At 40.0% G+C, this 72,089-nt stretch overlaps 1 long non-coding RNA gene across 2 annotated transcripts; it reads right to left on the bottom strand.

Annotated features, from left to right (window-relative positions):
* Nucleotides 1-16,459: 16,459 nt before the first annotated feature.
* Nucleotides 16,460-70,579, bottom strand: LOC101469969 (uncharacterized). Of its 2 annotated transcripts, XR_013100536.1 has the most exons (5): nt 70,257-70,579; nt 53,288-53,345; nt 30,879-30,982; nt 25,471-25,729; nt 16,460-19,849 (listed from the first exon to the last, which is right to left on the bottom strand). It is a non-coding gene; the product is annotated as an uncharacterized LOC101469969 (long non-coding RNA). The 2 variants fall into 2 exon arrangements; XR_191510.4 differs by lacking the exons at nt 30,879-30,982; nt 53,288-53,345; nt 70,257-70,579 and adding an exon at nt 26,958-29,179.
* Nucleotides 70,580-72,089: the final 1,510 nt, after the last annotated feature.

Here is a 72,089-nt window from a genome sequence, read left to right as displayed (position 1 = left end):
TTCAAAAAAAACTTTAACAACAACGCTGCGGCTGATCAAACCTTCAATCAGTGCTCATCACTGGTGTGTTGTTTTGGTATTGTTTTATCTAAATAGAAAAGTTAGTGACTAGAATAACGACGGCACTAAATAAATTAGAATTATGTGATTTATTTTTACATCCACCCTGTTTAGTCAGAACAGCTCAGGGATCAACTGTTTCAGATTTCTTTTCTGCAGGAAAAACGTGCTGGCAGATACAGCTGCTGTCTTTCCTGTAGCAAATCCTCATATTAATCAGTTCAGTTAATCAACTTTCTCCTCAAAGTATCCTGCTGTCTTTTCAACACACAGCAGACACTCGCAATAGAAATGTATACCTAAAGATTCTCGCTGAACTCATCTCAGTCTTTTACAGCACAAACATTAAGCAGACAGCAAGTAACATGAACGACTGTGCTCATATGCACTACCCACTGTTTGTTTTGCTGCTACAAAGCAGCGGGTTCTGTGGAAGCAGAATAATGTCTATTGAAGCAGCCGGTAGAGTCTCGGGTCACGAATTGTGATTTTCCTGGCAGGAAAGCGGTTTGTGATCAGTCGTGGCATAAAAAGCACAACATTTATTTTTAGCTTGTTTTTTGATGGTGATATGAATAACTCTAAAAAGCTGCTGCCTTTTGTATAAAATCACAAATGTGTGAAGCCAGACACCCCTGAGAACAGTGCTGCTGCAGTCTTCTCAGGAGGGTTACTATGTTATAGAGAAGCTGGATTTTAGTCTGGATATTGTTGTATTATATACATCAGACTACAGAATGACTACAGAGTGTAATAATGTAAATATAGTTTAACTGCATGTATTACCATTTTGTTTTTTGGGCTTTAAAAAAAATTACTTTGACTAGAAGATGAGCCCTTAATGTGCATTATTGCAATACATTGGTTGTGATAAATTTTGCAGGTTATGCAGGCAACATGAGTTTCTAGTTTAAGCTCCACCTGACCAACAAAGTCCAATATTCTTTTTTTTTTTTAATCTTTGGTCTACTCTTCACGTCTTTGTGTTTCTATCATTTAGTCTTCAGTAAGTACTCGTGCTTTGCGGTGAGTTTTTTGTCCATCAATGGCTAAAAGCAGCATCTGGAATCAATGCAGAAAGCAGTGAGGTTGAACTGAAAGAGCAAAGTTGCCATTTGGGAAACCAAAACAATGTGCTGAAAGAGACTAAAAATCCCAGAGTTCAGGAGAACTGACAGACATCACACCAACAATCCTCATTGATCTTTAAGCTGTTAAATACATAGAAAGTCACTATGCAGGATCGTTGTAACTGTTTGCTTTGTTCCAACCACAAACTCACTCACAAAATACATATATATAAATATGCTGTGATTTACCATAAATATTTCACTCATAAAAATTAACCATGGCAACATCATAGAGAAAAAGAGCGTCTCCCAGTGTGTTTTGATACGTTTTCCCTACACATGAAAATTCAAATTTGGCACTTTCGCCCAACCACACGATTGTTTTCATGTGTTTTGATGGAGCTCGGCCCAGTCGGACATTGGGTAAAGATGGATGCTACATTAGCTCAACAAACACGCCCAGCAAACATTTTGATAGTGAATGTCACTGTTCTCTTAGTCGAAATATAGAAATGAAAGTGGTAAATGGGCTGTTTTGTTATAAAATGCTTTTCTACTCTATGGGAGCCCTCGGAGAGCCTCATTCATACAAAAACATATGTACAAATATTTCTCTACACCTGAGTGCTTTCAATCTTCCATTTACACACATTCATACTCTGATGAATGCATCAGAAAGCAACCTGGGGTTCAGTATCTTGCCCAAGGATACTCTGGCATGCAGACTGGCGCAGGAAGGGATTGAACCACCAAACGTCCTTAGGGGATGACTGACTCTACCCCCTGAGCTTAAGCCATCCTTGAGCTTAATGGACTTTCAATCAAGTTTACAAGAATTGTAATTGTTTCATCAAATGTGAAAAGATAAAATTCTCACTTGAGCGAAGAGCAAATGTGTGCAAAGCAAAACCATCGCGATGGAGATTTAAACCGATGACCTCTCACTTCTTGGTCAACTTAGCGAGCCAACGCACACCACACCACAGATTTATAATGTTGACGTGGAGCAGAGAGATTGCTCAAGCAGCCAATGAAACAGAATGTCCATGTAAATATATGTAAATGCAAAAACACATGAGGGTCTGACTGGGATGTTACTGTACATGAAAACAACATCAGCGTCTGTCAGTCTGTTTACGCGCAATAAATAAAACTAAGGAGGGATGTCAGTGAAGCGGTGGGGACACGCCCACACAGCTCTGAGCAGGGGTCTAATCAGTGAAAGTGAAAACACCTGTGTAACTGTACCGTGTACGCGCTTTTAAATCTACATAAACCTGCAATGATCTAAAGGGGACTAATTTCTGGTGTGCAAAAGGAGGCTGCAGGAGGCTATTTAACAGAAGGAGTAGGAACTACATGTGATGCTTAAAAAAAACAGACTACAATTACTGCTTTGTGGTTGCGCACCTTTGTAAACCCATCAAGCTGCAGACTCATAATATCGTAGGAGTCTGAAAGGTGGGCACAAAGATTACTGTAACCAATTTAATATCTAAAATATGGCCCCAATCTGCCTTTTTATGTCGATATCACATCGTATCAATCGCATCGTTTGTGTGACTTTTTTTCTTTTCTTTTCTTTTGAGTTATGAGACCACAGTGACCTCGGAGCACAATTCTAATAAGTTCATTCTTGAGTCAAAGCGAGAGTTTGTGCCAAATTTGAAAAAAATTCCCTTAAGCTGTTAAAGACAAGCTATGTTCAGGAGACCGGGTCAGACGTAAGGACACAGAAAACGCACAAAACATAATAAATATGGCGTTACTTGTGCGTTGTTTAGCTTACACAAAAAAACAAAAGGAAATTTGATTTAAAAAAATGACGCCATTATGTTTATGTATGTCTGCCTGTGCAGGTGTAGCTCATGAGAATCTTCAGCTCCAGGAAGGCTGAGTAAGAATTTAGTAGTAAATGGTCATTTTCATTGGATTATTATGACAGCGTTTCATACAAATGTCTAACAGAATAACATATTGAAATGATAACTCAAGGTCAACTTTGCTGTTACATCATATTTTTCTGCAAATAATACACTTTCCCTGGCGTTCAGCTCCATAACTCAGCAGCAGAAGGATACATAAAGTACGTATTTCACATTTTGCAGGTTACTGAGTTAACTCGGAGGCTGAATGAATTTTCCAACAGCTGCAGTATCTTTAATATGTCTTTATGAAGGATAAATAGGGTGTGAATAATAAAAGTAATAGTATCTGAGTTTCTATGAAGCTGCTTTGATTTCAGGATGCCGGTATATGAAAAGTTATTTATCATTTATTTAGCATTTCAGTTACTACAAAATGTAAGTAAGACAGTATTTATTTCACTTTGAAAAAGCTGTTGTTGTGTTAAGGTTAAGCAAGTCTTGGAGATAAATGTGCCTACCATGGAAAAAAAGTTTCAAGAATTTATTTGAAAAAGTACAGAGAATTCGAACTTACTGACCCTGTCATTGAAAAGAAAAAAGTATTTTTTTCCACCTGTCACGTTAAAAGAAACCCCCCACACACAAGATATTTCCCGACAGATTTGTTTTGAGATGCACGTCATATTAACAACTGTACAGTGTGTTCCCAATTCGTAACAACCGTCTTTTGAGGAGCATCTGACTGCTGAAACAGAGTTAAGTTTTTCACTTCTGCTCCTCCTTTGTGCTGCATTCTCATGATAATCACGCACAGGTGAGGAACCCTATTTCCAGTCTAGTCTGTTTTCAGTTCATTAGTACAGTGAGTGTGCTGTGTATGTGTGCCTGTGAACACTACTCAGAATCAAGAGCATCCTTTGACCTCAGAGCACTGTGTATGATTTGTCAGCCTGGCAGTTCCCTGGCATGCGTGTTCTGTGGACTTGCACACAAAAAGCAAATACCCGTACACTAAACCCCTGCTGCAGTGTTTTCAATACATCCAGCCTGATTCACGTTAACCCATAAAACATGTCTGACATATTAATCAGGTCTGCATGTGGGGGTAGCTCTACTATTGCGCTGCTGCTCAGGGCAGGGCTCTCATTGGGCCATCTTACGCATCCTAGCGGCCAATAAGAGAAGGCTGATTCTCTCCTCTCCTAGCAACAAGACTCCTTCTCTGCAAGCGAAGCAACCAGCAAACTGACACCTATAATTTTACAATATGAATAATTGTAACTTTACAGTGTTGCAGAAGAAGCAGAGGAGCACGAGTCTGTCCCTTTCCACATCGAGGGAACATCTTTGTTTTCTTCCTTCCTGCCTTTTCCTCCCTCTCCCTCCTCTTCTCCATCTTGGCTGCAGCCATGCCTCTGAGTGAATTCAGGCAGCTCCCATCTTACCATCTTAAAGGAACAGCCCTGAATATTTTTTCTTTTTGTTTTTTGTTTTTTTCTTTCTCTTCAAGGGCATTGTGGGTAATGGTCTGTACTTGTTGACCTCACAGCGCTGAATGGCGGGGCCTCTCTCAGGAGGGAAGGAATACCTTGGCACAGAGCTATCTTTTCCCTGAGACACTACCAACCTCTCAGCTATGAGCTTCTCTTTCTGTGCAGATGTTCCAGCTACAGCTCGGCTCGTTTAAAGAGTTTCAACAGAAAACAGAATAATAAAGGCAGCTGAATATGTTCATGCAGTATTACTACAGAACAGATAAAAGACAGGAGCAAATTCTGTCATGTCAGATGAAAACGAAGAAAATGTTTGGCCTAATTGAAGGATTGCTGTACTCTTTAATGACTTGGCTGCGGTTCTTGCACAGCACCTGTTGCCAGGCTACAGCAGTGCACGTGTCCGACCCCTGACCCCAAATGCATTCCTGTCCTTGCCCCTCTGGGAGTTAGGGAGAGCAGAGCACATGTTACATGTCTGCACAGCAGCCTGAAACAACCAGAAATGACTTGAATTTTTCAGCTATCGTATGACTTGTTATGGGCTGCAGTTTGCTGTGCTAGAGAGAAAAAGCTGTCTTTTTCCCCCCATGCATGCTAACTCAGTCTTTGTGTATTCAAATTAGGCTCGAAAGCTGCAGGGCTGAATACCTGAAGAGAAATGCCCGCACTCAAAAGTGTCATGGCTGTGTGAAATTTGACATGTGGCAATTATAGCAACAGTCCGACCTTACACTTGCTAGACTTCTCAAATTTAGCAGAACAATATCTCATGGTCATTATAGGTCAATTGGGGTGGGATGCGGAAAGTGTCTGGCGTGTTGAGATGAAGATGATTAAGTACCCATTTGACCTCGTGTCCTTTTCAGCATCTTCGGTCGAGTATCTAAATTGTCAAACAGCAGGGAAAAAATCCCCCACGGAGCTCGTTTCCCCCAGTTTCAATGAAGACGGACAAGAAGAAAGCACTCGCTCTTTGAAGTGCGTTCCCTCCGTCTTGCTTCTGCCCCACCTTCTGTCCAGTGGAGCAAACCGTTGGAGTAGGAGTTGCTCTAACAGACAACCAGAGTTTAACCTTAGGTGACCCTTGCTCTCATCAGGCCCGCCCTCTTCTGGAGGAATGCTGCTGATGGGAGTTTTTAATATTCCCCGGCCCTGTGTGTCCTCAAATGTGGCGGTGCGGCATTAACACAAGCTGACACCACAGATTAGCCACAGACATCAGGAATGCTGCGGCCTTTTTGTGCCACGTGGATTTTGGCCAAAAGAGCCTTTGGTTGCAATGGCCACAAAGACCTGCGAAAAACAAGTCCATGACAGAAACACGGAGACTCCTCAGTGAGGCTGTCTCGCGATTCGCTAGCCATCAAGGTACAAACCTGCGGTCGGTTTCTGTGCAAAGGTAAGACTGCACAAGCGCCAAATCGAACGTGCACTTCTGACAGTCAAGATCACAGTGGGTTTACATGTAGTTTGGCTAATTTTGGTTCACTTGAAATGATTTGCTTCTGTTTCTATTTAGACGTAGACATCGGAAGCTTCTGAACATCTGGATACAATGTGGAATCCATTCATCACCTGTAATTTCTGTACGCATAAACTGCTATTACTTTAATTCATATTGCTCATGCTGGTATCCCACCTTTCCTCTCAGCAGTCTTACCCTCTGCACGGATAATTCCTTTATCCTCATCCTCAGCAGGGGATTGGATTATTTGATGCTTAGAGATAGTATTTCATAACGGAGGTATTTTACTGCACGCGGGTCGTGTTTCGAAAGTTCTTGAAGGATCACATTTATACTTTTTCATCTTCACATACCATTTGAGCTAAGTTCTGCGTGACATGGGGCCATAAAACCTTTCTCCCTGTTATTGTAGGATCCTTACTTTACAATATAAATCATCTTCAGACAACTGTTGGTGTGATTTGACACTATATAAATAAAACTGTGTCGAACTAAAAAATAACAGAGTTTAGGTCAAACTAACGACCAGACTCATTGTCTCACTAACTGTTTGCTTGTTGAGCTGTTGTAAAAGCATGTGTGATAAAATGTCTTTAGCAAAGGTTTTAGCAATTTGGAAAAATTTCCTCAGGTGGTAGCGCGCATCTTACTTGCCATCCAGAGACTGTGTGTCACAGCTGTGAAGCACGTGACACCAACACAACAGTTAAGCAGGCCACAGAGAAAGCTCCTAAAGTCTGACTAGCTACTCCGACACAGAGTCAGAGCAATGGGTAATCTGTTTGTATTGCTATAAATCTGACCTGGCTGTATGAACAATATTACAACCAATATCCTGAAAAATCATAAAAATTATTTGAGAAATATACACCAAACCCCTGATATCCGAGCCTTCTGTAAATAAAACAACACTTTAAAGGTTACACTGCTTCTGTGTTAATCTCTAGTCCCCTCGCGCTGTGCTTGCATCTTCTCTATTGTAAATGCTAGATGAATGAAAGACGCCTGTTGGAGTGAAAGTTTGTTCTGTGCGACATTCACCAACGCACTTCTTTTAATTTCAGATTGCACACAACTAAATTCCTTGAGTTTATTCAGTGGCCTGCAAATAAAAGCAGACTGAGTTTAAAAAAAATAGGTTACATTATCAAAATGATGAACCAGGTTTTTATCCAGGCAGATATTTCAACCTTGGTTACGTTTGAATTGGATGCTTATATCAGGCTCCCATTCTGCTCAGCGAGACCTTTTTAAAGAGAGAAACAGATATATTGTGTGAGGGAGAGGCGAGTTGTTTTCAGACACCTTACTTTATCATAGTTCTTGTTTTGTAAGTGTTAGTTTGGTCTAGCCTCCATGGTGTCATCCTGCGCCTTGTTGTCAAGTCTTTCTCTGTATTGCATGCTTCACCTTTTAGTTAGCTCCTGATTTATTCTGTTAGTCCTCCGTCTCTTGTGCCTCGCCATTAATCTTTCATCACTTGTTGTTGTCTTAATTAGTTTCAGGTGTGTCTCATTACTGTGGTGTTTCCAATCTCGTGATTACCTACTTTATCTATTTAAAGCCTCGGTTTTCGTGAGTTCTTTGATGAGTCATACGATGTTCTTCTCTGCTGTCTCTTGTTTGTGTGCTGAGGAATTTGTTCTTTATTTGATTTTTTTGCTGCCTTTTGGATTACCTGCATCACCTCAATAAAGCTTTCTTTTTGTTTATAAAGTCTGCTTCAGAAGCTTGAATTTGGGTCCACAACCTACAACCCTTGATGCGAGTGGTTACCAGTAAAACTGACGTTTACTCAGTGAGTAAACAGAATTTGTGGCTGCAGAGAGGACATTTCACCATGGAATGAGACAACTGCAGTAGCTAAATGGTTTACTTTTTCCCATTTTGTTTGTATTTGAATAAAATAAATGTTTGCATAGCTCACTAAATGGCTTTTAGAACAGCTAGACTAGTACTGAACAAGCAAAAAGAAATGAAAAATGAAAAAGGCGCTGGCAGCACACCAAACATTAAACGTACCGTTGGAAAGACTGCAGGGCAGAGGGGAGTAAAGGGGAATGTGAACCAGTTAGAACCAATATCCACTTGAGATTGTTTTTCCCCTGTCAACATTAAATATGAAGGTGTGAAAGGAGAATAATTCACTAGCTGAAACAAACAGGCAGCAGATTTGACTGTCATGATTTCATTGTTTAAACTCTTTGAGGTTGACGAAGGTAAAAGCAGAAACATTTACAATTACAGTGGGGCAAAAAAGTATTTAGTCAGCCACCGATTGTGCAAGTTCCCCCACTTAAAATGATGACAGAGGTCAGTAATTTGCACCAGAGGTACACTTCAACTGTGAGAGACAGAATGTGAAAAAAAAATCCATGAATTCACATGGTAGGATTTGTAAAGAATTTATTCGTAAATCAGGGTGGAAAATAAGTATTTGGTCACCTCAAACAAGGAAAATCTCTGGCTCTCACAGACCTGTAACGTCTTCTGTAAGAAGCTTTTCTGTCCCCCACTCGTTACCTGTATGAATGGCACCTGTTTGAACTCATCATCTGTATAAAAGACACCTGTCCACAGCCTCAAACAGTCAGACTCCAAACGCCGCCATGGCCAAGACCAAAGAGCTTTCGAAGGACACCAGGAAAAGTATTGTAGACCTGCACCAGACTGGGAAGAGTGAATCTACAATAGGCAAGCAGCTTGGTGTGAAAAAATCAACTGTGGGAGCAATCATCAGAAAATGGAAGACATACAAGACCACTGATAATCTCCCTCGATCTGGGGCTCCACGCAAGATCTCATCCCGTGGGGTCAAAATGATCATGAGAACGGTGAGCAAAGATCCCAGAACCACACGGGGGGACCTGGTGAATGACCTGCAGAGAGCTGGGACCAAAGTAACAAAGGTCACCATCAGTAACACACTACAACGGCGGGGAATCAAATCCCGCAGTGCCAGACGTGTTCCGCTGCTGAAGCCAGTGCATGTCCAGGCCCGTCTGAAGTTTGCCAGAGAGCACATGGATGATACAGCAGAGGATTGGGAGAATGTCATGTGGTCAGATGAAACCAAAGTAGAACTTTTTGGTATAAACTCAACTCGTCGTGTTTGGAGGAAGAAGAATACTGAGTTGCATCCCAAGAACACCATACCTACTGTGAAGCATGGGGGTGGAAACATCATGCTATGGGGCTGTTTTTCTGCCAAGGGGACAGGACGACTGATCCATGTTAAGGACAGAATGAATGGGGCCATGTATCGTGAGATTTCGAGCCAAAACCTCCTTCCATCAGTGAGAACTTTGAAGATGAAACAAGGCTGGGTCTTCCAACATGACAATGATCCAAAACACACCGCCCGGGCAACAAAGGAGTGGCTCCGTAAGAAGCATTTGAAAGTCCTGGAGTGGCCTAGCCAGTCTCCAGACCTCAACCCCATAGAAAATCTGTGGCGGGAGTTGAAAGTCCGTGTTGCTCGGCGACAGCCCCAAAACATCACTGCTCTCGAGAAGATCTGCATGGAGGAATGGGCCAAAATACCAGCTACTGTGTGTGCAAACCTGGTAAAGACCTATAGTAAACGTTTGACCTCTGTTATTGCCAACAAAGGTTATGTTACAAAGTATTGAGTTGTATTTCTGTTATTGACCAAATACTTATTTTCCACCCTGATTTACGAATAAATTCTTTACAAATCCTACCATGTGGATTCATGGATTTTTTTTTTTTTTTTTTTTTTTCACATTCTGTCTCTCACAGTTGAAGTGTACCTCTGGTGCAAATTACTGACCTCTGTCATCATTTCAGGTGGGGGAACTTGCACAATCGGTGGCTGACTAAATACGTTTTTGCCCCACTGTAAGTGTTGACCAGTGTTTATTAATATTATAAATTATTATGAACTAATCTTTATGTATAATCTACTTTTGGTTTTATAAAAAAACAAAACCACGCACTGTTGCCGCACAGTAAGAAGGTGGGTTCTCTCCCATTACTCCGGCTTCCTCCCACCGTCCAAAGACGTGCAGCTTGTGGGGATAGGTTAATTGGTTAATCCAAATTGCCCATAGGTGTGAATGCGTGAGTGAATGTGAGTGCGACTGGTTGTCTGTCCCTGTGTGTTAGCCCTACGACAGACTGGCGACCTGTCCAGGGTGTACCCCGCCTCTCGCCCTATGACAGCTGGGATAGGCTCCAGCGCCCCCCGCGACCCTGAAAAAAAAGGATAAGCGGAAGCGAATGGATGGTTTTATAAAGTATTGGAGATATATTTTCATTTGTTTGTGTAACTGATATTAAATGATGCTTATAAATGTGTCTGAAGCGGATGTTTTCTTAACTTAGAAATAAATCATCTGTTTTTTGCCAGGTCCTAAAATTCAGTAAATAACATCTCAGACCCAAAAAATAAATGAATAAAAATGCAAAAGGAGTGAAAACAACTAAGCAGACCTAATGAGTCAGCCTAACAACCTTTAGCAGTAATAATTTGAAGTAATCATTTTCTATGAGTTTCTCTCTCTCACACTCTCCTTTACAGCATTACTTCAGTTCACTGAGGATTGTGGCCAGTTCATTTATGCACAGCACTCTCAAGGGCTCGCCACACGATTTCAATTTGGTTGACATCTGGACTTTGACTGAGCTGCAACACCTGATTCTTTTCTGTTTCAGCCTTTCTTTTGCAGATTTGCTGGTGTTGGGATCTGTATGCATCTGTATGGGACTGGGATCATTGTCTTGTTGCATGACCCAGTTTTGGCCAAGCTGTAGCTGTCGGACAGATGGCCTCACGTTTGAGTTTAACGGTTGAGAGTCGATATGAGGTCTTTGCTGCGTTTGGTTTTCACCAAACATGGCACTGTGCATTATGCCCAAACATCTCCACTTCGGAGAAATACACTGTTGCAAATTAAAGCTGTACTGCAATGTTCTTTTCAAAGAGAAGTCTTTCTTCTGACATTTCCAAACAAGCCATACTTTTCAGTCTTTATCTGATTGTAATGTCATGAACTTTAACATTTAATATGTTAACTAAGGCTTGGAGAGTCTGAGATGTAGCTCTGAAGGTTTTTTGCAATTTCTCAGAGCACTGCACAATCTGACCTTTGGCTAAATTTGCATGCACATCCACTTCTTTGCTGTTATTTTTTTCAAAGTTTGCTTTTTCTTGTATTCACATTATATGTATCCATAATCATATTGGGCCTAGCGAATAGTGTGTGTATAGAAATGTTCTTAACCTGTCCAAGAAATAACTGTACAAGCGAAATTATCACTGGATTTATAAAATGTGTACACTGGTAAAGTTTGTTCTTACCACCATGCTTATGTTGGTCAGTCAGAATCAATCTAAATCAACAGGTAATCTAAGGAGCTTGGAAAGAAAAGCGACTGGACTTCTCTAAGTTTATTGAAGACGTTTTACCTCTCATCCAAGAAGCTTCTTCAATTCTAGGACCGAATGGTGGACAGTCCCAGGTATTTAAGCCCTAGTTGTTCCTTAAGAGAGTCGTTTACCCACTATTGATCATGTTCCTCATCACATGAGCCAAGATGTGAAAAAGGGTGTGGGTCATTATCAGCAGAGGTTTCATGTGAAACCATTGTGAGGCCTTGTCTCATCATATCATGTGACCTACAGAGATCAACTGACACAAGGTGTGAGTGGGCGTTACAGCATCAGGGAAGGGGTCTCAAAACTGGACTGTAGGTGGCTGACAGTTGGTGTCTTAACCCACCGTCTCTGTTCAAAGATGGCCGTTCACAGTGGACATAAGCTGTGTCCCAAAACGTCGGCTGCATCCTTCGGAGGACCCGGCCTTTGCGGGGGTCTGAAAACGATGAAGCCGGGAGTCCGCTGCTCTCGCCGGCTCGAGTGACCATTGAACCCCTGGCTTGCTATCGAGCTGGTGGGTAACAGACATCTCCGAAAACGTTGGCGCACTTTGGCAAATATGCGATGTCTTGATAAACCAAGCAGATATTTGTAATTTACACGGCTACTTTCTGGCCTGAAAATATGTTAAAAGTTTATTTTGTGACGCAGAAAGATTAATAAGACTAATTTTAAAACTTAGTAGCGGCCGCCATTGTTGGCAGCTGAAACTTGGCTGGGCTGCGCTATGAATTCTGGGATATGGTGGGCCACGAAGGACACACCCGACACATCCTTCAAATTCGGGGAAATGAAGGACGCATTTGTCGGCCGCATTCGAAGGAGTCGACGAATTGGGACAGCCTTCGTCGCCTGGCCGTGACGTAATCAGCCTTCAAATGCGGCCTCCGGAGGATGCAGCCGACGTTTTGGGACACAGCTATAGATGGCTTCTTTCCATTTGTCTTCTCAGTCCAAAATGTAGACACTGGCATCCTCAAAAGAGTGACCTTTGACCTTTAGATGCAAATGTACAGCTGTAGTGTTGTCCTGTCGAGGTGGCTCTTCTGTGTTGTGCCATGCGTTTATCAAGTGGCTGTTTGGTTTCTCCAATGTCTGAGCACTCCTCGCTACACAAACCTGCTAAATAAGGAATGACAATGTTGTTGTGTTTGTCCTTCTGTTTCTCCCCAGCTGGTGTCTGACCTTCTTTGCTGATTTGATGAAAGCCCAATTAGGATAACCACATGTTTTAAGAGCTTTCTTTGCATTTGTGCGTTCCCTCTTTTTCTTTTCTGGCTTAGAGGGAACATTTTCTGCCCGGTGTTGTAGGGTCCTGATTACTCCAGGATTTTGTTCCAGAAGGTGGTGGGAGTCAAAGAGTAGGTACTGGCCCATGTGTGGGGGGCTTCAGGTAAACTTCACACTGCACAGTCCAGAAATGACAAACTCTTATCCTTTGTATCTTCCCTGGTGAACTTTATGTTTCTATCCACAAAGTTGATGTGAACAGTGAAGGCTTCCACTTCTTGGGTTTTGATTTTGACCCAAGTGTCATCCACATATCTGTACCAGTGACTTTGAAGAAGCATAAATGAGTCCAGTTGCTTTTCTTTCCAAGCTCATTTGATTACCATGACCTGTATGACTGAGAACCTACACAGACTAAATCAACAGGCTTGTGACAATCTGGATAATTTCCATTCGTCTATATAATGAAACATGTTTACTTAAGTGGAAAAAACCATAAAGTTGTTGTATCAGCAGGAAATAGGAGAAAGTCTGGCTAAAGAGAAAAAAACAATAGTGTCTGAGAACAAAGCCAGAAAAATCACATCGCAGCTAATGACAGTGAGACCAGACTCATTTTGAAGTTGCATTGCCACAGATCAGCTTCATTTATGTGGGATAAAACTATCCAGGCTGTTTAAGGTGCAAGCAATGAGTGAAAAACACTGTTGGATCCTGAAGGAATGTGTTCTGTCGCTTGTATCAATTACATTAACTTAACAAATCAGATCAGATAGGCCCAGCAGCCCAAAGGAGGTAAAATGTCAAGCTGACTGTAAAGATGGGCTTAGGAAGAGTTTACCTCAGAGTCCTCAGTCCTTACTCCAAAATAAGAAGAAAAAGGGAAGGGAGGGGCGGGGGGATCACATGCAGGCCCCAGTCTCATTTCTATGGCAACCTGAATGCTATTATAGCACCTTGCCATTCATTATGAAGGGGCTTCAGTTGGTGAGCAAGATGGGGTGGGGAGCGGGACAGATAGTGCAATGCTGCATTTTCCTTGCTCACAGCCAGAAAACAGGAGGAAAAGTAATAAACCTGTAAAAGCAAAAGCTGCAACACGCAGCATAGAGCTGAAAAGTTTACCATTAACGACAAAAACATGACTATTAATGCAAAACGGCCAGTGACTGAATGGGTGCTAAAAATTCCACCATGACTTGAATTGATATTTGTTTTGCAAATTGGGTTTAAAACCAGTAACTAAATAGTCTGAAAAGAAGCATCTCAAACCTAAAATAGGTCATAACAGCAAAGACAGTAATTATCATGGAGGATGCTGTTAGCGGCTTCAGGTGGAAATGTTCTCCATTTTGCCAGCCTCGTTGTCTTTTCATCTTTTTTTCTTCCGCTTTCAGAAGGGTCTACAGCATGTTGAAATGTGAAAAATGCTTTAACATATTAAAATGATCTTATTTATGTATATTTTAACCAAAATTACAATGTCAGTGATTTGGCTTGAAACTTTACTTTTTGATAAAACTTACAGTTAAGGCTGGTGCAGGTGACCCGGAATCCTCCCGTAACAAATAAGTAAACATGAAAGCAAACCACAAGTGAAAGTTGTCTCAGATGAGAGTCAAACTCTGCTTTCCTGGTCAAAGGTGAGGTGGATTTGTTTTTAGCAAATAGCACTACTCCTATATGTTGTTTCAGGGTTGTGTCAGATTTTAAAAAGAGCCGATATAATCGGTTTGACAGAGGACTTGTTGAGTAGTCAAGACCCTAGGAAGCAAACTGTGCTTTTCTAAAGCGCTGACGCATGTTGATGCACGTCGACACCTGAAATCAAGGCAGCAATGTCAATGATCCACAGTCTGCTCACTGCGTGAGACAGCTCGAAAAGTAGTGAGTAACAGGATCTTGATCATAGTTTAGATTTTTAAAGTACTAAACCAGCATTATCAAAGGAAAACACTGCTCACAAAATAAAATGTCTTATATAATATATTTAATCCATGATAATACATAGTTTATATAGTAATACCTTAAATATCCTTTGACTATTACTGCATGCAACTGTGATCCACAGGCTCAGCACATGGACACAATGACCACAGCCAATATACAACATGAAGTAAATGTTATTAATTTATTTTTCATTTTTAATGCTCTTAAATAGCAAAAATAGTTTTATTTTATTCATGACATAAATGAAAACATAGTTACTCCTCACACCAGTTTGGTAAGTGGGGAACATTTTCCTTCCACTCAGGTGACCACAGTTCGAATAGCAGGATTTCACTGAACCACAAGCAAAAATACATCCTTTAGCCAAAGTTAGCAAAAACGATACCGAGCCCAAACTCTTTAAAGATAATTTGACTTGTTTAAACTCTACATGTAACTGAATACCGTGTGCTTGTGTAGGTCGTTAGTATAATCCATTAAGCCTACCTCAGTGTGGGGGAGCAAACTGCCCCTAATGAGTCCACATAAATAAAGTGCTAATGAAAGTGAAATAAGTCTAACTGCACTCAACAAATAGCCCACCTGCCATATCTCGGTTTGCAGGCACAGAAAGGTGGGCAAATGAGGCAGTTATTTGTGAAAGGACAATCTAAAGTAAGTCTTTACGATTCAGTAGGTTGCGAGTTTAGTTAAATACATTTCAGTTCTGGGAGCAGCGCTGCTGTTGCTAACTGTGAGAATACTTAGCGGGGTTAGTGTGACAGTGCATTAGCAGCCCGAGTCCATTCTCTGCGTCCCCAGAGAGACCAGAGCGGGCATATTAACATTCTCCTCAGAAGGGCCACAGGATCTGCCTTCAATGCCGTCTGACTCCAAACAAAAGACGGTGCGTGTGTGTGCGTGTGTGTGTGTGTGCGTGTTTGAGTGTGAGACGCAGACAGGCTGGGAGTGTGCATGTGTAACTGTGTGCAAGACGAGACAAAAAGGAGGGAGAAAGAACAAGAGAAAACCGTCTATAGGAGGAGGAGGTAAGTTTCAGTATATATTTACCATTGCTGGGTGTCTATAGTTTAATAATGTAACCACACTGCGTGCTGCAAATCAATGTGCAAGGAATATTTTCTGGTAAACAAGTCCTCTTTTGAACTTGTTTCTTTTCTCCAAGTTTAAAAAGATTAATTTCCGTAACATCTACAAATGAAGGACAAAATTGAAGATATCGATATAATGACCTCGCTTATATTTATGTTTTATTTATTTTTGACCAATCATTAAATCCACAACATTCACAACAACCTCTCAGACTCTTAAGCTTTTCTTTATTTTTTATTTTTGAGCAAAACTTTATATATATATATATATATATAAAAAAAACTAGAATTAGTTGCTATGCAAACTGTAACCAGGTGAATCATAAGCAACACCTCTTACTCATATACCGTTTCTATTTTTATTTAGGCACTTGTGTTTATGTAATGTTTTTTGATGTCTGTTTTTTTCAAACCTGGAACATGTATTGCTTTTATATACAAGCTGTAATATGTGAGTGGGCTTCCTTAAATTTAATTACATGGTATATGCCGGCGATGGTTTCTGGCATCATCGCTTCATACAGTACCAACTGTAGGCCACTGACTTCCTATGCATAACTCAAACATCTGGCCTTCATCACTCAGTGCCTGAAATCTTTCTGCATTCCATGTGCAAACTGCACCATGTCATGCAATCTATGTCTACTCTGCTGCTGTGAAGATAATTCACTGCAGTCTACCAGGAAAGACTAGTCTCTTCTCTTATTCATGACTGCAATATGTAAGTAATGCAGCAAATCACTAGCTTTGCAGTTGTTTAATCGCAAGCCAAAATACTGGAACACAGGACATTTTTTTAAAAAATGCAGACAGGTACACTGAAGGATATGAATATCGGCACAAACTTTAATGGAAATCCATCCAGTATTTGGTGACTTATGAATTTTAAAACCACATACACCTGTACATCATTGTGCTGGTAGCACTAGAGGAGAAAGTTAGGGATTGCCTGCAGATGCATCTTCTGGGAGAACAATGAATGTCAAAACCTTTTGGTTTTTGGTTGGTTCCTCACTGAAAATGAGGAAACATTGTATTCTGGGAGAAACAAAGTCTCAAGTATGGGTCCTCTGGGTAAGGAAATGGCACTTGTTAGCAGATTATCCTGTTTTCCAAAGATTTTGCATTTATTTCTGAAGGAGCAATTAAATGTGAACACCTGACAAAGGACGTTTGTGATTTCTACTTTACTTACTTTTGACAGCTGTGCATTATATATATGTAACAAGAAGGTGGGCCCAGATACACCTGTAACTCTTTTTAAGAAGTCATGCTTTGACAGAAAAAGAAGAAGAATGAATAGTTCATGTCACGTGCACAAACCTTGGGATTCTACACCCATTCCCAGCTGGGATTTACATACTTTTTGGACTGCAATTCTGGGAAATGGTGTAACGGATTCCAGGACAGTTGATATGGAATAATAAAGAATGCAACATCTTTGCATTCGACACTCAGTAAGTATGCTCCACAAACTCTCCACTGAAGGCTGAACTGCTTCTATTTATACTACAAATGGGGAAAAAAAGAACAAATGAGGCGCTCATTGTTGACCCTGAATGATCAACGTCCTCCGCTCTTGTCCAAAAAGAAATTCTTCCAATCGTTAACTGCTTACGTCATTACTCAAGCCGGAGAGTTGAGGGCTTTATTTCTGTTAACTGGATCATAAAAACATAGCAGGACAACTCCCAGGCTGATGAAGGCTCACTTTGGATTATAATGAATTATTTCATTGGACAGGCTCTCTGAACTTGTATTGTGATGTTCCAGTATGGAGCTTACCTTCCAGTAAGAAATTCATATTTGCTCTTATGTGCTTTCTGCATAAATTGGACTTTTTGACAGTGAATTATTCCTCTAAATGGGATTTAATCATGCAGCCATTCTTAGCTGATGGACTGCAAGTGTTCTGTATTAGCCACGTGATAGACTGGTAATGAGTCCACAGTATATCCTGCATTTTGCCTAAAGATGACTTGGACGGACGGATTTAAAATGCAGCAATATTGCTTCGGTATTGTTTCAGCGATCTGCTCTGAAGTCTCTGAAACTCCAACTGAATTTGAAATTTTAAACTAGATTAATAACATTCATGAAAACTATCAGTTGACTATTGTTTGCTTTTAATCATCAATTCAAAGTTAACTCTGCGTGAGACCTGGTAGCTCGATAAACTACGAATTCTTTGCTCTCTACGTAATACGCTGTTACTTGGTGTTTCTAATGATTCCGTCCTTACACAATGAGGACAACAAGCAATGTCAGCATTGATTATAGTCAACCATGATGCAGACGATTTAACTTTCTCGGCCAATCTCAGTCTGACTGAGTATGAATTTCACTCCCTGATAACAAGACGCGTAAACAAACAACTGCAGAAACGCAGAAGCATTAATATCCGAAGGTTTCAGAAATCAGACTGCCCGCAAATGATTCCTGACAAAGTATTAAAAGTACAAATTTTAGACGATCGGCATTCATAGGCCACACGTGTTCAGACAGCTCATCTGCCATCGAGAGCAACTAGGGGTTCAGTGTCCTGCCCAAACCTGCTCCACCACCTGCTCCACCACCTGAGCTCTCTGAATAGGCCAGAACTGCTGGTTCTGTAACTGTAACCGCCCCCAACTTATAACGAGCGTTCGTTCGACTGCATTTAAGCACCTAAAGATGGCGGACTGTGTATAAAAGTGGCCAAAATTATTCAACGTCATATTTCTGTCCAATATTTAAAGTATGAACGTTAATTGCATCTTGATCATTTCTATCTCATTCTAATTGTACCCTGTATTTCATAGGAATATCAGCAGTGATTTAAACTCTTCTTCTTTTTTACATTTTCTTCCTTGTTATACATAATAAATATTACTGTGATTTGCATACCTCTTGTAACCCGCTGTCCCACTCAGCTGGTGGGGCAAAGGGTGATCTTCACTGACCTGATGAAGGTAATCATAAGATAAAGGCTGAGAGCATTTTAACCCTGAAGCAAAGCAGCCTTTGACCTTATAAATACAGTATCACTGCAAAGCTACAGTACATGCATACCCAGAAGCAAGTAAAGTAAAACTGGCAACCTCCGATGCATGGATGTATTCTCCAGGGACAGCTTGTTTTCTTCACCGTCTTTATGATTTCATTAGCATGGTGTCTTCTTGGCATATAGTCTTAGAGGATTGAAGACCTTCTGAACTCACTGCTGTATCACTGTGGCCTCCACCTACACACTTCCACTTGTTTTGCACCAAAGCACAGTTAAATGCAGGAATAAGATTTCCATAAGCTGGAATATACTTGCTGTGTTTGTATCCCGCTCTCCTTCTAATGCCCATGTTTTAACCTCATACTGTGAGTACAACAAAAATAATTCAAGGTAGAGTGCACACTTTTTAAATTATTTATGACTTTACTGTAACTTATTTATATTTGCTGGAAAATGATCTATTAGTTAATCTAATTGCGTTGAGACATGTGAAAGTCGTGTCCTCTGAGTCATTCTGAGCATGTGCAAAGCCTGCTCTCTGCACATATGGTTAAACAGCACAGTTTCTGCCAAACAGAATTAGGAAGACTTTCTTACCGACGCTTGATTCCTCTCTTTCTCTCTCACTCCCCTCCTTTCTCTTTCCCACCCTCTCTTTACAGCACACAAGCTCACAAAGATAGCATATACAGTATATGTGCTCAGGCATATGGGCTCTGGAGAGAAATATATACACAGAATAAGGGACAGATTGTGGTTATTGATTTTCTTCGACGGGAGCAATTTTCTTAAATCCTGCGAAGAAGACATGCCACTTTGAATCATTTGTAAATTTGTAAAATAACATTTCACTTATTTTTACTTGTTTTAATGGTGTACGGCATGTCAAGTCCTTAGCTAAATCTACATCGGGCATAGTGTGTGTTACAATGGTACAGATCTTACTGATGGTTTGAGAGATGCTGACAACACCGTCTGCAGCATCCAATCTGTGGCAGCTATTAAAGAAACACCCAGATAAAAGTTCCAGGTGCGTCTGTGCAGCAACGACATGCGTCCGGTAGCTGGTGCGCAGCACTGCGTTGTGACAAAGCTGCGCACAAACAGGAGTGGCATGGAAACAACCGCAGGCTGAGTTTGATGATTTGGTTTGAGTGCAGCAAAGGCAGGCAGACCAGTAGCACAGGCAGTAACAAGATGGCGGCGGTGTGCAGCAGCGAGTGTAGCAAGCTCTGTCCAGGGAGAGAAGAGACAGAAAGACATAAGCGTAACCTACTCAGGGCACGTAAGTGAAAAGTATAACAGTGATTTGGAGCCAGCCTGTTCCACAGGGTGGGGTGGGGCGGGCAGAGCGGCACCAGCACCTACAGGAGCACTCATAGGTAGAGGGGGGTGCGAGAACAATGGAATGGCTGCCTCCCAGACAGAGCTGCCGTACTGCAGTGATGAAGGAACAGGAAGAGGGGGGGGAGGAATGGCACAGGAGGTAGACACACCTGCTCCTGCTGCTGTTGGAGCAGCTAGTGTAACAACCAGCAGACAAAGAGTAAGCTGAATTCAAGTCCTGCCTCTCATCTAGCGATCAGAGGGCATCTCAGGACTCAGAGTGCAGCAGTGAGGTCACAGCGTAAGGGGTGAGAGCAGGAAATGGCTGGTGAAGAAAGATATAGAGCTGATACATCTGCAGTTCCCAACATATACTAATAACTCACATTAGACACGTTTATTCACATATTTAGAGATTTAAAAAAAAGTTTTTAAAAAAACTCTAAATTGATGAGATTTAAAGAGTTTTACAGTACAGTAAGTGCACAGTGTATGGTTTTGTAACTTACAGTATCAGCTCTTTATTCAGCACCTTTAAATCCACATAAACCTCAGGGAACTGTTACCTGCTGCTTCACTAAATCACTATCGATCCAAATATCAATAGTATTGATACCAGTATCGATGCTATTGCGCTGGTATTGGTATTGATCTGATACCAATACCAGCGCAATAGCATCGATACTCGTCTCTATCCTCTACGTTCTCTACGTAGCCCACTAAATTGTGTTAAAGAAATAATTTCTTTAGAAATATATACCTCAAACATGCACTATGAAAAATGTGGGAACCTTTTTTGTTGACTGTCATATCTATTTTATTTAGAGCCTAAAGCACATTTAAACAACAGAGGTTGACGCTTCAGGGTCGTCAAAAATTTCAGAATGCATGAAAAGCTGAAAAGGTGTGTTTTACTGCGTTGGATAATTATCGTGGAAAGTAAAAATCAGAGTTATTTAGTGGTCATTAAAATGCATTCAGAATTATCACATTCTTCTCATAAATGATGACACACTGCTCTCCCCTCCACAATCTGCCTTCATAGATTAAAAGTATTGGTACTGTTACCGGCAGTATGCGGCCTGTATTTATTTGGCGTTGGATCAGTACCAACATTTTCAGTATCGCACAGCACTACTGCTTTGATTAAATTATAATCATGCATAGAGGACTGGTTAAAAAACATGGTGTGCCTACAACTGTGGGTGAATGACACCAATCAGATACAGTGCATACAGTATATAAATAAATAAATAAATAAATATATAAATATATATATATATATATATATATATATATATATATATATATATATATATATATGGCAGAAAACAATCAAACACTCTACAACTAGTCATCTTTCTTCCTTCCTTCTCGCCGCCTGTCTAAACTAATCTTCCTTTCCATGTTTGTGCTGAACAAGGTGAACACTGACACCATAACCTACTGCTGCAAATGCACTGCTCCATGCAGGAACCCCCACTAAACTGAGAAAAAAAAAATCACATTACCACATTTACATTTAAAAAACAAAACCTGAAGAATAAACAGACTCCCAGGAAAAACACTTAAAAAGTTCATGTTTGCAGGGTTCTAAGAAACATCGAGATGTGATTGAAAAGTCAAAGGTGAAAGGTAACCAACCTTAAGACACATCCCTTTGAAAATTTGATCCTATTTCAGACTAGGAATTGATCTCCAAAGACTGGGACTGATAGACAAATAAACCCAACCGCATCAAAAGACTTGAGCTCACCAGCAGAGTTGAGCAGAAACAAGTGTCAATATGTAGCACGCACACCTGAAATCTACTGAATGTGCTAAAATAGTTTGCTGATTGCAGAGCTACAGTCAAGGATGTAGCACCCAGCATTATTATATAACATATTTTCACCAAAGCACCGTTAAATGTGGATTCACAGTGGAAAAAAAGGGAGCCATTTAGTAACTGGTTTAAAGGTGAACCACATTTAGCTTCTACATGCTATGCAGGCATATACATAACATTTCCAGGTTGCTATAGCCCAAAATAGCGGTCACAGCACACCTAGGACATGTATGTATGTGTATCTTATTGCAACTATACAATCTAGTCATCTACAGCACTTTCACTATTCAACTAGATTTTAAATGATGAAATCCTAAATAGCTGTGTACTATTTAAATGTCTTTTAGACTTGTAAAGAACAGAAAATTACTCAGTAGTTTTATATGCATAGAAATATCTTTTCAATGCCCTGAAAAGACATCTTTTCATCATTCTCTTTTCAACTAAGTTTGAATGTGAAGGAACGCTTTTCTAAGTGTCTTTTCTTTCCCTCTGACCTAAAGAAGCTACTCTTACCTTTCATGTTTTAAAGTTGTTGAGACGTCTGTCAAAGTTGTTTTTTCTGCCCCTTTTCAATCAGTTCGTGCTGGGTGAGGTGTGATCATATTTGTACAGTTATATTTAGTCCAATGGACGCCCATCTAGGAATTAATTTGGATCAAATAGATGGACTAGATGCTCAAGCCTGATTTTCATTGATTGTTTTGGGGCTAAATGAAGGCCATGAGTGGCTGACCAGATGAGCTCAGAAAACAACGTCCATGTGCATCCAGTGTGTGGCGGGCATATTCTGTAGACACATGGGAAATCACAGTGTTGGGATAATACTGAGAATAAAAAGTGTTTTCTTATTCTAAACAAACTATTACAGCGAAAACGTCCTCAATATATGGAGCTGTCTGCAGCAGTGGATTCAAGTTAACAAAAGATAAAACATCTTCAAGAAATCAGCAAGTCAGATTTTACTCTACAGGGTAGTTAATTATTTATCAGCATGCTCTGCTTCTTTACCCTCATACAAACTTGGCTAACTTGCATCACATGCTGCTTGCATCCTTACTTCCAGCTTCATCCTCACACAGTAAACTGAAACCAGGCAGAGGACAAAAGCGCTCAATAAGATATGAAGTGCGTGACAATGCAAATGAGTTGCACATTTACAGAAGTCATTGCTCATTAAGAGTGTTTGACCGCATAGTAAAAATGCCCGATTTAATGAATCTCAAAATTCCTCAAGGATGCTGTATGGACCAAAAAAAAAGAAAAAAAAAGGCTGCTGCTAGAGTTAGAAATGGTGAAACACAGCTTCAAATTAAGGTTCAGAAAAAGAATCGGAGCTCAAAGCTACCTGTCCTTCAAGCACATAATCACATCCCATCCACGCTAATGAAAGAATGAGGACAAAACATCAAACAGTATCCCGGTTCAAATGCTGCTGAAGCTCCCTGGAAAACTTGCAGCAACTTCACAGCGGGTGAGGAGGAGGAAGGCGATATGCAAAAGGGGGACATCCAAGTATGAATAAAAGGAGAGGAAGAACGAAGCCGTTACTGCGTTCGCCGATCGACTACGCAAACAGACGCACGTTTGTGCATATTTTGACACAAAGGATGTTAGTTATAGAAAACATATAACATAAGAGGACTGTACGTTAGTCCTCAGCAGTTTGACACCTGAAGTTGTCACGCATGCGTCAAAGCAGGAAGCAGTTCTGCCACACTCATCCTACTCTCCAATGATGCCCATTGAAACACAGAACAAACTATATAAAAGCCTTTTAATGCACCTGAGAGCCGCTACAATTGTCCTTTCATCCATAGCTGATGAGGGGGTCACCTTATGACATGCACGCCAAGGTGTCTTACAATTCCCACTCGACTGTGTAATTCTGTTTTGCACCATTATCTTCACACTCGCTTGTAACAAGAAGAGAAAAAAAAACAGCGGGCCGAATGCAGGTAAGGGTAGGTATCGATGATATAATAGAAAAAGGAAGACGATTATTTTCATGAGGTCAAACACAAGTGTACTGAGCTTTCAGAGTCACGCTCTCACTAGTACTTTGTGCTGCTCTCAAGATAAGGCATGAAGAGCCTGCGGATTGAGTAGTGGAAATAAAATACCCTATTGCACTTTGCTGTGTGTTCAAGTTATGCTGTTTATATTATAATTTTCCTCCCCGCTGCGTATAAATTACATTTATTTTGTCAACATCATGTTTCTTTAAATGTATGACTATACGGTTTATGACGCAGGGTTAAACAGCGAGGTGCGGTTCTTGTGTGGTTTGTCTATGCTAGCATGTGCAACATTAGTCACTGAGGGTGTAACCTAACTCACAAATTCCTCATTCATTCATTGTACCAAGGATTTTGTAAATGTGGGTGTTTTCACCATGTCACCCCACCTCATCTGGACGTCCCTCCATCTCAGTCACATGCCCCTTATACCCACATTTCTCTATCTATCCCACTCCCCCGCCCTCTCCCCCACCCAGTGCCCTGCACACTGTGCCTGCCTCTGGCTCTCAGACTCTCAATATCCTGAAAGAAACCCAATGTTCGTACTTTTCATTCCCTTCGCGCTTTATTTTTGCACTATTCGTGGATTAAATGAACCTTATGTCACCGTGTCTAGTTTTTATTAAAAATAAATAAATAAATAAATGAAAAGGCGAAACTGTTCCTTCTTCATCGTGCTTTGTGTCTTTCCGCCATGTTAAGCCTTTTCCTTTTTTTGTTCTGAGTTAGAGATGTGTGAGTGCCCCTCGCAGCTCCCAAGAACCCAACCCGTGCACATCACAGCAAAACGTCACAAGTTAGGGTCTCAGGGAATGAGAGAGGTACAGCTTGCTCTTTTTTTTTGGTCTGGCCTTTTCTGTGCAACGTACAGCAGATCATCTGCTGCACGAGCACTGTGGCTGAGACTGAAACAGCTCCCTCTATCCCTCGATTTGTGCGGTGCTCTACCTTAAGTCTCAGTTTTGCCCCTTAAGTCGAGTCTGGTCTCGGTAAAATGCACAACCCCACCATGCGTTAGCATTTAGCTCATCCATGATCACATTTACAAACAAAATCGTTATATATGAGTCAAAAGATCGATATGCATCAGTAAGCACACGCTGAAAATGTAATATAAAACCTAACCATATATAATCTTATGATAACTGAACAGACTCATGCTGTGCACACTGTACTCTAGCCATACACACCCAATCAGAAGCACTTTACCATCACTAATCATAAGGATAGCTCTGCCTCCCTGTCACAACCTGACCAAACCTAGAATAATAATCTGTGTAAAACATCTTTGATATTTTTCCAAACCCCGCACTGAGAACGCATACAGCAGCAGCAGCAGCAGCCAGATGACTACAGCAGCAGAGACTACAAATTGACGCCAGTGTCTCACGCTGATAAAAATACACCCTTAATACTAAAAAAGTCCAAGCTCCTTACCACTTACTCCCTCTATGCCAGTGAGATCTCGTGACATGCCAGGCTTGTCAGTCCTCTGAGACCGCACCTGTCAATCATGCCGCCTTGACTTTATGGAGGGAAAGCTCATTTGTCAGGTCGCAGAATAAAATCTGACTACCCACAAGATGAAGAGGAGGAGGAGGAGGAGGAATAAGAGGCTGGGAGGAGCAGTAAGATGAGATGCAAGGAAGGAGAAAAGAAAAAAGAAGATAAAACTCACCCAGCTGACCGAGGTGGCGGAGGCTGCCGCAGTCTTCTCTGTACGCCTGTGCCGGTCAGCCTAGCAAAGGGAGAGAGGATGTAGCAGGGCACAAATCGGAGAGAGAGAGGGGAGAAAAAAATGAATGCTGGAGAGAAGAATAGGGGAAGATTTTAGTGCTGCTAGCTCAGGCTTTGTTGAATGGATAATTCGGGCTAGCACATGAGCCTGCTCTAGCAGATTGCTGCCGTCTAGCCGTCTGCTGCTCAGACATGCAAGACTGTACCATGTGCAGCCAGAGAGAGAGAAAGAGAAGGAGACAGAGACATGAAGGGAGAGATGGCAGGGAGGGCAGATGTTGGGTTAACGATTTAATGTAGGTGAACATGGGGGGAAAAAGAGAATAGAATAGAAAAGCAGTGAGGGTGACTGAGACAACAATACATTTAGTATTACAGGGGAAGGAAAAATGCACAATAATAAATCAAAAACAATCCATGAAAAAGAAACCAGCATAAGAATTGAAAAAATATTCTATTTAGCTTGGGTCCAACAGTAAAAATCACAAAAATAAACAGCAAAACCACAGCCCAGTAATGTTACACGTATGCTGACTAATACAAGAGAATAAGAGCAAATGACAGGAAGCCATCCAGAAAGAGAAAAACAGGATTTTAGAGAGTGATAAAGTAATATTTTAACCCCCCAGACGTCTGATTTTTAACTAAAAAGAGCTCTACTGCACTAAAGCGCATATTCATCGCCCCGCACATTCAATAATGTACAATCTCAGCTTTCCCCAAAGCTTCCCCCATATGAGTCACAGCTTTACATGAGAAATCAAAAACAAGGTTACCGTCAGAATTTGGCAGATCTGGTTAGTAGCTGTGAAAAAAAAAAAGACTGAGACACAGTGTGCCAAAACAGCGACAGGAGTGAATAATAGGAAAAAATGTGTAACGCCTGTTGCTGTAGTCCCTCTGCCTACTGCTGCTCAGCCCTTTCTCCATGTGACACTACTACCCATCTTTTTCTTCCTCTGTCTGTCTGTCTGTCTGTCTGTCTGTCTGTCTGTTCGTCTCTTGGCTTCATCTGTCTCATATTTTCTTTCTGCACTTGATTGGTGCTTTAGTCTCGCTGTATCACACCTCTCGGCCTGTGTCTGTGCCTCTGTATTTTCTTTCCCTCCTCTGCCTTCCATGCTTCATAGATTGCAGGCTCAAGTCCCCAAGGCTGAAAAACCGAAGAGCCTCTGCTTGCCCCTTTTTTTTCTGTTTGTTACATATAGAATCAAAACGGCAGTAGCAGTGTGGGAAAGGAACTAAATATCACCCATTCATTTCCCTCCCCACAGCTGAAATTACACAGACAAAAGGCCTAGTATATGGAGAAAGAGAGATAAGGGAAGGTAGAGAAATGAGGGAGAGAGACGTGAAGAGAACAAAAGCATACAGTAGCACAACGAGAAGGCAAAGACAGTCAAATAGGAAGTCACAGTTTTATCTTACAATGTCTCTTTCAAGCTCCTTTTTCATTTAAGGCAAACAAAAAGAAAAATCCTGCTCCAGTAGCATGTCCAGTATTCTGTTCCTGTGTCTCTCGCCCTCTGTGTCTGTGAGTGACTGGGTATTACAGCGTGCGTTTCATGGAGAAAAGGAGGGTGGGAACAAGAGAAAAGGAGGGAGCAAGAGAGAGTGAACGCACCAGTTCAGGGAGCTTCAAAGGAAATGTAACTGGAAGCATTGTGGTGTGTGTGGTGGTCTTATATTTTATCAGTATTAGTCACTGTAAAGCAGTGGAAAAGGCTTGTAAAAAAAAGAGGGGGGGAAGACACGAGACAAGATGGTAGGAAAGCGAGACAAATGGGGAGCAGAGGGAATTACCAGGGTTCTTCTGACGGACAGCGCACAATAGGCTGAGATCAGTGACAGCAGAAAAATGGCCTGTGTGGTCTCAACACTATCGCCCCCCAACCCTTTCCCCCTGCTGGTTTAAATAGGTCATTCTTTTATTTTGAAGTCAATTTAAAAATAATAAATCAGGCAGACAGTTCTCACTTCTTCAGCTCTCATTTACATTTTGCTGTATTTCTCTCTGTATCATTAGAGCCTCATTCTTTTCTTTCTTCTTCTTCGTTTTTTTGAATCGAAAATTCACTTTTAAGGCATCTCTCCTTGCTCGCGGACATCACATGTCACGATGTCTGAAAGGCATCACGTGCGCTTCAGTGCGGCAAAGGGTCCCTTCATTTATGCTCAGTTTTACTTCCACCTTGTCTTCGCACACTAACACGACAAGAGTCAACCGGGACTATTTATAGAAATTTCCAAAGAAGACAAAAAACCTGCACAGATTCCACAGCGATGGTGGGCCGTGTGTGCTGGGTGGGGGGTCAGTCAGGGAGAGCTCCTTTATGCCTCCTGCTGTATAATGTAATGCACTACCACATGGCAACAACAAACCACCGAGCACAGAAAGAAGTGTGAATACGCTTTTCTAGAAGAAGGGCGAGGGGGAGAAAAAAGTAAGCAAGGATAATTAGGCACAGTGAAAAACCCAACAGTCGATTCACGTTGTATCTACTGTAACTGAATGCTTGCGCTCTTGCAAAAGCTGCCCCGTACCAAGGGCCCCTTCTTCATTCTGGCCCAAAGAGCTCCTTACCCCACCTCTTTCGAACCCGGTGGCCTTAGGACAGAGAGCATAGAGTTTAAGTGGAAACAGTCTTTCATCATCATGACACTCCCCGCACTACACATCTGTACACAGCAGCATACCGCACTACAGGAGTAGGATACCATCTCTAACCTAGCGGCGCTACATCCAGTGTCTAATGTATATTTACAGTTCAGGCTTAACAGATTACGTGCACGTTAAATACTTTCATGGCAGGACAACTAAAAACTGCTTTTTACTCATAAAGATCCATATTTCCCCAAACAGTTAAAACAAATTAAATAACAACACTTTCATTAATTTCTTGTGTATGCATAGCTGGCAGCGTCTATGCCAACACCTTAAAGTGGGAGTTTAAAAAAATGTAGTATCCAACAGAGATCAAAAGTATGCAATGAAAATATGCCCGAAGAGCAGATATAGGTCACACGGTCTGAGACGAAGCCCGAGAAACTGAACACAGCCAAAATTAAGAAGTAATTCAGCGCATTTCTAAATTGCAGTCAGGAACCTAGATAATTTCAGGGGCCTGTGGTTTTCTTGGTTTGAAGCAGTGAAAGTTGTTACTGGCTGTTTTGATCACAGCAGTGTCTTTACCACATAGCTGCGCAGAGGAAGTATATCGTTTTGGTTAAGTGAAAGTGAACTTTGTGCATAATTGGCCGCCAAGACCTTGTTCTTCCCCTGCGGCTGTATGGTGTGTTTCCCTTCAGTGACATCTCCTTCATTAGAGCGTCCCGCAAACATCACTGCAGCAGCATGCTAGTGCTTTTCCTCATATTTTGAAATGATTTCTCTTTGCCCCCCCTCCCTAATCTGTGCTGTCATTGTTTCAACTTTGTTTTCCAAGTGTCAAACGAGATGCAGTGTTTGCCATGTTCATGCAAGTCTTTAGCAAAATATCTTTATCTCTTCCCATATCTGCTTAAAGGAGAAAACGAAAAACCCCAAAACAACACTTTGAATTAAACAGAAGAAATTTCAGTGTATTAAGAAACAGACACAAAACCACCTGACAGAGAAGCTGTGTTTACAACCAGGCGATAAAACTCTCATACACAAATATTGCACAGATGTTGGCATTTATGAAATAATCCATCAGTGTACAGATTGTGTGGTGTTTCCTCAGGGAAAGCTAGGAGGCTGTACAGTTATCTCCTGTGGTGTCACTCTGAACTATACAACCTACTACCTCAACCTGCGGAACACTGGAGGAAGCTGCAGCATGGCTGCCCTGTAGGGCCGGGCGAGCAGTTCAAAACTACCACAAGCAATGTAATTTTATTTTACCAGAAACTGAAGAAAAATTTCACCAATAAGTCGTCCTCCTTACTTAACTGCAACACTGACGTAGAGGCCAAAGATAGTCTGTCATGTACAATGTTGTGACACATCGTCATTTAGCCCAACCCACAAATTTGGGTGGGGTCACTGCATCGAGGCGGCACACGTGGGATAAGTTTGGTAGAGAATATCCTGCATCCTAGGATACAGGGTCACGCAGGGTCAGTGCTGTTTAATTGTGGGAATCAAGGATTAAGAAATGCCACTCTTTATGGTTATCCAGTCAAAACCTGCTTCCAAAATAATTCCAGTGATCTAGTCGCCTTTCTTAAAAGCACTGGGCAGATGCTGTTTTTACCAGGAAGACACATACCTATAGATACGAGCTTGTGCAGCCAGTCACCACAAGTTCGGATCTACGGGTTCGTGGCAGCTGGCATTAACACTTTGAGAGCGGATAAGAAGCAGAGAAATCAACAAACATTTAAGCAGACAACTCATTCTACTGTCTGAAGCTTTCAGCTCCACTGATTCATCATGGCACTCCTCTTACTGGGTGTTCAAACCACAATGGACAACACTGTAACTCTGATAAGGCTCAACATGGCACAGCTTTCATTGCATGTAGGTCTTTCTGCAACTAAAATATGCATCAACATTAAAAAGTTTAGTCTATTTCACCGATATTTAAAGAATAAATCCACGCGTTGAGTATCAATCCTTTCATGTATTTTTCACTTCTTGTACTTCTTAAGATTGCTTCAGTGTGGGGATATACAATGTGTCCTTTTTAAGCATCTAATAGAGATGAGCGTGGAAATTAGGCCATGGTACACAGGACAGGCCGGGGCACATGACTGTAATAGATGCGGTGTTTGTGTGTTTACCCCACTGATCACATTCTTTTGAGGTATAATTTTGAAATGTCAGGATAGTATACTGTAAATAGTTTTACATCTGAACACAAGAACGCACATCGCTAGGAAATATTTTACTAAAGAAAATGAATTTGCACTGAATAAAAAGGCATATTTGCGCTGCACGAATTTTATGAAATATCACACTATGATTAAAATAAAAACAAGTACCACGTCTCCAACAGAGCAGCAAAAGCAAATGCTACAACACATCCAGCACATGCAGTTATATATTCTTAAATAAGACAAAATAAAGACAAAATACAAAGCACATTTAATCGCTCCGCTGCCAAATACAAAGTATTTTTTTTATTATAAAAATAAAAGTGATTCTTATTTGCAATGACCTAATAAATTAAATTCAATAATGCAATTCTCTGGACCTTAGAAAATTTTCTGGAGAGAAAACATAAAGCGAACACCATCGAAAAATAAGCAAAGTTTAAAAAAATCAAATAAAAATCACGCACGCGTCACATTGTGTGGGTTAGACCCTATTTTGAACCGCTTCCACAAAAAGAAAACTGTAAGTTTCGTAAATCGCCAACATACCAGTAAGGCATAAGCTGGACCTGGTGGTCAAACGTCCTCTACACTCAGATGAAGTCAGGCTCGAAGAGAAGTGTAGGCCAACGCTTTAGGAGAAATCAAGAAACCTAAAATAAAAATGTAAAAAAAACCCAAAACAAAACAACAACAAAAAAAGCAGAATGTAAATCATCAGAAACTGATTGGGAACAGAGCAGCAAGTCTAACATTCACAGGGAGTATACACCCGTTCACACACATTCCCAAAACCACACAAACACGTGGTGATCCAAGCACACCCTTAAAAACACAAACGACTAAAAACTATAAGAAGCACAACAATAATAACACTAATAGCAGAAAAAAAAAACGCTAAATCACAACCGAAAGTAAGAAGAAAACATCCCCTTGTTCTCTCCTAGTTACGCACTCATAACCCGTTGTCCAGTCCCCATTTTCCGGGGTACAAAAACCTCAAATCGGCTTTAAAAAAAAAGGTACGGCAAGAGAGAAATGGCAAAAGGTTGAATGCGGTAAGATGTGGATGAGGAGGAGTGGCAGCGCAGGGCTGGCTACAGAGAAAGTGGAATTTCTGACCAAGCAAAGGAAAGGGTGGTGTTTTCTTTTTTTTTTTTTTTGGTGCTTCATTCTGCTTGGCTTTTTTGGATCCCAGCAGGATCCTTGGCTGCTGCTCTGTCTCTTCTTAGCGCTGCCAAAATATGGACATATCCCTTTGTCTTGAACTCTGTTACATAAAAAAAAAAACTCAAATTGAGAGATGAGAAAACATGACTTTAAAAAAGAAAAGAGGGATTGGACCGGCCACCAAAACTACAGCGCAAGTTATTAAAGAAAAGGAAACAGCATGAGTGAAAAGTGCACAGCAAGGAGGAGAGAGGCTTAGCAGCTGAATTCAAGGGAAACGAAAAAAAAAAGGAAAAATTCATTAAAAAATAAAAAGTCGAGATGGAAGGGTTTTGTTTTCGCGTCAGAATTTTTTCTCTGCAAACATAATATCTCCCAAAGTGCAAGCTGCAAAGTGTGTCTTCTCTGCTGCTACAAACACAGCAGCCGAAACCTTTCTAAAGCTATGCCACGTAGTGAGAGAGGGAGAGAGAAAGCAGCCACTTTTTGCTCTCTCCAAAATGGCTGAGGGCCGGGAGAAAGCGGCTATGAGCAGAGAGGAAGAGAGGTGCTCCCCGTCCTGCACAGGGGTGGGCTGGGCGATTCAGCGAGCATCTCTCCCTCGTTTCCCTCTCCTCACTCGTGCCCTTTGTCCCGTTAGCCGTCTTTCACACCGGACGAATGGCGTACAGCTGTGTTGTCGGTCCATTGGAAACTCTTTTCGGGCCACCGTGGGGAGGGGAAAGCTACAACTGTAAATGAGTGAGGTTCATGTGGTTTACTGTTCGTCGTGCACATGCTCGAATCCTGATGCTCTGCAAGTTGTTGCTGTTTTTTTGTTGTTGCTGTTTTTAAGAAAATGCTCTCAGATGCCTCACAGGACAGGTGACTTTTGCTCAACCACTATATAATTTCTATTTTAAAAATATGTGCATATCAATAATGGATATTTTATTATATTACATAAATTCAGTGTTTTTAAAAACAAAATGTAATCTTGTGCTATATTCTCACTTTTATCATCTTGAATCCCAAACTTCAAATAAAAACATCACTGATTATGTTGAACAGTCTCCTCTCGTGACTATTTGAACTCAGCACCACTCTTGACGTCACAACAGTACAGTAGTTAAACAGCATGGCTGCTGCAGTCGGTAGTACTACATTTACATTTGGGTATTTCTAGTGGAGTATCTGAAGACTGTTTACTGGCTGCTTGCAGTCACGATGCATAAAAAGCACTACCTATCTGATATAAAGCCAAAATTCTACTAGACACATTCAAAAGGGCAAGGGATTTTATTTTCCAAACATCATATTTAATAACCAAATTAGTAAAGATGCTGCAGTTATTTTAGCGAAGCCATCTGAAATTTTTCCGGGTTAAATCTATACAATTGTTTTTATCACTCACAGCAATAAGGTTTTTCTCTCATGCGTCTCAGCAGATGCGCGTCTACATTTGTTTTACACAAATCACTAATCATACACATAATATACCCAACATAAATCTGAGGGACTGACCTCCCAGTGAGGTCATCTTCACCAGCACTGGAAGAACCATTTCAGATTTTAAAATGGCTGCCTCACATTCTTGCTGACTGGAAGCGTGTTCAGTGAAGCTCATACCAATAAGCAACCACCCAACCAAAGTTTCCTAAAGCAAGAGATTAGAAAAACAGCAAGATGCTGCTGTATCTGACCCTGACCTCTGCAGAATAAGCTAATTTAAAAGCAAAATTTAATCTGGTAAAAACTGCACAGAAAGCCTGAGTATGCGGCATTCTTAAAAAAAACAACAACTAACACACACACACACACGGATCCCCTCCATGCATATCAGCTTGTTAGTGTTATGAAAAAGGACAAATGTTGGGTTCAGGATATTAACTGCCCTGGATACTAGTTTTGCCACAGCATGCCAATGGGCTGCTGTCTGCTCCATGGTCACCACTTGAATCTAAATGAACAGATTTGACTTTCAGGATATTGCCAAGAACCCTGTCACGGTGCCGACACAGAGAAGGGCCTCTCCAAAAACAGAAGGTTGGAGAAAACAGAGCGACCGACATGGGCATAACCCCAAACCTCTAACAAGGTAACCCCTTAAAGCCACTCTCAGAGCCTGGGAAAGTGGGGAAGAGAAAGAGGGCTGCCAACAATAGGCAAAAAATCATTACCAACATTTTTCATATGGTAACATTATGTCAGTGAATGCAGTGACAAGTGCGCTGCATAATCCAGGTCTTAGACACATAGATTAAAACTGGATTTCATTGTTTTAATTAGATTTTGTGACCTTTTAACTGACTCCTTACAATACGTGCCCTTATTATTGTCCTGCTGCACCGGTCTGTCGGTAGCCTCTTTGGATGCTGTACATCCAACCAACTTGCATTTTCCACCCCAGGAGTGAGGCTTTTATTAATACATAATGACCTTTTTTAACACTTTACTATAATGACATGCTAGCTATAGCTCTTGATATCCACTGGGCTTAAAACACCATTCAGCATTATAATTGGGGTGTTACTACTGAACCTGTAGGATTGTTGAATCAAAACTTCACACTGGTTTTCTTTTCTGTACTTTTACTGCATTGTGCATTTTTTAAGACAGGCCCTTAACAGGCTGCTGGAGTTTAATCTCATTATGAGCTTAAAGTATGTAAAATGCCTTAAAATGCATGAATATTTACACATCACAGGGGGTATTTATTACTCAGATCACTCAGGATCATGATGCACTGTTTAAACTGTTATTTCATCCATGTTGTAAAGCCACAGCATTTTTAAGATAAGCTGTAATATTTTTATTTGGAAAGAATGTGCTGATAAGAACACTGAGACATGAACAATACCACTGCTTCCTTTGAATTCATTACATCAGTAGACTGAAATGTAAACATGAAACTATTCTGGGCTTAATACATTATTTATAATATGTTTAACCCATTCAAATGTTTAGAGGGACAGAATTATATACTGTGTATTTTGCAAATATTGATATGTGGAAGATTACAGGAAAGGCAACATCAATAGTTCACTCTCACTTGTTTTATTACTTCATTGGTAAATGTCTAATCATGTTAAGGCTATGATTCACAGTTGAGTCATAGCTGCGTCTGTGATAAAGAAGTTTCTACAAGAACCTATATATCACCCTAAGTTACTCCTGTTACTGGCACTAAGTGACTTCTTGGCAGCTAGTGCTTCCCACAGTAAAAGGATGGTCCAGTGATGTCAGCCATGATTCTTGTCTTGTCTAATAGCATTATACATAATAATGATCCTTTCATGAGTACCTAAAAATAAAAAAGTATAATGGGTGATTTTAATTTTTTGGGTATAGCAGTCAAAATATAAAATAACCGCCCACTCCAAATGTATTTTCTCATGAACTTCCACAAACGTGCAGTAACACCTGTGAAATCCACCAGAGTTTAGGGTTCAGGCTGAGATTTTAGGTCAAATCTATATATAAAAGTGAAATAAAAACAATGTTGTGTAGGATTTATAATTTGGTTTGGTATAATTGTTAAATAATGTTACAGAACATACTAAGCTTACTCAAGTACATACATTCATGCAAATATCATGTTTTAAGCTCCCCAAATGTTGTCTTTTTTGGAAAATTATTGCTGGTTGAGTCAAATAAAAGCAGATAAGGGCATTAGATACACAAGAGGAAGTTAATAAAAGTTAATAAAATAGCTTAATGATTAAAGATGTGCAGTCGATTAAAGAATTTGTCATAATTTTCATAATTAAAGTGTTTTATATGACAGTTTTTTCGACATTTGCTTTACTTAGTACCCACAAAAATTAACTGTTCGTTCTCTGCTTTTGTGCCTGTATTTTCAGGTGTCCGTGAGGACGGCCTTCATGGCGAATTCATCCCCATAATCAACCCAGTGCAGCAGGATGAATGTGGAAAAGACGCACTCATGCAGGAGAGAGCAGGATAAAGAACCAGTGGGATACATGAGACAGCAGCAACATATATTTTTTTTCCTATATTTTTTCATTCACACTCCTACATCTTTGCTTCTGAATGTTGCAGTCCAATTTTTATATCTTTTCCCCCTTTCATCTCACCCATTTCTTTCAATTGCTTGTCCCTCACTGTTCCCTCCTCTCGCTTCTCCCATCAAATATTCTGCTCACGCACAACTGCGGCACCCTTTCTCCAGTCCTCCCCATTAATCCACACCACAGACATCTTGGCCCACTGTCTCGTCTCTCTGTCAATGTGCACTCAAAAGTCTCAAAGTCTGGGCCATTTCAGCAGAGAGTGCCTGGCCGTTTTTCGCAGGCTATGAGGCCTACTGTTGAGCATGCTTTTCTACTGTACAGGGTGTACCGTGCAGACAGGACATCAAGCACTCCCCCTCTCTAAATATGCTAGAAAATGAAGACGACATCCCAGTGAAAGCGCAGGTCATATCAGGACAGGTGGCAACATAAATATAGCATCTATTTACTTTCATCACCACATAAAAACTAGTGGCTTGTTGCAGAAATGTTGGTGATATGTGGCTTGCTCTGCCCTGTTTCAGCCAGTTTCTAACACACTGAAGACATAAGCTTTAGTGCAGAAAACTCAATTGCTGTCACTGGAAATAAGTTTATACAGAGTTTCGGATTTGTGATGGACTGTGCAAAAAAATGTTCCTTCATTTGTTTGACTTTACTGCCTTCATAGTGCGAATCATTCAAAAACAAAAACAAAAAATTGTTTAATTTGCACTTTGGTTTTCACTTAACACATTTAAATCAATGCAGATTATAAACTAAGAGCCTTTGAAATGTGACATTTTCACATTCAGTGTTATTATTATTTTAATAAAGGTTTTGACAGATCTTCAGTTGGTGTAATCATGGTTGTACACCAGTGTTTCACCATTGTATACGTCAGCCAAAGCAGAACTGAAAAACTACCCAATGTGGCTTCTTGAAGATGATGTGCAGGAAGAGATACAAAAAAAGAGCAAGCACAATGACATAGCAGGGGTAAAGGCTGTAGGAAGAAGAAAAAGATGTAATTACTCTATTAATTACTTAATTTCTATTCATCTGAAGGATCCACTGACTTGAACTAATCACTTTAAGAAAGCAGCCAAATGCTCAATATTAACACATCTTCTGTGACAGGAAGAAGAGTGTGGGGCCTGTGAGGGGGGTTGAAGAAATGCAAAGATTTGCAGGGAAATTAAAGAAAGAAATTGAGACCCGCAAAAGGAAGGAAGCAGCTCAACGTGGACAACATCAAGGATAAAAACTCATGGAGTCTGATTTCTTTTTTTGCTACGTGAAGTGCACTTGTTCCTCCCTTTAAAGTCTACTTTTAACTGGCAGCGCACTGAAGCAAAATGAAGACGGATAGAAACAGCATTTTGAGATATTCCAGAGTATAAAAAACCCTGGCTGGATATTGAGTTTACCCCCTCCATTCTCCTCTTTTTCAGAAATAAGGGCTCAAGTTAGATTTTACAGCGGAGCTTAGAAATAGTACACAGCCCCTCATCAGCCACCCTCCTCTTTTGCCGTTTCTTTCTTTCTCTCACCCTCCACTCCTGCCGTTTCAGACCCTCATTTCCCTGCCCTCCTTCCCCTTCTTCCCCCCCCTCCTCTCTCTCTCTCTCTCATTCATTCAGTTTAATTTTGAACTCTGCACTGGGAGACAGGCAAAGAGGGTAGCTCCATGGTTACCTGGCACCAGGCCATCTCATTACACTGCCAATTGATTCTGGCCTGCCGCCATGTCCGCTGCCTACCTCCCCCACGCCCCGCACCATTTCTGCACCCCAGACTGTCTGCAGCAAAAGGAGATTTCTGAACACACAGGACAGAACGAGACAAACAGCTTCACTTACACACATCAAACTTAACTCGCATGCATGCACCACCACATGTATGTACGCACAAATGCATACCTGCTCACAAACACACACAGCAAACTAAAAATGGGAAAATACATGTGCGTATATTTAAATATTCATATACCGTTGGCCTCCACACAGTGTACAATCAGAGTGGCTATGAGAAAAAAAATAAAGTCATAATCTCATTACTATCATTTTTAAATCCATGTGACTAAAAACTAAACATGAATCTTTATTTAATCATAGACAGAATCCTCTTTCTAAATTCTGGTGTTCGCAGATAGAAAGACTTGAACTGTGAGGAGTAAAATCTAAATTCACAATACATTTAACTGTCAGGAGTGATACTGCAATTTATAACAATAAATAATCGCAACTTTGGAAAAACAAATTAGTGCAGCACAGATGTTAAAAACCAAAGAACTAATTTAGGAAAATAAAGTCTTCAAACCTGGTTGACTGGACAAAGTGTTGTCTGACACACTGGGGTGGTTGAATTCACCCTGACTTGCAATGACTTGGAAGTATTTAGTGACATTTCTGTGTTCAGTGCAGTCAATGGAAAGCCAGAGTAAACCTCTTCTTAAAAAGCAAGGATTTTTATTTAGGTTTATACCGTAACTATAGCAGAATCCAATGAGTAACATTAACATTTTATACAGCTAAAGAAGTGTATCTGTTTAAATCTTGTCAGTCAGACATTTGATTTGTTTGTCTCTGCTATTTCAAATTTTATAGATGATCGTTAGTGTTGCTACATCTCATGTCTCACTGGATATTCATTTGTATCTTTGAATTTGAAGAATTTTTTCAGGAACGATGTTTCCTGCTTAATGTGATACTAGTTTCCCCAATCCCGACCAATCCAACAAGTTAGACACATATATTTTAAAAACATGAGCATGGGAATCCAATAAAAAGTCCTGTATGGGTGTGTAAAAGCCTTCGTTTGGGTTTAGTGATCGCCACAAATCTTTTGTATTTGTACGACTTTAAACCGCACCTTTTAAATGCTTGTTGCTAAATTTGAGTGTGATGCTTGTTTGCTTGGTTACTTCCATCTGAGACATATGCAGTATCAACTTAAACACTGCTGCTAAAAAGAAAGTCTTCCACAAAGATTGCATCTGAAATCAGCTGCACCTCTGCAACACATACCAGCAGGAGCACAGAGTGACTGACCAGGCGTTCTCTCAGGCATCTCTAAGTACTTTGTTCATCTGAAGGACAGAATTTCAACACGAGTTTAAGGTTTAACACAACTATTGCTGTCTTTTAAATAGTATCCCTTTTTAGGACACACTCAAAAAATACTGTAAAATATCACTGATGAACGTCTCAGACGACCACATTTTACAGCAGTTTTAGACCAAACAGAAACCTTATAGGGTGATCCAAATATGTAAAGCAGCTGCTTCGCATAATTTAGTGTAGTTTGGAGCCAAAGAAGTCAGGATCGATGTTTAACGATTCATCTTGCCCTGTGAGAGTTTCAGTAGCAGAGAGCTTGCTGGCAGTTTCACTGCTGAGACTTTGTCATACGCAGCATCTGTCTAGGTGTGACTCAGTCATAGCTTCCTGCTTCTTCTGCTACTGCTGGCAGATGCCAGGGTCATGGCTTCTAGCTCATCAGGGATTTGAGGGGATCAGGAGTCACTGGGATCGTAGAGCCATATGACAGTGTGTCTACTGTGCCTTCAGTATACTCATATTTAATAGCCATCCATTCATGCCCTAGTTTATAATGTAAAAGAGTGATTGTGCCTGTTTTGTATTGTAGAACAGTTGCCCAACATTGTTGGATAGGTGATTTGTAACTGTGGTTTCTGGCTTTCCTGGTTTTACAGTTTAAACCCAATATAAATAGCTACATCTCTAAACACGGGGTGTAGCTATAGCAGTTTAAGACAGCTCAGGCAGACAGCATCCTGCACCACTTACTGCATCACCCCCTTTCTCAAATGCTCCACCCCCGCTTTAGCTGCCCAACTTAGGATTTTACAAGGCATACCTACACCCAACATCCACCTGTAGGTTCGGTATACACAGAAACTGAAGTCACATCATGTATGCTTCATCTACAGATTTTAGAAGTTATCAAAGCACCATCCATAACAGGAAGATAAAATATCATTAAATGAATTGAGTTAATTATACCTTCCAATATAACTAGGTATATTTTTAGTCGTCTTTATGCATCTTTATAGCTACTGTGAGTTGTACTGCCATATCCTGATTAATTTATCACCTATTATTACTATTACTAAAGTGTAATCAAATCAGTCGACCCTAAAACATCTGCACAAATCGAACGGTGCTCCATTCATTATAATAGGTTTATGCATTTAGTTGTCAACAGAATCATTCAAAAAACAGCTTACTGTTAATGCCAGCACATTCATTTAACCAGCTTGTAATCAAACTTTTAAGATGTGCATATTGCAAATCTTATTTTTGTGCCAGTGCTGTGACCTTGGTGATTTTTTTTTGGATTTTTTTTATTCCAGTTTTCAGCAGTTTGGTGAATTCATGGCTTAGAGACAATTCTTGTCTCAGTAAGGAATTCTAATGGCGAGGAATTCTAACAAACCAAATGCTCTGTCCAACACACGGGAAAATATTTTAACAAGGTCTAATGGGAAGTATCCTTGTTACTTTATGCTTTCACAGCCGTAACTGGAAAAATCTTATCTTCCACGTTACTACAACGTCCCCACAAATTCTTAACTGATGACAAACTGAGCAATATACTTTTGTAAACAATACATTTCAGGAAAGCCTCAAAAAATACACATTTTTAATTCATAATCAACAGCTTTTGTTGGATATCAGTGGACTCATGATTAATTTAACTTCAAATATCGAATATCATCTGTCTTCTGGCCATTTCTTGGCTGCTGTGCACTTAGAATTTGTGTGACTATGCACCTTCAGGACAGGGCCATCAATTTCATGGTAGCAGGTGCCACCCACCCATCCATTTTAACACTGATAAGGGCTCCACGTTTGCAAGCAGGAGGAGAGCTACAGCTCAATATGAGATAAATGTATTTAAGAAATACGTAATGTATCTCAAAGAAAATTGCACCTGATTTCTTTAAAAATGCAAATTCGATTCAAAAGTCATGATGCACGAGAGCCCTTCGATTGAGATTTTCATGGGGAACGTAAAAGTTGTTATAAAGCATCACAAACGCCTTGTGAATACTGCACTGTAGGGGTCTTTCTTAAACTGTCCAAAAGGGAAAACAAAAAAATATTTGTATGTTCCAGATATTAACATGAAAAGATGCTGTGGAAGAAAAACATCTCTCTTCAGGATGTATATTTTTGTATCTTTTCTAAATGATTCCTATCAGTTGCAGAGTACATGCTAAGCAGTCGTCGTACGCACTGTATTATATTGTTTTACCACATCTGTTCTACCAGATAACACTGTTATTGATGACTGTGGTAATTAGACTGTGTGATGACTGTAGCCAGAAATAAATAAAGAGAAGCCAGTATAAAGACTTTCCAGTGCGAGTCTGTCTCTTCGAAAAGTAAGGATTAGAGATGGGCCTCCCTACTTCGGGGCCCCTTTCCTGTACATGCACACGGGTTGTTTAAGGACACAGTGAACCAGGCTACCCGATCTAGGGAAGGGGCCAGGGCAGGGGGAGCAGTGACGGGACGGCCAAGTGGAATAAACTTTCATGGAATCCAAAGAGCTCAAGCTGCTGGCTTAATGCTAGTGGGAGTAGAGGGGACTGGGAGAGGGAGAGGATTGGCTGATGTAAAAAGAAAGGGAGGAGCCACTTCCTCAGAAGGGAGAGAGAGATTTATGGAGTCCGACGGCAGCAGGGAGAGAAAAAAAAGGACAAAGGTGCCGATGAATACGGGGTTAGCAAGTGGTTTCCAGTGTAACAGTTATTTAAAGTAAAGGTACAGTAAAGATGAGAGGCACTACAAAGCATCTCGGGTTTAACCCTTAGGAAATCTGAAACACAATATTCAAAAAAGACAGGCATCCATTTAGATTTTTCCCAAACAAAACTCCAGGCTGTAGCTCAGAGCAGAAAATATTTGGGTTGGTCCACTTATAGATGGTAACCGATCACACCTGCATTCCTGGGAGAAGGGAGCTGCCAACAGACATTCTCCTGTTGCCCCCCTCGCACCCCTTCTCCAATTTTCTCTCCCCTTGTTACCTTGTCTCCCTCTTCTGCGTTCCTCTCCTTCTGTTGCTCCCCTTTCTATATGAGTGTGTCTGGGTCCGGCTGGAGAGGCTTTGTCTGTGAACATTGGAGCCCTGACTGGCCCACGGGGGCCCGATCCATGAATACCCACACTGTGAGAGCCACTCTTTCACTTCACACCACTTTCTCTACTGGAATGCCTGAGCAGTGAGGTAAGAAACACACACACACACACACACACACACACACACACACACACACACACACGGAAACAGTACAAGCACACATACACATTTTCTCACTTTCTCTCTCCCCCCACCCCCTACATGCGCACACATACGCACATGCACTATACTTTACACACAAACTGAGTGAGTCATGCAGTGATGAAAAGCCACTGTTTTGTGTGCGAACCCTCTCACCCTGGACTAACATCCTGAGAGCCTTTCTCCTTCATCGGTCCCTGCCAAGCTCTCCCTCTAATTAAACACTATTGGGTCCAATAGCATTGGCCCAGTTTCCCCAGGACCATGCCCCTTCCACAGCTCATAGATGTCCTCAGCCGTGTAGAGTCTATATGGAATCTGAATGACTGTGGCGATTAACAACTTCTCAGGATTTATAATTCCCCACTTAATGATGGGATGGCCACAAGTCTCTTGCCAGCTTTACAGAAGGACCGGCCTAATAGATCTCCATCTGACATGTAATATTGTGCGAAAGGATTTCAGGAGACGATTAAGTTGTTTGGTGCATTTTCTTTTAAATTAACAGCATTACTGCTTAGAATGATCCCATTTTATCCACGGAAAACAGAGCAAACATTTTAAAATCTGCTAAAGTAGTCTGATTTTACATTTTCACCTTATAACATTGAAAGACACGACTATGCAATTTATATTTTGGTATGGTCCCACAGTGAATATTAAAACAAACAATCGAATGTCAGCTTTAATTTAAGGGATTTAACAAAGATATCACCTGTGTTTAAGAAGTAAGCCATATTTATACACCGTCCCCTATTTTCAGATAAAGTAACTGGAAAGTTGACAAGCTGTTGCATGGCCAGGTGAGGCCTGGTCCCTTGTTATCCCAAGACAGATTAAGGATATAAAAGATATGGAGCTGATTCCAAGTGTTGATCTTGCATTTGGTAGTAGTCACTGGAACTCTCAATATGAGATCCAAAGATATACAGGTGTGACAGAAGGAGGCCGGATTAGGCTAAAAAACCAACATAAACTTATCAGAGAGGTAGCGGAAAGTTCAGGAGTGGCCTTATCGTCAATCTCATATATGCAGTGGCCAGCTCAGCAAAATGCAAAAGCATGAAAGACCACAGAAAATAACTTTAGTGCTTGATATAGAATTATATCAGGAAAAACAACTTCACGACTGAGTCGAGAACACTCTCAAGGAGGTAAGTGTATCACTGCCAAGAAGAAACAGCCATTGGGTACAATCAAGAAAAAGAAGGTCAGATTAGACTTTGTCAGAAAACATTTGAAAAGACACTGCACAGCTCAGGAAAATATAATTTGGAGAGTTGAAACCGATATTAATTTGTACCACAATGATGGAAAGAGAAAAATTTGGAGAAGGAGAGCAGCTCGTGATCCGAAACACACCGCATCATCTGTCAAACATGTCAAACATGCTATGGCATGGGCATGCATGGCTGTGACTGGAACCACACCAATAGTGTTTATTGATGATGTGACTGCAGATAGAAGAAGCATCAGGGTAAATTATAAAGTGTACAGAGCAATGCTCTCTGCTCAGATTTCGCCAAATGCTGCAAAACCGATCAAACAGAGCTTCACAGTGCAAACAGATAATGATCTAAAGTTTAGAGCAAAAGAAACCCAAGAGTTTCTTAAAGTAAAGAAAGATAATATTCTCCAACATTCAAGTCAGTCACCTGACTGAGGTCAGTGAGACGCACAGACAAACAGAAACCCTTTGCTACAGAGGCGGCTGTAGTCAAGGTCTGGAGCATCTCAAAGGAGAAAACTATATTTGGTTTCTAGGGTTCAGGCAATCAGTCAAGGCAGTAAAGGATTTGTAAATTTGCTCTATGACCTAAAAGCATTACATATTAAAATTGTGTATTTTATTATCTTTACAGAATTGGCTGAAATCTTTGGCTTTTCTAAACTGTAAAACTGTAAATGTTAACATATATTTATGCAGTGTGTGATTTTGCGAAACTTTATGGTGTCATTGTGATGTCACAGGGCATTACATCGAAAAAATAAAAAGTGTATCGTACCGCTCTCTTCATGCCCTCTCATATGATATATTACTCGATTTGGTTTCTTGACTTTTTTTCCAAGGTCCATGGGCGCTAACAATGTTAGATCAAGGTTAAATGCTTAGTCGTCCGAAGTATTCACGTCCTGCAGGTTCTAGTATAGTGTTGTGAAGTTTGAAGAGGATCCATAAATGATTGACCCGATTTTTGCCAAAATGAAATCAGCCTAAGATAGGGCTGTGCGATATGACCAAAATCTCATATCCTGATATAAGAATTCTATCGTCCCGATAACGATATAAATCACAAAAATGTAACACTTTCTGTAAATTATGTGAATCTCGGGCAGCTCGTCTTGCGGGAAGTGTTCCCAGCTGCGCGTCATGTAGCTGGAGTCGAGTGTTTTAACCGATGCATGAAACTATACATTTTTAGACATAAGTTGTAAAGGCCGCCGTTTTCTTTGTGAGTATTTATTACACGGCGTGCTGCGAGTTGCCTGTTCTAACGTTTGAGTCTAAGGTTTATTTTTTAGCACCTGACGGCTCTTTTTTACTTCTCATCCATAAATAATCTGCTCTTTCACATGATTCAGTTTATTTTGAAAAGTCTCAACTAGAGATGGCACGATACCACTTTTTTATGTCCGATACCGATACCGATATCATAAATTTGGATATCTGCCGATACCGATATGAATCCGATATAGTGTTTTTTAATCAACAAAACTGTTTTTTAAATATCTTGCTGCATTTTGTATAAGTTCATACTCAAGTTTAAAACAACAACTACACTAAAGCTATTCTGTTATACCTGTATGCAAAAAAAAATATTTCATAGTTCAGCAATACTGATCAATCTAATAAACTTAAACCTACACCATCCTCCCTATTCTGGTATTTTAAAGAGTACTTAGCATAAATATTAAGCAACCTAACTAACAGGGTTCCAACTCCCAGCAACAACAAAAATAAATAAATAAAAAATAGGGAACCACCCCTCACGCTCCACCTCATGATGCTTAATCGACGTAATCAACCTTAATTTGATGCAGTGTGAAAAAAATGCACAGAAATCAATTCTTTTTCAAGAAATATTAAATAGATTCAACATCTTTCTTCAACAAAATTGCAGACTGCACAGATGGTACCTTCCCAAAGGAAAAAGTACTATAGCTTACTAGGGTATATTAGACTTAATAGTCACTATATACAGTAATGGACTTCTATACATTTTACATCAGATTAAAACTTTGGGTGTAAGATTCAGATAAATATTAAATAATTAAAAGCGAGACATCTTAAATGAGAATAAGAAAGAAAAGTATGTCTTTGTGCCCCCTTTTCCCTGTTCATGCCCTATCGGCCCCCCTGGCTAAACTTTGCTAGATGCGCCCCTGCACAGTTACAGCCGTCAGCTACGTAGAAAAAGATCCTCGAGTAGAAAGTAATATTAAATACATTCTAACAACAGCTGATCAAGCTTAAACGTGCTGCTGTTGTTCAGCCGCTGGTTTCCTCTTTCTGGTGCAAAGTGGGCCAAAAACAAACAAGAGACACGGACTCGCGACAGAAAAGCCGATCAGCTGATCGTTAAGCAGTTTCACGATTGAAGTAGCAGCCGGAGAGCGAGAGGCAGTCGCTCGTTAAGCTTAACGCAGGAATGCTTTACAAACATTCAGAGATGGACTTACACACTTGCTTTACTTCTCTCGGGGATAACTTTGTCGGAGATGAAATGCCAGGTTGCTAGCGAAGCTCCAAATGCTATCCAGACCACCGACATGTCCCGCATGCCACAGCCGCTCTATCACGTGATGCATACTGCTCCGACGTGCTAACGTTCTGAGGTGAGTTACGGCGTGTTGCAAGTTTTGTGAGGTGCTTTCGTGATATTTAATGGATCGGATTACATTTTTTATTTTTCTCCGATATCCGATCCAGTAATTTAGGTCAGTATCGGACCGATACCGATACGTAATATCGGATCGGTCCATCTCTAGTCTCAACAGGATCTTGAGCTTTATTGTGAAAGGCCCAAGGAGCTTGCAAAGAAAAGCGTCTGGACTTCTTTAAGTTGCTTGAAGACGTTTCACCTCTCATCCGAGAAGCTTCTTCAGTTCTAAGGTCAAATGGTGGAGAGTCCCAGATATAAACCTAGTGGGAGTGACCCCCCACAGAGGGACAAAAGGACCCCCTGATGATCCTCTAATCGCCTGAGCCAAGGTGGGAAACTGGGCGTGGGTCCCAATCAGCCAGAGTTTCGGGTGTGTTCATTGTGAAACCTGGCCCCACCTTATCATGCGAATTCCTGAGGTCAGATGGCCCAGGATGTGAAAGGTTTACGTGGAACATAAACAAGCGGACATGCGATGGTGTTACCGTCGTTGTTGCTAACGACAACGCATAAAACATGCGCTTGTCCATCTGTAGTGTGGTTATATTAAATATAAGAGAAAGAGAGAAAGAAGAAATTAATATAGCCACTACAGTGACCATCAGAACGACGAAAAAATATTGCTGTAAACAGTTTATTTTGCGACACCACAAAACAAACGATAGCGTAAAATGAAATGATAGACGTCTTTATATCGTCATCCGATATATATCGTTATATCAAACAGCCCTAGCCTAAGATGTTGTTATCTACCATCACACAACATTTGAACACTATATAATGAAAACTGTGGATGCCATACAAACAGACAGACAAACAAATGGAACCGACTGCACACCCTCCCTTTTAGGGGGAGAAAACGATTCTTGTATTTAAATTTAGGTTCGTTTGTCCAATTAATTTCGACCTTCTGAAAATGTGGAAGTGTAAACCTTTCATTTAAAACTTTGGTAAAACCTCTTGAATTAAACGTGAATTGACCTGCACTTGAATCTCATCTTGATTATTTGACTTAAAATCCACTGTGGTTGCAAACAGAGGCAAAATTACAGAAAAAGTGTCACTATCCAGAAACCTTGAGGACCCAGCTACTTTATAGATATGAATAAGCACTAGAACTACTCATTAAATTATTCTTGGTAATTTAAAACACTGTGCACTTTACACCAAGTTTCACCAAGTAATTATTACCACAGGACCTCAGCAACCAATGAGCCAAGCACATGACGGAGAGATCAATCTATCTGTGTGTAAAGTATGCTTCAGCTGTGACTGGATCTAAATTGCTCTGTTCAAGTATTATTTTGGGAGTCATATTTGTGCCACAACTTAATTTGCACCAAATGTCTCAGTGAATCATCAAGAGAGTTTGTGCAACTGTGCACACAATTATGCTATTTGGGCAGCTGCTAAAGATCATATCAAAAAAGTGGAAAAAGTCAAAGATCACAAACATTGAGCACAATAACAGTGCGTTCCTATTAAAATTCTACCCACTGTTACACGACAGAAACAAATCACACCATTAGTGTGAAAAGGATAAAATGATCACATGACACTAAATGAGGATTAAAGGTGAAGGGCTTGAAGTACTGAAGTCAGACACGCATCAAGGTGAGGATTTTCAGGGAAAACGTGAGCGACTAACCAGACAGTCCTGCACACTCAGTCTAAATCATCCAAGAACAACAACAGAACTTCACATCTACTACTTCGTATTAGCAGAGACATTACAAAGAAGACATTTTGCCATAATTTCTTCTTTGGTAATTGCCTCGCTAGTGCTCATTAGAATAGCATTTGTTCAGATATTGGGAAACATGATAGTGTCAACACATTAGACTGAGCCATTCATAAAGCCATAACCTATAAATTTGCACATGCATAGCACAATTGTAACTTGCTTTGTAAACTTTACTTTGGGTAAATTTTCCAGCCTTCAATTTAAAAATAAAAACAAACAAAAAGAAACCCTGTTAATTCTAAACATGCAGTCTTTTAATCTCAGTGACCAAATTCTATTTAATTTATGGAATTTAAAATATCTGCCCATAAAAGGCTGCTGTTAGGTGTTACCATACTGGTTGCCTATTAGCAAAGATTTCATTTTGTGACTTTTATTACAGAAAACAATACATCTTACTATAAAGATTGTAGCACATCTCCTCCATAATGGGTGTGCCAATCGGACATACAGCACTTATTAACATCTATGGGGGTGTAAAAAAAACATTTATTTGAAGTCCCAGTTGTTTTGATTTTCCTGTGTATTATGTTCACTTCATCATCCCACCTATTTGCGTTTGTTTCGCGTGTCACGTTCAACATGCGTCACCTGCACGTAACTTAACAGTCACCAAAATTCGAATCTAAATATTTAAGAATCTGAAAAAGCACAGCAGGTCTGGCAAATTCTTAAAACAGAGAGGTTTACCCTCTTAACAAAATGAATTTTGCTTAATTTTGATAAATGTTTCTGTAAGATTCAGGACAGGTGACAGACTCTCAAAGACCAATAGGCTCCTAAATCTAGAGCATCTTTCTAGTGTCTTTGTTGACAGGCAGGCGTCTCAGCCTCTCACAGTCAGTCATTATTGCATATCCTTCCATGCACCTCCTCTTTGCCTAAATTTGGGCTGGCTAACCCAGATCCTGGCATGAAAACCTCCCTTCACAAACCTGTGGGTGATGTCATAGACACTGCATCTTTGTAGCGTCTACAGCGTGTGGTCACGCCTTTCACCTCAAACAAGTTGCTCTTTTTTATTTTGGACATCACTCTCTGGAAGCTGAGTCATTTTAATAAACACCAAGCGGATCACCCTAGTTTGGAAAATGCCAAATATTACACAGACATTACCAGACTGTTACACATGTCTGCTGTGGAGGAGGGAAAGGAGAGCCAATAATCTGAACCTCTGAGATGACAGCAATTGGTCAGGAAGAATGAAAGCCAGATTAAGACAGCAAACAAGAAAAAATTAACATTTGCATGCAGGATTCCCCAGACAGCGGTACACTGACCGCAAGCTACATTCAAGGAGAATCATGATAATTATCAGTAGCAGACTCTAAGTCATCCCTCGCTATTTTTATCCAACAAATAGGAACAGCCCTTTAATTCTAATTTTAAATCATTCACATATCGCTTTAAGACATATAGGTATAGTTGATGCCACTATGCCTTAAAAGATATAATATAGAGTAAAAATGGTCTGTAAACTGTCAGGAAAATCTCATTTCTTTTTATATGTTGTATTGTTTTGAATAGGAAGTTCTTGAGATTAATTTATTTCCTACAGGGAACTAATCTTTGAAAGCTATTCTTCTGCATGAGACATGTTCAGAGTAACATGTAAAGTTACATCTGTGTAGCTGACATATTCTCCCTCTCCCCTGTAGGACTTTTGCATTTAGTCTAATCATTTTGAAACGCCGCATTTTGGAAATGACAGCAGTAGTTCTCGGCAACCTCACAAATTTTCCTCTCTGTTTCACCTGACTTTTAATAGACTGTCTAATTCCTAAAATATAAATCACTATTCACCATGTGAGCCAGTACAGTACCATTTTTTTCTTCTTCTACTTCATTTCTCTTCGATACATATTCATCCACAGTTAACACTAAAAAAGCACAATTGCTGTCTTTTTCAAATGTCGGTGAGTAATTCGCCTGAAAGATTCAACACCGCACATCTCTCTGTAAAACAAATCCTTTTGTTTCCAAAGCAATAAATCAGACCACTTGTTGGGTGTGTCTTTCCAAACACGTGAGACATGACTCTGAACAGTGGAAAGCCATAATGAGCAAGCAAAATTCTTCAAATTTAGCAATCAAGTAACCCAACTGTGTGCTTATGGCACTAGGGTGTGTAGGCACCACTGTGGTTTCCTGTTCTATTGTGTCTCTATTTGATGACTCAGTCGCACTTTCACTTCTTGAGGCCACATGAAAAACACTGGTCATTCAACCACATTAACACCGCCCAAAGAACATTGAATCATATCCTCGATCACTAAAGTACATAGATTTTCTAATCTGTCTGTTTTTTGTACTCCTGTGCAGCGTTGAGAGTCCATGCAGGACTGTGTCCTCTATAGCCTTTTCCAGTATACTCAGACGCTCAGGCACACAAATAAAACAGAAAACACACACACAGAGTACCTTGTGAGTCATGAACTGTAGCTGTAAGGCTTGGAAGGATGGAGGCAGGAAAAAGATACACACAGTGAGTAGAGCTACTACAGTCTGCAGGCTCTCACAATGCAATTTTAAAAGAGCTGATCATCAACGTGAATACTGATGCGGTCACGGGATAAAATCAAAAACCATGTTAATTTTTGATCGGTACCTGAATACTGAAGTCGCACAGATATGCAGAAATCATTAAATATCAACACGTTCTGAATGAGAGAGTGCACTGTATATACAGACTGTCCTGTGATTGTTTTACCTGTAAAATATAACAATGTTGCTATGAAGCAATTCAAGAAATGTATTTTCTAGATGAAAAAAAGAACTCAAATTGTAATTTTGTAGCCCTTCATTTTGAACGGATTATTTACAGTCTGTAAATGAGTCATGTAAACATGCAGAACAGTGCAGAGTAATGAATTCATGCTGGTCTGCAGAAACAGTAGCGTAAGATATTACAGAGAGGTGAATCGCTGCTTATGACAAGCTCCCTTAATGACAATTTAAGTAAGAGACTAGGAGGTGTTTTTGATCTTTTAATCTAACATTTTAACTTTTTAAATACAAATATTTTTCAAACTCTGTTTTCAATACACCCAGCACTAGATCCAGTTGTGAATAAGCCTGTAAGTGCTTTGCCATTAAAACCGTAGCAGAAAGAAACTGGTTTGGCTGAAGCAAACTGAACATGGATCTAATAAGCAACTTTTTTAGAAGCTTTTTTCTTTCTTTTTTTAAATCAGTGCTTTACCTTTCATATAGACAGAGAAAACAACACGCAGACAAATAAACTTATCCTGTGGCCCAGGTATCACATGACCTTTTTTCGACGTAAGTGTTCAAACACAAAAGGAATATAAACATGGTTGTTCGGAAGATGATGATATGTCACTTAAAAGTAGATTTTATAGGTTCTGAACCAAAGGATTATTGTTGTGACTTTCGTCCCGAGAACTGAAACTTTGTTTTTTTTTATAGACTAAAAAAAAACGGACATATCGTGACTTTAAAGTAAACCCTACAAGGCTCATGGAAGGAACATTTTTCCAAAAAGTCAGGATAACAAAACAAAGAATTCCGAAACACTGATAATCTTTGTCAAAATAACCCAATCACACTCATGCTCAGGAAGCAAAAGCAAAATGCTTCTTTTTAAAAATTTTGTCATATCTCAGTGTTTAAAAATTCATTAAAAATAATCCTTGACCTGCATCCTGATCCAGACTCACAACACAAACTAATTACTTGTTTGTTTTTTTAACCACACAGCTGAACTTTCCAAAAAAGTTTGTTGAAATTTCATTTAACATGTTACATTAATAATCAGCTAAAAACTAATAACAAAAAATATCCTTTTCAAAGGTGATAAAGGCAGCGACCACACGGGATCACCTCTCAATAAAGCGCGCATGCTCACGCTGTTAATATATTACATATTTCTGAGTAATAAAAAGCAGCGTTGATTATTTATTACTTTTTAAAAATATTGTACTTAAATGTAAACCGACAGATGCCAACTAGACCACACCCTACTTACATAACACACATCACGTTGGTGAAAAATAAACGTGTATCCATCTGGTTAAAATGCAAAAATCATTCGAACACAATCGCCAACCAGCACTGCAAGATAAAAACTCAAGACAACCACCTCTCATCTAAGCTCCCAGGGAATATTGACCGATAAGGGGACTGTAACATGTGCAGTTAGGGGCACACTAATAGAGAGGTCCTCTGCCGGCTGGACACTGATATGTGGCATGTGTCTGCAGCCGTTAAGACGGCACTGCCACGCTGTGTCAGACAAGGTAATAGACCTTTTACTGCGGTAACTGACTTTACAGACTCTAAAGATAACAACCTGTATCCTGGGTTGATTCTTTAGGACGGCATTCCATATTTCTGAGGTGGTGAATATACCTAAAGGCCCCACAGATGAAAGCTTTTCTTTCCTTTATATGCATCATCATTGCTGGAAGACGGTCTCTTTTTAGATCCAGATAAGCCGAGAGTGAATCCAAGCTATGAGTGAGTGAATGATAACCAACAAAAATCAAAACCAACCTTTTCAAATGTCTCAAAAGTGAAAAGCAAACCATGGTGCTTTAGCCACTGCAGTCAAGAGTAACAGTGTGACAGGGATGTGTTGCTCATAAAAGCCTATTAATAGCTGCAGTGATTACTTTTAAACAATGTAGCATAAAACCGACATTTTGCTATCAACTACAGGCCTTATATTCAAAGACAGTATTGATTATGAATAATCCCATCTAGTAGTGCCGTGTTGAGGTTTTACGTGCTAGTTAATAACCGCACAACTTGGTTTGATTTCAGTTTTGCAATTTAGCTGTGACTTGCAAAACCTGTGAAAGCACAGGACACCGAAGACACCCCCCTTTTTTTAACGGCTCCTTCTTCCTTTGCTGCAGTGTTCTCTGATTGGCTGAATACATGTGTCAAGTCACTTCAGTGCTGTCAGAATGAGGACTGTTATTGGCTGGTAGTCCAATCCCCACTCCATCCATCTCCTCGAGCCAAGGCGTAGATCAGTAGGCAAACAGTTAAGTGCGTCAGGTGGGGCTGCAGCCGCTGCACTCCTGAAGAGGAGAAGGAGGCACTCGGGGCCACGCCAGGTAACAGAACAACAGCATGGAGGCAGATGAACGGCCCAATGATTTTCAATAAACTTCATTCACAAGTGGACCGAGTGTAAAGGTGCAGTGGAGGACTGAGGCACCTCTACTAAGATTTTTCGAGGGCTGTAAATTCATCCACAAAGAATTATTGAAATGGTAAAACTAGGTCATGTGAGGATAATATATATCTTTAGGGAAAAGTTGGATCTGTACTAAGGGGTTACCTCCCCTACGATGATCCCTGACTAGCAGTCTAACAAGAGACACATTTATTTTAATCTATAAAGCGCTTTTTCACACAAGTCAAAGTCACGGCCTCTCTCGAGTCTCATTCAGCCATCTCTCTGACTCTACAGTTTCACTGACATGTTCCACACTCACTTCAGGGCAGCACATCAAAGCCCAACAGTGTGAGCAAAGCTGGCTGGCTTCACACAAAGACAACACAATGACACTGCAGTAAAGAAAAAAAAGATTTAGGTCATGTCAGTGCTGTGAGTCACTTCTTGTGGTCTTCTGCCATACGCTGCTGACATAAATAGCATCAGCACCACACAGACACACAGACTATCACTCTGCTGTACTACTGATATGAAGTGGCCACAAACAATGATTATCACATCACACAGACTTGATAGATAGGAAAAGTAAATGGGAGTGGAGTCTTTTTCCAACAGGGATGTTGTTTGTGGCGTACATAGCCGTGGGTGTGACTTCCACCTGCAGGCCAGCCCAGGAAGTGAGACTCGATAAGGGCTAAACTTACCGGGTGGGGGGTAACGCAGTTGGTGCTCTCCATCCATTCCAGAAGTTCTTAGAGCCACCTACAGAAGGGGAAAAAACAATAACAATGGTCATTAGCTCATATGCAGAGTAGGTAGTACCAAACCAGCAAACTTTGGCTATTAACAGTCCTGTGACGTCTTGACTATTTTTTTGTTGCTGTGCTCCACATACGTCAGTGCTCATAAGGAATCTAACATTCTGATCAGTGCAAGAGTGACTGTTTTGCAGATTGAGGTCAGGATTTGGCTCGGAGTGTTATGTAACCTGGTATATGGGCCAGAATAATAGTATTACATATGAGCGCAGTTCAAACGGGAGCCACGGCGGTGAAAGGGAGGCTGATGCAGACTGCGGCAGTGTCTGTGTTTTTAGGCAATGGCTCAGTGCTCACAACAGACAGACGTGCCCCAGAGAGTAGTCTGAGCATTTTTTGTCTTGCCTTGTTTCATTTCTCTCCTTCCACATCAGTGTGCGCTCACCTTTCTCACCCACGCGTGGCTATTCTGTTCCTTACATTTTGTTTCCTAAAATTTCTTGATGTTGCCGTAGCTGCGGTTTAACGTTTTCTACTTTTCCCATTCGGTCTGTGATAAAACCGAATGGGACCACAAGACAGACAGTAGCTAGATGAGACAAACAGACAGATAAATAGATAGATAATCTCTGTAGCAGGGATCTCATTAGGGCCTTGTCAATCTCTCATTGCCACTTTTGTTTTTTTGTTGGTTTTTTTTTTTCTGTCTTGCTCTAGAAGGGTGGGATATCCGCATTGGTTGCTATGGCACCAGACAGCTCCTCATTTCCTCAGACAACGGCTAACTGTGATTGTGTGCGTGTGAGTGTGTGTGTGTCTGCATGTGTGTGTGCCTCTGTGTATGTGTGCATCCACATGTCTAACTGTGTGCACAAGTAACGCATACATGTGTTAGGCCTCTCGTGTTTAATGTGACGAGTTCCAGCAAAGCGATAATCATCACTCTGCTTCTGCAATCAATTACAAAATCCACTTAAGATTCATAAACCATGACATATAAGCAGCTGCAGCTCAGCTTCATGCTACGTTTTAACTAGGTCTTCCCTCTGACTGACTTGATTTATTCAAGGGATCTTAGCGGGGTTACAACTCGTGTGTGACTGAGAAACAGAGTGAATTTCTGTTAAATGTGGCTCTCAGTGTCTGTCTTGCTTTTCCTCTGCTGCTCAGCACTTTGTCAGATGTAAGTCTGTTTGACTTTACAAACCAGCATCTTAGAGCCTTCATCCTTGCTGACCTGCTCTTTCACCTCAATTTGCACTCCAGCAGATGGCAGTGTCTGCTTGACACTGTAGTATACGCCTCCCAAACCACATTTCACTGAATGTTTATTTAAAGCGGGGAAAGAGTTTAATCAGAAAAACAAGCTTTTTACAAAAGTAATTTTTTTAAAAATTCATTCGGTTCTATTTTCTAACAAAAATTGAGGTCAGTGTTATCAGTTAGCGAATTTGAAATACTGACTGGTAAGAGGAAAGAATGCCTTAGAGCTCCTCAGTGTCAGGGACAGGCTAATTTTACAATTAAATTCTCCGGTTCCCAAAAAAAGAAACAACTAAGCCTGAAAATATAGGACTGAACAGTATACCCATGATTTTTTTTTTTAACTCTACAGGAACGAAGGAATAAAAGGAGGACCAAGTACGTTTAACCAAAGAACAAGGCAGCCTGAAACCGGAGCTTGATGTCCTGATGGCTGGGATGGCAAAGAAAAGGGCCACTTGTCTTTCTGTGTGTGTCTGTTCATGTACGTGTATATGTATATGTGAACAGGCTGCGGTGTTGGGTGAAAGAGGTGTGTTTTTTCCACCCTGAGGGGCCTCAGACTAGGGCGGGCGAGGCGGAGCTCTGGGGAGGCGCAGCGTGGGGAGGGTTGTTTTAACTGAACTCAGTGCACTGTAACAGCAGTCGGGGCGGGAGGTCACAGAGTCCAGCATTCCTCTAGAGCGTTGTCTGTTTACATGACCGCCACTGCCTGGGGGAGGTGGCAGCTCTGCATAACTATAACATCATATAACTCTCATCGCTTGCCTATATGTCCATCATCTAGCAGAGAGATAAGAATGCTTTATTCAGTGTTCCTAATGTTGAAATCTGTTCAAGCTTGAGACTTCAGTCAGCCACTTCATTCTGAGTGTACAAAAAGGTCTCCAGTCACAATGGCTTCAAAGCACACTCAAACCTTTGTTTGTGCAGTAATGGAGGCACAGTAATATGCTTTCTTCTCTCTATTTTGCATTACAGGCAGAGATACTTCAACAAGCGACATTGCTGCATGTAGTTAGAATGACCTGTGAGTTAGACACGACATGCAGTACCTGCACTGCACGCCAGCGACTTATAGAGCTGAACAATTGTTAATGCTGCAATGCCTCGTGGATACTTGAGAATCCAGAGCATGAAACACATTTGAGCTTAGCCATCTGCATTTTATTAAAATTTGACTGACTTGTGTTTCTTCAGGCAATTGCTCAATCCCTGCAGTCTTTGCTAACCGGGAGTGATTTTAATTGTAGTTCATTGCTTAAAAAAGACTATAATTCACATTTTTGCCATGCTGAGAAAGCAAATTCTGTATATTGTCTGTATAGGATTATTACACTGTGGTTAGTGTGTATGTAAAAAAAATGTGTGTGAAAATGTGAAAAACATTGCAGAGCAGGATTAAGGGGCAAAAGATGATATTATGTCAGGTGGGTCAAAGGACCAGCTCAGGCTACTCTCAAGTGGCTGAACTTATCAGGTTATTTACGTGGAACAACTTCAACTTGGTTGGCTTGAGTTGCTGCTGGCCTCTCTGAAGAGCTAATGCGGGCTAAACTTTGACTGTAGCTCCTCTGTGCTGCTGCTTTTCACATCCCAGAGCCTAGAAGCCAGCTGGTCAGCTCCAGGGGAGCACAACAGAGATGGGGAGTGACATCCAAGCCCTAGAGAGACAGTGCTCTGACTGTACTGTGGACTAGGGAGGGGGAGCACGGCTGTCAAAGGCACCATTGTTTGACAGGCCTGCATGGTTTCACGTGCAGCACATGATTCTCACTGAGGGTCTGAACTATAGCCCAGTTCGATCTAAACTGTCCGGGAGGATGTAGTTGTGGCCTCCCGGGCAGGTTAAAGTGTAACTGTGTCCGTGTTTTCTCAGGAAAGTGTGTTTACCTAGAGGACCAACATGGAGGCCCTTTTGTTTAACTAAGTAGCGAGGCTCGCCCTAAAAGTAAAGCTCTGTGAAATACACAGGAACCAGGAGGCCCTTCGGTGCTCCACTAACTGGTTGGTAGGAAGTATTTTCTTGACTGTGTGTACTCAAATGTTTGTTTGCACGTATGGGGGAAAAAATGAAGTCACATGCACAGACAATTACATGTCAAACAAATCTATCAAGTATACAAAGGAGTACAAGCTGAGATTTTTTCATCCAGATAAATCCAAACAGCCCACAGTGAAAGGGTACACAATTCAGAGGTACCAGTCTCATTTAGAGACCAGAACAGCTGCAGCCAATTAAATGCAAATAATCAGGCAGGTTTAGAAAGAGGAAATTCGGGCATTTTAAACATTTGGCCTCATTCTTAATAACTTGTCGCCACTCAAATATTGGGTCCAAACAACTTTGCACTTGATACCAAACTAATCAAACCACTTGGGTAGGCTGTGGGATAATGCTGACTTAGCAGGAGATGGAGAAAAAAACATAGTTAGATGAGACATGAAAGTGAAAAAAATGTGATAAATACCTCTAAATGACCAGTCTTTTAATCTGAGAGCTTCAAACAAGAAATTCAAGCAAAAAAAATAAATTAAATTAAAAAAACCAACCCCAACATCATCAATTGAGTAAATTCCTCGCAAGACATAGTATACAGCTGACACAGATGAAGTTGTACTGCATGGGTTCAATCAGTAGCAACTCAACAGTTTTGCGTACATAAAATATTTTATCAAATGAGACCATTTATCGCACTTAGATCATAATTTCAGGGAAATAACTGGTGAAAATACTACTTATACTTATGTAAGCCAAAACAGCACACCCTCCAACGGACCAGGTAAGCTGTGCAGTATGCGTTGCCATGTCTTTAAGCTCCACGTAGCTCACTGACTCATTAACCTCACTTCACAGTACACCCCTCTGATTTAATGTTTACCATGTTCACACTGCAGCTGAAAGTAACGGGGAGATCATCGGTTAGCAGACGTTTTGAGTAACATGTATTAAAACTGATCCACGTAGCAAAATTTATGACAAACCAAGTATTTCATGAGATATTTAGCTGCATATTCAGGGGATCACCAAGCCATTAGTGATGACCTCTGGGCCAATACATGTACAAATTTTCATATTAATCCATCCAACAGATGTCAAGAGGGTGGACCAACTCTGTAACCTCATTTACAAATGTTTATTTTGTAACCTTTAAGTGGTCCGACTGTTTTTTAGTCATCGATCCAGCTGTTAACAATAAAACTGCTAACACAGCACATCAATGTCTCGACAGGTATGTCCGAGCACAAGTATGTTTACTTTGTTTCTCTCTGCCCCTACCAGAGATCAGCATGCCGACTGCTGTCAAACACAAACAACAAGCCACTCCAATGATGGAGGAGGGAAAAAAAAATCTCATATATCCTTGAAATACTTTTCTTCCTTTCAACAAAATAATAAAGTGCGAAAAGTGGATAAGTGGTGGTGTGAAAACATGCTTTTTGGTGAGTGGGACGTAAAAAAAAATTGGTTTTAACTTATTCAGTATAAATTATTATCCTGTCCCTGAAACTGTAGAAAACATTTGCCGTGAAGTTATTAAAGATTCTTTTTGGCCACCAGAATAAAAAGGACAAAGAGCTTTAATTTTAGAAGAAGTAGGCATGATTTATTTTGAATTAAAAAATAAATAAATTGATAACACTTAGAGGAAATACAAAAGGTAATAATACCTGTTTTGCCTTTGTAGTTTTCAATTTTAGTTTCTGAAATAATGTTAAGTTACTTCAAAGTACTATTATTATCTCTTTAATGAAACTAAAGGCAGTGTCTCCGGCTCCGTTTAAAATAATATTCCACCAATCAGTCGATGCATCTTAATCTAACTAAAAGCTTTTTAATGCTGCACAAACCACCCTTTGGTTGTCAAGCAAAAATGTGGTCTTCACTTTGCTAGGCCATCGTAACACTGAGACTGGTGCTGACTGCACAACTAAAACCTTTGTGGCTTTTTTAAAACCTTATGCACCAATATAAAAAACAAAAAAGGAATCTCAAAGCAAATTCTTCAGACTGGCTTTGTAATTTCGTCACTTTCGAACCAAGTGTGCAAACTGAAAATGTGTGTGCCATAGGTCTCATAAGGTCAACAAACCTGACCATGATTTGTTACATTGCAGCCATTATTTCATATACAGGGACATTAAATTGCTTTCATATAATGTTCTGATCACAGAGTGGATACATCACTGTCTGTCTCTGTGCTATCAACTATCCAATAAAAGCAAAACTGACTAAAAAATAAATATAAAGATCATGCTCCTAGTATATTTTGTCTTTTTTAAGTAAACTCCGGGAGAGTATTGCGTTCAAAAATGTTCAGTTTGACTGAAAACAATATCAACTCTAAATTCCCACATCTGCTACTCCACATGTAGATATTAGTGCTGCTTTTAATCTTTTAAATCATGGTCTAATTAAACAATCTGCATATGGATTGAAATCATCAGCTGGTACATGAATGAAAGTTAGTAATCCAAGAGATTTACAATCAAACATTAAAATTATGACAATGTAAAGTTGATCAGGGCGGCTATTTAGGACATCTGCTATAACTTACGCATTGCCATTTATGCAGATGACAGTACCATTTTTGTATCTGTTGATAATTAGAAAGAATTTCAGAAAAATGATTTGCTCCAGACCAAGAGCCTGCAGCAAACTGCTATTTATAACACACTTTATATGCATGTGTAATGTTGAGACTGACCTCACGGATACTGGGTGAACAATCTTCAATATGTATGTTTATGTTTATCTAGCCACATATTTTCTTCCACTTATTTAATTTTCACATTTTGTTTTGTGCTTGATTTTAGCAAAAATGAAATTACACAGATACAGTTTTCAAAGTATATATAGTATCCACAGGTTCTTCAGAGTAAGGATAATCTTTGGAAATGTACACTTTTGTGTTTTTTCTCCAGATAGCTTGCACACTCAGCAAGGGCATCCTGCAGGCAGATATAATGCCTCTTCTCTGGCCCAAGGGTCTATATTTCCACTCAAGATGCTGATTCAGCCAACAACACAGAGGCTTACTTTGAGAAATAGACAGTAAAGGAAAAAGAAGAAAGTTTAATTTCATAACCTAGAGCAGTAAAATAAGAAGATTGTGGCAAATTGATTAACTCCTCTACTGAACTTATTATTACTGAGAATACACAGATGATTAATAGCTGCTTTATCTAACGCTAAGCTTGTAAAATTAGCAGTAAACACCCTGGTAGCTCACATATTTAAAAAACAGACTATTGTGTTAGTTCATTAGGTCATGTGACTGCATTTCCTTTGGATTAAGATTGGGACTCTGATTTTTCCTATGGTTTCCTTTTAACCATCTTGCTTATTATCCTGCACTGCTTCCTCAGCATCCTGTAAATTTTATTGATATAATTTAAAATGAACTGCTTCCTAACTGATGCAAGATGTCCAGGCTCTGAGATATCAAGGCAGTTGAAAAACTGTGCTGCTCCCAGCAACATGGCTTAGATGTGCGAGCAGGATTTTATGTGGTGCCTTTTGCATTCATATCATAGCTTTGTGGATTTTTGACAAAAAAAGCTCTTCTTCAACTTATCATCCGTCCACAGAAAATTTGTGGAACATTCTGTCTGTCTTTTACAAACTCGAGATATGCCAAAATACCTTTTGGTTTAAGGTACCAGTGTTTTCTTTCTCTTAAGGTAGAATTTCATCCTTACAGTTTTTCTTGTAGTGGTTAAATGAGCAAATGATTAATGAAGTTGTAAAGAATTCTGCAGGTGTTTTGATGTTTTTTTTAATAAGACCTGCACATTGTGTCTTTGTGTTGATGTTGTGCTTGTAGCCATTTTGACCCCAGGCTTTGACAGCTTTTTCAGCTTTTTTCCAGCTCCTTAATACTTTCTCTAAAGAACTGTAAAAGTTTTCGTAATCAAATTCCATCTTAGGAACAGAATTTGTTTGTAACTACTTGTTGTCACAAAGACATAAAAAAAACAATTAGTTGTGAAGCAATCTAATCATATAGTGCTGTGTCTTGGGGATCAATGATGGTCCAGATAATCACCAATCGCTTGTCAATCATGGCAACTTTTAAGCTTGTTATTCCATTATTGTATTAACCCTTCCATGCATGAATTATGACAACCTCAATCAGGATTTTTAGTTTTTAATCAAGTATTTTTATTCATCTTTAGACATGAAAAGATGATTAAAATACTTAAGAAAAAAATCCTGACAGGGTTAAATAACAATGATTGCAATGACACACCTCATACATCTATAGTAACATTAAACGACCAGTGGGTGGCAGGGTATGGAGTGACACATCAGTGTCCAATGTAGTGGTTTATGTGCAAGTATACCATCAACACTGACACAAATACAAGGATGACTGTCCACTGTAGTGACCGCTATGTGTGAAAGGGTTAATTTAACAGATTCATATTAAATGTGCCACATGTATATCAAATGAGAAGAAAATAAGAGAAAACATAAGGTATGTATTGTTTTTAGTTTGGTGTGGTGTAGCCACACCTCTTCTCAACTTTTTGTTTCACTGCATATTTACCAGTAGAAGACAGAGAGCAGGAGAGCCGATTTAATTATAATAGACAGTTACTCCTAGTGCCCTATACCACTTTAGGTATTATGAAAATAAAAAACTTTAAACTAGTAAAGTTAAGTCACTAAAAGTTATGTACAAGTCACAAAACAGAACCAAAGAAAGACTTAAATTAAGTTGACTTAATTATTAAATGTTGTTTCAATATACAAAGTAGTTTACAATTAATATGCATAGAGATTTTATGCAAAGATGAACAATAGCCTCTTTAAAACGAAGGGGTTTATGCACTGCATTCCTACCATAAAATCCTTCTCTACATAAGTGTCAGTGAAATTACTTTTTTGCTGACTAGACTAATAATTTCCTTGAATCAGTCACCTGAGAAAAACATGCTCTTCTGTGTTTCTTCCATGTGGCACTAATGCATGAGCATCATTGTCATCACTTTAGTCAACATTCCTGTTTAAACACTAGACAGCTGAGCAGTTAATGAAGCTCCTGCTGCCCACGCTCCAATTATTAAACCCTATCTCAGAGTTACCTAGTACTTTTCCTATTGCCATCCTATACAAAAATCAATCATGCTGAGATTGACCTCTGTATAATTGAAAGTAGCATAGTTCCTGTTATGAACAATAAAAAAACAATATTTTTTGAAAGACTGTAAGACTGTGAAAAAAAAAGCACCAGTAGAAGTAGAAGCCACTCCAACAACATAGAAAACCCCGATCACTGAAAAAATATATATGTGTAAATACAAATTAGTCCAACTACCTGATCATAATTATGATTTGTGAGCACCAGAACTCAATTCTAGACCCTCCTGCATCATAGCTCCATATGTGGAAAAAAAATGCTAGACAAACTGAAAAGTGCTTCAGACGTTGCAGAGGAGTTACTAATGTTCCTGTAACCGCTCAGGCAGTCTGAGGACGTTGAATAATGTCAACCTATACACTGCAGACACAAACAAAAACCTTGCAGGTTTGGTCTTTGCTACAGAATATGAAGAGACATCTGATAGACATTAGGAGAACATTCTATGGTCAGATGCAGATGAAACCAAGATAAATTTGTTCAGTTCAAATGGGATTCAGCATGTTTGAGGTGGGAAAAAAACAACCACAGTGAGCGCTCAGGGAGAGCACTATCCCACAACTCAAACACAGAGGTGGTAGTGTGACTTTATGTGGCTTCACGAATGCAACCAGAATGTCTGTGGATACACCAAAATGCTAGCTTACAAGATTGTTTCCTTCCACCGGAAGCATATGTCCTGAATCACACAAGAGACTGTAAAGAATGGAGAACATTTTTCTTTTAAGTAAAAGCTGTCATCCTGATGAGAATGTTGCCCAACTTGAAAAACAACTGGAATCTCTGTAACACCAGTAGTTTCCATAGCAAGGAGGCTGATGTATTAAGAGCAATGTGCAATAACCTTTACACGGCTTCACTCTGTTATACATTTATCCCTGGTTCAAATTTGCTCTCTGTGTAAATGATTTCTCTAAGTTATAATAAATGGGCTGGTTCTCATATAGTGCTTTTCTAGTCTGAGCACTCAAATCTCTTTACACACATTGCTTCATTCACCCATTCACACCCATTTATACAAGCACTTTTTCTTTGCTTTTTCTCACACATTCATACTTCAATGTGTCAAATGCATACAACTTGGGGTTAGTATCTTGCCCAAGGATATTTAGCAATCAGACTGGGAGCAGCCAGGGATCAAACCACCAACCTTCCGATTAATGGATGACCTTCTCTACCTCCTGAAGTACAGAAGTCTAACGCCTTATAAATGCTTAATTAAGAGGAACTCTCAGATATATGTTTCTTCAATGAAACATATTTTTGAACATGTAATTTTCATATATTGGCTACTAAGTTATACAATGACAAATCTGTCTCTCGTTTTCTTTCATGTGGAAGGCTGGAGGATATCCCATATGTAGCTCTGAAAGAGTGTTTTAGAATTATGAAGAAGACTCACTAATTCTTCACTTATACCTAATCTTCGCCAATCAAAACACAGGTGCACTCAGTTCATTTCAAGGTGAAGTGCAATCAATAAAATACTGATACAATTAGCAGGAAAGTCTGTGTTGCAAACATTAGTAAATTATCTGTTGGTTGAAACATTGCTCTCCATATATTTTGTGCATTGAGAAAAAAAAGTCTCAGAAAAAAACGTGCTGGTCGGAAAATCAGTTCAGAAAATTCTCCGAGTTCCCACCTCTTACACAGAATCTCGTCACATCACTCTCTCTGTAAAATCAACAGTACTTTTCTTTTTATGTTCGTTTTTCTTTTCTTTTTTACACCAAAACAAATTTTTGCTTTTTGCTGTATTAAGAAGCTAACCTTAGAGTAACTTCAAAGATTAATATACTGAAAAATCATGACCTCTCTCTTTTTTCTCTCTAACCGGCTCAACATCTGATCAGCAGGACACACAGAGCCAACTCCATACTGCATGATAGTCACATCAGCTGGAGTCTAGGACAGCAAAAATCTTAAGTGTTCACACCTGAGGGGTGCTCTGCATGAACTGCTCTAGCTCCTCTACACACCACCCCACTGCCACTTGTGTTACCTGAGGAGGATCAGGAAGACAACATCTGGATATGTTCTGGGGGCTGTAATTTTAGAAGCTCTTAAACAACCTTAATCCCCTCACAGTGTGCTATTTATTTTGGTCATGTTCTTTCGTCAATAGCCAGATTTTCTAAGAAGCAGGCAGCATTTCAAAGGGAATGACATACTGAGCCTAATATATGCAACAGATTGGAAACAATAAAAGCAGTCATTTTTTCCAGCTAAAGATTACTAATCTATAGGTACATTTTGTCTGCTTCATCCAACATTGCAAACAGATTTATCTTTTCCAAGAAACTCAGCTGAGTTCAGTATATCACAGCGTACTCGTTTTTCCAGTAATCACCAAGAAATTCAATTAAAAAGGAAAAACTTCAATATTACAGAGAAATGTAATTAAATACTTAAATAATAGCTTAAATACGCATTAACCCAAAACAAAAAGTTCTTTCTCAGAAGCAGAGCACAAGTCAGAAAGATCCATAAAAATGATTTCATTGCAATTCATCCCGCAAGCTGCCATAATGACTAAATTTACCACTTAATTATGCTTTAATTGGGGGATTTTCAGCTTCATTACATAAAGGGGGGCTATAACTTGAAAGGAGCAGGAAGTAAAAAGTCTCATCTGTGTGTTACCAGGTTTTTAGAATAAATTCAAAAGTGCACTAAAGCATTGGGCCACACTTCTTAATCTTTGAATGCAGGTGTTTTGAGTCTTGTCGCCACAGGTATTGTTAAATCAAGCACCTAGCCTTGCAGTCAGCCTTCACAAACATTTGTGGATGAATGGGTCGTCTAAAGATCTCACTGAGTTTGAGCGTGGTACCGTAACAGGGTTTAACGGTTACAACAAGTCAGTTTGTGAAATGTCTTCCCTCCTAGATATTCTGAGATCAGCTGTAAGTGGTGTTACTGCAAATTAGAAGAGTTTCAGAACCACAGTAACTCAGCCCCAAAGTGGTAGACCACATATAGTTACAGAGTGAGGTCACCGAGTGCTGAGGCACACAGTGCGTAAAAGTTGCCAACACTGCTGACTAAATAGCTGCAGAGCTCCAAACCTCCTCTGGCATTAACATCAGCACAAAAACTTTGCACATTCATCACTGCATGGGTTTCCATGGCTGAGCAGCTCCCGTAGGTGTAATGAGTAGGCAGCCTGGTACTTTTGTCCATATGGCGTATATTATTAGAGACATTGCAGCAAGGATACAGTGATGTATTACTTACTCCATATCAAGTCATCATTTAATTTTGCCATTGTTTTAAGAATTCAACTAAAATTTTCATTAAACTCTTTGTTTAAATAAATACACAGCTTTCCCATTTGGCATTAAAAAGGGTGAAGTAGAACAGAGGTTAGTTTACAGCAACGACCACGTGGTGAAATGGGACAAAAGGCGAGACAAAACAGCCAGACAACATATTTGTGAAGAAACCAGATAGAAGTCAAACAGGAAGAGAGAGAAAAGGAAGAGAAAACAGAACATAAAGAGACAGAGAAAAAGACGAGCTCGTCAAACGAGCGAGGTGAAGAGTGAAAAAGGAATGTAAAACGGTCATATTTTACCACTGATAGCAGGCGTGCGGTGTGGCAGGCACATAAGGAGTTCGTTTATTAGCGTTAGTCCTTTTAAGAGGGGTTGTCCTAAAGAAAAAAGAGCCGGTTCAGACCACTGATCTCAGCCCACTGTCTTTAAAAGCATGATACTTTTATTTGACTCAATCCATAGATCTGCATGTAAAAAAAAAATCACTGCATAAATAACACCTAAAGAACAAGCAATCAGCAGGAGTGTGTCTGTGTTCATATAGTCAAATTAAACCTATAAAGCCGGAATGGGATTTTAGCATTTCTTGTGTCGATTACTCAAGCTTTAACATCCAAACAACAAGCTGTTCAATTTTATAAAATTCATGGCTAACAGCTTTACATGAGCAAGACCTAATCTTACTCTTTGTAAGTGACTGCACACACTTCTATGCTAGGCTGTGATATGAACATAACAATTAAAACTTGACAAGTCTGACAGCAGCACAATTTGGATTAAATTAGTTTTGTTCATCTTAATGAGATGAAATGACAGTCATTGCAATCGCTTTGTTTAATGTAAAGAGAAGCCAAAAAAAAAGGATATGACATGTTGCATCACTGCACTAATTTACGAAACATTACCTCAGCAGACACAAGGAGCAGGGAAAGTAAGAAAAGTAGATGAAAGGTTATGGAGGATTACAGCTTGCAAAATGCCGACAAATAATAATTCATACAAAGTGTTACCCTTCAAATTTGTCCTCTCTAGTGTCATTCTGATGTGGAGGAAACTCTGATGATGCTACAGATGTTTTGTGTTTAGTTTCCCGAATACATACATCAAATCAACCACATTAAAAAATATACAGGAAATCTTTTAGGGAAGATTTAGGTAGAACATCGAAGCTATTTGTCCAAAAACCCCAGGATTATACTTAAAGAGATATATGTCCCACATTTGCAACCAGCCAAGCAGAGGTTTTCACAGACACTAATGCGTTGGTTGGCCTTTGGTTTGTTTAGGGATTACTCTAAACCGTTTAGTGAAATGGTGTGTGATCACTGCCTGATACTGTCTTTTCAGACCTAAGCCTCTTGCTGATTACCGCAGGAAAAAAAGGTGCTCTGTCACATTCTTTCACCTTCACCTAAACTTTAGTCTGTGACGGTGCTTTCAGTTTTTACATTTTCTAGGGGAAAAAAATATGTCCAGATATCCTTGGAGCCCTAAAATAATATGACCTCAGGAAAACACTTGTGATGGGTACTTCATACATTCTATGAAATTGCTTAACTACTGTAGATCTATAAGAAATAGTCCTGTCTCATCGACCACACAGTGTACTGAGCAGACACCTTTAGTACTTGACAGTTTCACAACAACAAAATCATTCCAAATAACTTAAGTAATCTCTAACTGTAATATCCCGCTATAATTAGATAATTAGAGAAGACAAGTGCACTTTATAACTTTATAAACATCCAGTTTGTAGCCAGTAACGAGGCTGACTCCACCACTGGCTGTGGTGGTGTGACCTTCAAGTACGGCTGTTATTATTTTCCACAGAGATCAGCAGCTAAGAATGTGAAGCATGCAGAGCCTGAAAGATCCCTTTCTCTTCCCAACAACCCCCAACACTGTTTTCTACATTTTCTTTTCTACTATACCTATACAGTACCTTCATTTCAAACCAAGCACATTTTGAAGCATACCTTGAGGTAACTCCACCATCCTATATGTCCTCTGCTTTTTCTTCCTGTCCTACACTGTCAGCTGCCTCAGGTTTGTAGCACACCCTATTGTGAGCACTAAATAGGATGTCATGGTGACGCTGGTCAGTATTTTGAAGAACAGTAGCAAATCATTGGAGAGACCTGAGAAAAAAATAGGAGAGCTATTTTAATCTGTTTCCCTGCAGGATATCCTTGGACAGCATGTCAAACAGAATCACACACAACAGACATTAACTTGAGTCGAGCCATTCTGAGTGCATTCAAGCTCGTGGCATTCACAATCTTAAATTATGCATCTCAGCACTGCATGTACACAGAACCTAGAATTCATTGCTTTTAATCATCCTTAACATGACTACTTCTTCTTGTTTTTGTTCTGTAAAGCACTCTAATGTAGAGGTTACTGGTAAGTGTACAAATATAATGTAGAAAATCTCAATGAATCCCCACAAAATTTCAATGAAGATAAACTGAGTGGATGCTTCACACACTGATCCCGCCCAGAAGCTGATTTCAGCACCACCAAGTTCTGGTTCTTCCCTCATAAACACAGACATTGTGTAGAGAGTACCAGAAGAATATTTTAACATTATATGGACGGTACCTTGCTCATTAGCTTAGCTACAAACATTCAGTCCTCTCTTTGGTCGCTCTGAACAATCCAAAAGACTCACCAGTTTTTAAATGTCACTATGTTGTTGATGGGTTTTTTATTTTATTTCCCATACCAAAGAAGCATCAATTTACATGACATTTAAATTTAAGATTAAGATTATTATGTGTGGGGTGTGCTTGAGGAAAAGATGTGCATGTAAGTAAGAAAGTAAGGTAAGCAAGAAATGGGTTTGGCTGTTTAGCATCATAATAAAAAAAATAAATAAAACTACCAACTGTCTTTCTCTGAATCTGAAAGTTATATGGAAGAACAATGTGAAGACTTTTGGGAGAAAGGGCAAATTGAGTAGCATTGAATAGTCCTCTATTACAATGCTGAGTCAGACTAGGCTCATACAGCAAAACTTCCCTGACTTTTAAGCAAATGTTCATCACCACATATTCTCTGAAATGCATGGTTGTGTAAAATATCTGCATTGAAAATGAAAATAAAAATGATTAAATCTATTACAGTGATACCTTAATATGTCTCAACTTTTTCCCACGTAAACACAACATTTGACAACCGCCCCAGTACCCATAATGATGAGTTTTGACACCTCAGTCTATATCATTATGACCATTAAAATAGTTTCTGGGTTTTTCTAAGGGTAGTTAGGCAGAGACTACCCTCACTATAACTTCTGATTTAAACCCAGTCATTTTGTTCAATAAGAAGCCCTCAAATATGACAGAAATCACTGGGTTCAGAAAAGAGCTTCAAGGATGACTTCAAGTAGCCTTTCAAGGGATAAAAAAAATAAACATTTAAGGTCAACACACCAGGAAAATGTCTATAGAAAGAAAATGTGCCAAACCACGATAATTCATTGTGTAGTCATAATTAACAAACAGTTACTGTAGGAGCGTTGGAAAAAATACCCCACCTTGTAATGGAACGATCTTCAGAGAAGATAGCAAGTGAGAGCTAAATTAGCTGTTAGCCACCTTTAGCATCCACAGTTCCTTTGCAAATTGGGGTACATTTCTGGACACATTCCTCACAATGGTTTGCTTCATGGTGGGCAAGAGGAAACGGTGCATCTGCTAGCAGGTGTCACACCAGGAAGGGGGGGAGACAGTTCTGGAGAAGAGACTTAATATTCTTGAGGTACCAAAAGCGTATCTACAATCGAATGGCTAGCTAGCTATCTCATTCTAAAAGCGCCAAATGAGTCAACATAGTCTTCACTCCATGTCCTGGGTACTGGTCTTTCAAGTCATGCCCTATAACTTTACAATAGAAACCTAATTTAGCATTTTCCAGGTACTTCAGAAATTCACAGTCTTGCCTTTTCTAAAGTTTCCCAGTATATTTATTTGCCATTTCCCAATTCCATGACCAAAAGCTTTCTATGACCATATGAACCCAGCCTAGGGGTGAAAAAATATCAGTGAGGCAATATCAACTTCCTTTGCTTCGCCATTAGCTTCCTCCTGCAAAAAGTTATCAGTATACTGTCAACAAACAGCATCAATATTTTAAACACTCAGGCGGTCTAACCCATTACCCCAACAGTTTTACTTAGTCACTACTTCATGACTCCTCGTGATGGAGCTTATCAAATTAATGAATTCACAGGGGAAAATGATGGGGACAGTGTGGACACCGAGGAGAGATCAAACTCACACGTTATCAAAACAAAATGCACAAACACACCGAACTGTAAAGAACGAATCCTTAATTCCTAATTTTTCCCTCTTTTGGTACACAGATATGCAAATCCATCATATATGATTGTTTTGGTAAGTATCAAGTATTACATAATTAAGGGCAACATATTAAATAACTGTGCATAGTTAATTCAAAAACATGATGCTGACCCATGAGTTAACTGTCATTTGGTGCCACCTTCTTTAGTCATTGCCAGGTTGATCAATTCTGCCCTTGTCTGCTGGCATCCATTTAAGCTACCAATAAGTAAAATGTTTTACACTACAGTCCTTAAAGCAGCAACATCATTGGAAAAGTTAGCAGAACAGTTCTCTCTGATCCACTCCTGCTGCGATATCTTGTCATTTGTGCTCGGACTGGCCCTATGTTGAAATCTCCAAATGCAGATAATCTAGCAACAACACTTTTTTTTCCACTTTAAACATGTGAGCATCATTTCAGTAAGGGCTAATGGATTAAGGGTTTTCTAGTGAACTGCCTTAATTTAAGCCAGCAGGGGTAAATGCTGTCTGCTCTCGAGTGAAGCCGTCACATTGTCCTGTGTGCAGTTCTTTTTATTTTTATTTTTTTTTTTTTAACCTCTGGACATGTGAGATGTCGCAACAAATGAAAAGCAAAAGAAGACACATCCTGAAAGAAGCAGAGCAGCTAAGATTAACCACAAACTAGACAACAGAAAATTCAACACACACCCACAAACGTGTTGGCACACACATATACACAAAGAGCACAAACAGAAGCTCAAGTCCAAGAAAAGTGTACCACTGCCACAGTCCTGTACAGTTTACTGAGGTTTGTGACAGAATTTGGAACAAAATAAACAAGGTGAAAACTTTCACAGTGATCCTGGCTCAAACCAAACAACCTGAAGTAACTTTAGCTGTTTGTGAAACTTACCCTTTTCCCCACAAGTCTGCTTGTTGTCAGTCTTTCATTCCAGCTAGGCAAGTTTGTTCCTCAGATTTCTTTCGTCTCAAGATGGAGGCAGAAACTCTCCAAACACCGTTCCTTTGCTCTGAGTTTTTGTTATTAGCAGGTCCGGTTCTGCTTCTCTCCTACTGACTGCTGCATGAGCTGCTAACATGACAACACTGATAAACAACCAACTGGAATGACAGACACCAGTGCTCAAACACACAGGTGCACGCAGACCCCCAGTGAACACAAACAGAGAAGGCATAGACAGCTTAGAGAAGCACAGTATAAAACAGCTCCTTTGCCAGCAGTTCGCCCCTTGTGTGGAACTCCAACCTTACTCCACCTACCTCCTCCTCCCCCTCCACGCACCTCCCCTCCCTCTCTCCTAAACAGCTCCAAGACACAAAGAGAAAGGGGCTCAGAAGTTTCTTTTTCTTCAACTTTTTCCTGTTAACGGTTCAACGCATAATGCAGGACTGTCGTCTTTTCCTGGTTACAAAAAAACCAAAAAAACACCGAACTGCTTCTGTACGACAAAGCAGAGCAAAACAGTGTGAAATGTTTGTTTTTATCCACACTTGTTTAAAAGTACGATCCTCTTCATTGACATAAAAATCAGAAACAGTCAAACTGAATTTTCACGAGCGTTTTAAATCCTTAAAAAAAAAGCTCAAACCTTTTGCTTGCTTCTGTCTTTTCAGTGGTGCAGAGAAAAAAAGATACACACTTTATATGCACAGTAATCCTTTAGCTGCTCTACTTTAAATAGCCCAGATTTCATGATCCTTTGACACAATTTCAGGTGACTCGTCACAGAGATACATGAATGAAAAATATCTGTATAATCAAAGACCTATAAGCATGGCCATATGTCATATATTTCACATGCTGCATTAATCCTGGCAAACAGCTAGAAATCTCTCACATTAACTGACCTTTCTTACGAATTTTCAGTACGACTGACTAGTTAGTTAGACTATAGTATAGTTATACTATAGTAACGGCTTGCATTGTGTGCTCAGTAGAGCAGATGCGAATGCTCGCCATGATGATGGTGAAACCTGTTTTAATAAATCAGTAAAGGTGAAGGCTCCTGGAAAAGTTTTTGTTCGGAGGGATGCTGCTTTCAAATAGCTTCTGCTAGCTCTCAAAAATGTTTGTTCATTTGCTACCACTATGATTGATGATGTTTGCGCTTAAGTCCATCCACATATCCAAAGTCGATTAATAACTGTACCCCACACTGAGAAGCACTAACACTAAGACATCCGTCAATCTGTAACAGTACAGTATATCCATGTTTTTCTGTTCTTGTACTCTGCAGGCACTTCAGCTCATCGTGATGATGTGTTATGGCCTCACTTAACTCGTGACAGCTGTGTCCAACCTTATCGCTGGTCAGAATGACTAGCTCTGCAGGAACTGGTTGCCTAATCCTAAGCTTGTGCTTCTGTGAAAAATTGACATTTTCATGTTTATTTGCTAGAGCTGCTTTGCTCGAGTGACAAGCCAATGACTTCACATTTGATGTCATGCTGTCAAGCATGACTGAAATAAAAATGACTGAAATAAAAATGGTTTTTTTTATAATTCTTGGTTTTGTCATAAACTAGCCAGGGCGCTACACAGAGCAAGAATTTTGACTCTTTTCCAAACTGACTTAGCTATATGTCAGGACCCCCAGTAATCTGGTTCATGTTATTGCCAACACGAAGGCCCAAGGACTTATGACAGCCACTTGCAAACTGCCAATGCTGTTCTGCAATGTGTCTGAAGACCTTCAAAGTTGCCAAGAGACACCTCTCACAATGA

This window comes from Maylandia zebra, linkage group LG10, assembly GCF_041146795.1.
Source record: "Maylandia zebra isolate NMK-2024a linkage group LG10, Mzebra_GT3a, whole genome shotgun sequence".
Taxonomy (NCBI): Eukaryota; Metazoa; Chordata; class Actinopteri; order Cichliformes; family Cichlidae; genus Maylandia; species Maylandia zebra.
This window is presented reverse-complemented; position numbering and strand designations above follow the sequence as displayed.